Below are 72,089 nucleotides of genomic sequence, written 5' to 3'. Positions count from 1 at the left end.
GTGTTTTGGGAACTCCTGCCTTTGAGGGCGGTCCTTTGATTAATATGGTGAGAGTGGCCAGATTGCCAACTCAATATGCCTACCTCTTTGGGGACTTGTCTGATTTGGGAGCTAGGAACTCATTTACACAAGATGGAATTCACTCTTTCCCCGAAGTAGGGGTAAGTAGATAGATTGCTCCCTTAAAGGCTGATTCCAGGGCTTGAACATAGTGGCCACAACTTCTTTTTGGAAGAGAGGACTCGGTCATAGTGGGACTATGACTTATGTTCATTAGAGGGACTAGTGGTACTTAAAAAGATAAATGTAACTACAGGGGCATAACGGTTATTAGCCGAGCTACACTTACAATCAATTTGTGAAGGGTTGTCACACTGTTGATTGGTTAAGATGGACACATAATATATTTGTAGTAAGAATAGTTTAGTTGTCGATCTTTAGTCGAGTGCTTGGTAGTTAACGGATGGTGGATCCCGTGACTAAAGAGTTTAGTCAGTTATTCACGTACCGTTGGACCTTTGAGCTACAGGTCCATAAAGTCCCTTTGGTAGTTCAATGGATTCAAGTTGAGTATCAGTTCTTGGTGTTGATTTGAAATGTTCAAATTGACAAGAGGTAATTCTATTATATATGATATGATCGGTATGGTGTATGAGATACATCAAGTGGAGGATTAATGTAAATGAGATTTACATTAAGTGCCATGAAATAGAAAATGAGCTACGGTTTATATGTTTCATGAGATGAAATATTAATACTATAGGTTATAAATATATTATGATAAGTTAGTTATCATTTATATTTATAATAATATTAATTATTGGATAATTATCTTTTTTTCTCTAATAACCAATTGAGTGGGAGGTTATTGGTGGTTTCACGGTAACCGTGAGATAAAAGGAAAAATGTTTTCCTAATTTTAGTAAGAAAAGAGAAAATATTTGCTAAGTTGTTAATTTGAGATCTAAAATTACTCACGACATAGTTGTCAAGTAAATCAAATTTACTAAGTGACAGCTTGGAGGTAGCTAAACGATTGTGGAGTGTTCTTACATGACAGACACTCAACTAGACGATGAGCTAAACGATCGCATAGCTTTTGCCAGACAATCGCATAGCTTTTACTAAACGATTGGGCATCGACCTATCCGATAGGTTGTTTCATCTCCCATTTGCTCCATCGTTTACACGATTGTTCTTCCTCCAATTTTTTGCCTCAAACCAAGTCCACACAGAGCCCACCCTCTGGATTCTCACACTGAGAATATCGAGGTAACCTTCTTGGTAGTGTCTTGCTCAACTCGACATAGTGGAGATTCTGTGGAGGCCGTTCACAGTGTTCGGGGTGTTCGTGACCTTGGCGATCGCTTTGTTCGAGTTCATTGTGTTCGTGCAGTGTGGTGGTCGTGTTAGATGAACGTTCGTGTGTTGCTGTGTTGCTGTGATCGAGCGTTCGTGATCAAGGAACTTGAAGATGAGTCTTCAAAGGTTTGTTGATTCTTGTCCTTGATCTATAGTAAATTATATTGTAATATCTGATTGTTTCTGTTTGTGATTGTAATTGTAATGTTCATATATGATTGAAATATGGAAAGATCCTTCCACTGCTCATCGAAATCCTCGTGTCTGATTTCCTTCAATTGGTATTAGAGCAACCTGGCTTTGATATTCCAAATTTCAATTTTATTTTGAACTTTTTATACAGTCTTGGTGGGTTTTCTGCATTTGTATTTAATTGTTAAATTCTCTTGTGGATGGAGTTGATGAATTTTTATGGGTTTAATAGCCTCTGTTTAAAGCTTTCTTCAATTACAAAGTGTTAATTTGGAAGGCCCCCTGTGCTTTTGGGCATAATTAACATGTTATCGAGTCTATAATTTAAAGAGTTTGAGTTAGTCGAGTCGTTCGTGATTAAGTTTCGAAGCATGGAGATATGTTAAATGATAGGGTAAATCATTTACTCTATCACGTAGCGTTGGTTGCTCGATCGCATAGACGCTAGAGGTAGACGATCGTAGTGGGAGTATATAATGCTCATCGTTTAGAAGATGGCGTGCTCTAAATGATCGTGTAGTTAGCTTGCTTCATCGCTTAGTTACTATCTACACGATCACGCGGTATATGATACAAAGGCGCTCGCTCAACGATCATTTAGACGATCGTGTAAGTCTTGCATTATGCGGAGCGCGCTAGGTGATTGCGTACCTCAGGGTTCATCGCTTAGTAAAAGGTACACGATCGTTACTAAATGATCATTTAGCTCTGAGAGCTTGGTAAATGATAGCACAAAGCATTTTTTTTCTTTTTTCTAGATGATCATGGGGAGTTTGATGCCGATGGTTGGAGACACGTTGCTCACCCGGACGGTTCAAGACCTGATTTGCCTATTTGAACCAGAGACTCCTTGGTTTTGTAATAGTTAGCTTTAGTTTTGTGGATTTGAGGCAATTTTACTCGGTTCATTAACATTTTTTTATTATACATGTGATGTATGGTGTTCATATGGAAAAGTGTTTGACATATAGATTAAAACCCACCTTAGGTTGTGCAATCATTCATGCATCATGTATTATAAATGTTATAATATTGCATGAAGAAATTACTTGAAAACATGCGCATGCATCATGAAATATAAGAGTTATATTTTGCATGTAGTGAGCATTATCATGCATCATCCTTTTATTTTAAGTGTTATAGTCTAAGGGTGAATGGAAGCATGTTGTGCTTGTTTCGTTGTTGTTTTGTATAAGCATTATATAAAGAAGTAGCAATGAATGAACAATGCTTGAGCATGACACTTAGGCTATTTATAATCGTTATGAATGCCTTGCATGTGTTAGCTTTGCATTATGGTTTTCATTGTTTCCGTTATAAGCGTTATAAAGGAAATTAGAACTAAAATCGTAAGAAATAGTTGCATGCGGACTTAGGGTGCACTCAGGTTTTTTAAAAGGGTTTTAAAATTGGATTGAGATAGATCTAAGTTCAAATGGTTCTAAAGAGTTTAGTAACTTAGATTAATCTTTTAAAATCGCTTTTATAGGATTAAATTGATTGGCATAAAAGATTGAATTTGTTTTAAATCTATCTATAAGGGACCTTTTGTCTAAGGCGGGTTCTGTCTAGGCTGGGGTTCTTAGGCTAATGGAACGGAACACCCCTACCTGGGAACCTACCTAGCAAGGTGAATTAGATAGATTTTCTACAAGCATGCGACAATTGATCAAAGACTCCGTTAAAGAGTTTACTGGATGATGATCAAAAGTTGTTTAACTATACAGGGTAAAAGTTACTCTTGGGCAAACCTAAAAGTCACTTAGTTAAAATCCTTAACCGTGTTTTTTCTAATTAAACTAAACTCTAGGTTATAAAATACTCAGTGGGAGGAAGAGATGTCTATGATTCCACTCACGTTTCTCCCTATATGTTCACACCATGAGATTCATGCTTGGCCTCGTGGTGCCTTGGGAACATCCCCCTTCAGATGGTGTTTGCATGAGTCAATATCAAGGTGGACGGAGACAGTGTTTATAGTAAATGGGTGAAGGGTGTATATCAACATGTCCTACGGTCTCTGTCATTGGTTCAAACCGTGAGATCATTCTGTATTCCCTCGTGGTGCCCTGAGAGCATCCCCCTTCAAATGGGTTTTGTGCAGTTGGTCAAGATCAAGGTGAACTTCAGAAATGGATAGGTTCGCTTTAGGTTTTGCCCCAATCAAATTTTTTCCATTCCGATTGGCTGCTTAGGGCGGATCTCTAGGGCCCAAAATGTCTGGTCACATTTACGAAAGATTGCTAAGTAAGTTAATAATCTCTTGACCAAATCAATGATGGCTAATCGTTATGGGAGTAAGATTTATTCTCGTATTAATTACTGGTTAAGAACCTCTTAATTCAGAGGATGGATAATTTACCTCCCTTCGTTGGCTTTTGTCCTAAACCTTTAAAGTGTCATTGCAAAACTAGATGTCACACGGGGTTCATATTAGTTTTGCTAAAACTTTATTGGATGTTGTTTGTTTTACAACGAGTATTTGCTTAAAACCTAATGTAGGTCAATGTGTTTTTTCTTTTCAGCAACTCGTTAGTATTTCTGTTTAATGTCTTTAATATGATCGAATACATACAATGGAAAGAATCGTGTAAAACGTATTTCGTGGCAAACGACCTTGAATTTGTCATGGTTGAGGAATGTCCTCAAGTCCCGACTCTTGATGCACCGCGAAGTGTTCGCAATGCATATGAGTTGTGGATGAAGGCTAATTCATTGGCCCGACTTTACATCTTGGCTAACATACCTGATGTTTTGGCCAAAAGGGTTGAGAACATGGTCATTGCACGTGAGATCATAGACTCATTGCAAGAATTGTTTGAATGCCAGTTCTTACTTTTTGAGCACAAAAGAATGGATGACAAAACCAGTAGTGTTAGTTGTTATGACACTGATCCCACTACTCTTCAAAAGAGGAGGAAAGACAGTAAATCTGATTTATTGGTCTTGAAGACGTGTTTGGTAGAGAATGATGATTCTGCTTGGATCCTTGATTCGGGTGCTACCAACCATGTCAGTTCCTTTTACCAAGGATTCAATTCCTGGCAAAAGTTGCTACAGGAAGCGATGACTCTTAGAGTCAGTACTAGTGAGGCTGTTTCAGCTGTTGCTATAGGGAGACTGAAGTTATTTATTCACAAGAAACGTTATTTGTTACTGGATAATGTTTTCGTAGTTCCTCATATTAAGAGGAATTTAATCTCATTTCTTGTCTCATTGAACAAGGGTATATCATCTCTTTTTTTGAGAATAAAGTGTTTATTTTCAATAATGGAATGAAGATTGGTTATGGTTCAATGGAAAGTAACTTATATGTACTAAGGCCGTTAGTCGTAAAAGCCTTGTTGAACACTGAAATGTTCAGTACGACAACAACAGCTAAAAAACCAAAGGTTTCTCCTAAGGAAAATGCCCATCTTTGGCATCTAAGGTTAGGTCACATCAACCTCAATAAGATTGAGAAGTTGTGAAATGTGAACTTCTAAAGAGTTTAGAAGAAAACTCCTTGCCGGTGTGTGAATCATGCCTCGAAGGCAAGATGACCAAACGACCTTTTACTGGAAAAGGTTATAGAGCCAAGGAAGCCTTAGAGCTCATACATTCTAACCTCTATGGTTTGATGAGTGTTAAGGCTCGAGGTGGGTATGAATATTTCATCTTTTTCATAGATGATTATTCAAGGTACGAGTTTCTCTACCTAATGCAATGTAAGTCTGAAGCCCTTGACAAGTTCAAGAAGTATAAGGCTGAAGTTTAAAATTTGTAGGCAAGAAGATAAAAACACTATGATCTTATCGTGGTGGAGAGTATATGGACCTCCAATTCAAGAACTATATGATAGAACATGGGATTGCGTCCTAACTCTCGGCCCCAGGTACACCTTAGTAGAATGGTGTATCAGAAAGGAGAAACAGAACCTTGTTGGACATGGTTCAGTCTATGATAAGTTATGCTCATCTTCCAGACTCGTTTTGGGGTTTTGTAGTGGATACTGCATGCTATATTCTGAACAATGTTCCCTCAAAAAGTGTTTTTGAAACACCTTTTGAGTTATGGAGATGCCGTAAAGGTAGTTTACGCCATTTCAGGATTTGGGGATGTTTAACGAACCGCATTTCACGTTCGAAGGATTGCCTCTTTGTAGGCTACCCCAAGGAAATGAGAGGTGGATACTTCTATGATCCAAGTGAGAACAAAGTGTTTGTTTGTACAAATGTTATCTTCTTGGAAGAAGACCACATGAGGGATCATAAGCCACAAAGTAAGCTTGTTTTGCATGAGATTTCTAGTGAGACTGGGACTACTGAGGGTTCAACAAGAGTTGTTGAATAGACTGACAAATCAACAAGAGTTGTTGAGGTCAGTACATCTAGTCAACTAGCTCAAGAGTTGAGACTGCCTCGACGTAGTGGGAGGGTTATGAACCCACCAGATCACTACATGAGTTTATCTAAATCCCAAAAGGTCATTTCGAATGATGGGGTCGAGGATCCATTGTCTTTTAAGAAAGCAATGAAGGATGTTAACAAGGATGAATGGGTCAAGGCCATAACCAGGAATTGGAGTCTGTGTACTTCAATAACGTTCGAGAGCTTGTTGATCCGCTTGATGGGGTAAAACCTATTGGGTGTAAGTAGATCTATAAGCAAAAGAGAGGTGTAGATGGAAAGGTGCAAACCTTTAAGGCTCGATTCGTGGCAAAGGGTTATACCCAGGTTGAGGGAGTTGACTATGAGAAAACTTTCTCACATGTTGTCATGCCCAAGTCTATCAGGATACTCCTGTCCATAGACACATTTTATGACTATGAAATATGGAAAATGGACGTCAAGACTGCCTTTCTTAATGGTAATCTTGAGAAGACCATCTGTATGACTCAACCAGAGGGGTTCATAGTTCTAGATCAAGAGCAAAAAGTTTGCAAGCTTAATAGGTCCATTTATGTGCTGAAAAAAACATCTAGATCATGGAACATTAGATTTGACACTATGGTCAAGTCATTTGGCTTTGATCTGCCTACAAGAAAATCATCAACAACTCAGTAGCTTTTCTGGAATTGTATGTGGATGATATCCTACTCATTGGGAATGATGTAGGGTATCTGACTGACATTAAGAAATGGTTAGCTATCCAGTTCCAAATAAAAGATATGGGTGAGGCACAGTAAGTTCTAGGGATCTAGGCCATTTTAGATCGTAAGAACAAAAGGTTAGCCTTGTCTCAGGCATCGTACATCGATCAAACGTTGATCAGGTACAAAATGAAGAATTCCAAGAGGGGTTTTTTACCCTTCATGAATGGAATTGTTTTGTCTAAGGATCAATCTTCTAAGACACCTCAAGAAGTTAAGGAAATGAGACGGATTCCCTATGCTTTAGCTATAGAAAGCTTAATGTATGCAATGTTGTGTACTAGACCTGACATTTGCTATGTAGTAGGGATTGTCAGTCGGTATCAGTCCAATCCAGGACTTGATTACTGGACGACGATTAAGAAGATCCTCAATTATCTTCAGAGAACGAGGGACTACATGCTCGTGTATGGAGATAAGGATCTGATCCTTACAGGGTACACAAACTCTGATTTTCATACCGATAGAGATTCTCGCAAATCGACATTGGGATCAGTGTCACTCTGAATGAAGGGGCTATAGTGTGGCGAAGCATCAAGCAAGGACACATCGCAGACTCTACTATGGAAGCCGAATATGTAGTGGCTTGTGAGACAGCTAAGAAGGCTATTTGGCTGAGGAAATTCCTTTCAAATTTGGAAGTTGTTCCAAATATGGATTTTCTTATCACTCTCTATTGTGATAACAGCAGGGCTGCGGAAAATTCGAAGGAGCTTCAAAGTCATCGTTGGGGTAAGCATATAGAGCGGAAATACCACTTAATCAGGGAGATTGTGCATAGCGGTGATGTGATAGTCACGAAGATTGCATCGAAGCACAACGTTGTTGATCCCTTTATAAAGGCTCTCATGGTTAAAGTGTTCGAGGGTCACGTGGAGAGTCTGGGTCTGCAGGACATGTGACATCTTGTCTAGGGCAAGTGGGAGATGATACTGGGGTATGCCCTAGTTTATTGTATATTGTACATGCCTTATATTGTATTGTACATTAGTCTCCGGAGGCATTAGGACAAGTGGGAGATTATCGGGATTGGTGTCCTAATTCTTCTAGAGTCTCGTTTGTAATTATACACATTATGTTATGAATAAAATAATTGTTATTTCATTTTGACATTTACTAATATCTAATGAACAAAGCTCCATGGTTATTGTATGTAAACTTAAGCATGTATATGTGATATACAAGTGGATCATGCCTTAAGTGATAACCTAAATAGGTCTGTAATATAAGAATTAAGGTGGGATACCTGATCCTGGTGACACTACGACCCGCTTCGTAGAGGTTTGCTAAGTGTTGTAAACTACTACAGATGCTAGATCCTTACCATTCATCTGGAGACATGCGAGCAGAGGTGTCCTATACAAAGAGTTTGTATAAGATCGGACCACGAGATGACTAGACTCTGTATATAATGCCATTGATACTGGAGACTTACATCTCACCTAAATGACCATAGGTGACATGACCTCAATCCTAAGTGTTTTGGGAACTCCTGCCTTTGAGGGCGGTCTTTTGATTAATATGGGTGAGAGTGGCTAGATTTCCAACTCAACATGCCTACCTTTTTGGGGAATTATATAATTTGGGAGTTGGGAACTCACTTACACAAGATGAAATTCACTCCTTCCTCAAAGCAGGGGTAAGTAGATAGATTGCTCTCTTAAGGGCTGATTCTGGGGCTTAAACATAGTAGCCACAACTTTTTTTTTGAAAAAGAGGACTCAGTCATAGTAGGACTATGACTAATGTTCATTAGAGGGATTAGTGGTACTTAAAGAGTTAGATGTAACTACAGAGGCATAACGATTATTGCCGAGCTGTACTTATGAGTAATTTGTGAAGGGTTTTCGCACTGTTGATTGGTTAAGATGAACACATAATATATTTATAGTAAGAAGAGTTTAGCTGTTGGTCTTTAGTAGAGTGTCTGGCAGTTAACGGATGTTGGATCCCAGTTATTCACGTACCGTTGGAGCTTCGAGCTACAAGTCCATAAGGTCCCCTTGGTAGCTCAATGGATTCAAGTTGAGGATCAGTTCTTGGTGTTGATTTGAAATGTTCAAATTGACAAGAGGTAATTCGATTATATATGATATGATCAGTATGGTGTATGAGATACATCAAGTGGAGGATTAATGTAAATGAGATTTACATTAAGTGTCATGGAATAGAAAATGAGCTATGGTTTATATGTTTCATGAGATGAAATATTAAAACTATAGGTTATAAGCATATTATGGTAAGTTAGTTACCATTTATATTTATATTAATATTAATTATTGGATAATTATCTCTTTTTCTATAATAACCAATTGAGTGAGAGGTTATTGGTGGTTTCATGGTAACTGTGAGATAAAAGGAAAAATGTTTTCCTAATTTTAGTAAGAAAAGAGAAAAGATATGCTAAGTTATTGATTTGAGATTTCCAATCTCGGAAATTACTCATGGCATAGTTGTCAAGTAAATTAGATTTACTAAGTAACAACTTAGAGGGTAGCTAAATGATCGTAGAGTATTCTTACACAACAGACACTCAGCTAGACGATGAGCTAAACGATCGCATAGCTTTTGCCAGACGATCACATGCTTTTACTAAACGATTAGGCATTAATGGCGGGAAATTAGATGTCAATTACTCAACAACGAAAATTTCGTGGCACAATATGCGATGCATGTCCTTAATGTATGCGTTGATTATCATGTGTCGTAGTCATGCATTGGAATGACTTTGCGTTAACAAATGTATGAGATGACCATGCGTTCCTGTCACAAGTTTTCTTGCGCTCACGCCAAGTATAACGCGAACACAAGTTTCTTGGGTGATCCGAGGTCGAACTCAGGGACTTGTAGCTAGACGTATGCGGTAATGTGCATGCGGTGGTTTGAATAAAAGAATGATGGAGGGGTTGTTAAGCTAACACTACTCCTACTTCTAGCTAACAGACAATGCAATGGGAATATGAATGAGAGGTAGAGACACAACAACTATTGACAGGAAGTAAATGGATGGAAAAATAGATAAAATGTGGAGATGTCTTCATTGCAACCCTTAAGAGTGACCGCAAGGGCAACCTTAGTCAACACAAGCTATGCGATCATGCTACACACACTAAAAGCCTAAATATAGGACGTACGCGGTGTGTATGCATATGTGTCGAGATGACCGCATACAACCACCATATTCTACTTCCTGCATGCAGCCATTGTCCTCTTCGTAGAGTGCATACGCTGTATAATAACAAACGGAGCTTATTCCTAATTCTCCATTCTTGCTTATGCAAACCTAATCTAGCCCTTTCGAGCATCGATTTTAACCTAGCTCTCTCGAGTCTTAGGTTCTTTCTTTAGACTCTCTCTCGAGTAGCTCTAAAGGTGTGATGGGCGTATACATAATACAAGGTAACCATACAAACTCGGCTGACGTAAGATTATTCCTATCTCTAGTGAACAATAGTGTACATTGCTTAATGCGACCAACCACTTACCCTCCCGGACAGTTGGTTGTTGTTGACTTTACTCATAGACAAGCATTGCATTAGCCTATAGACAGGTGTTGTTACAGCTTCAGACCAAGAAAATAAGGTTTTCTCACACACTCACACAATGCATACCTCTCGGTGGTTTGCTACATGTTTCATATCTCTAATCCACATGACTAAGTATGCAATACTCTAGTAATCTCACTGAGTGATGCAATTAAAGTTAAAGGTGCTAAGTAAAGAAAGATGGAGATGGAATCGAAGGAAACATAGAAATGCATTGAACACATAATGTATTAATTCCTTAATCACAAAATGTAATACAATACAATGTAAGAAAAGAAGGGAAAATGAAATGACCAGCTGGAAGCAATAATTTTCTTTCAGCGGATGTGCGTCAAGGCTGCCGATGGTGCCATGGATGGGTGGTGGAGCTGACTATCCCGAGATCTAGCTCCGGTCGAAGGCTCCAGTCATCACTAGGAATGGAGGAAGGAGAGGAAGAACTCTCAAGCTTTCTCTCACACATTAATCTGGATCGCAGGGGAAAACCCTAGATGAGTTGAAATTTTGCTCATCGGCTTCTTTATACAAAGCTTGGATCGTCGACAACATTAATGGACTGCTCTGATTCTGACATTCACGGCACGTTAGTCCTTTCTGAATCTCTGCGGCTAAGGACGTGGTAGGTGAAATGTCAACATCAGCTTTTGATTTTCCCGAGATGTACGTTAATACGTTCATTCCACAACCTTGCATTGATCCCTCTATTATGCGTTATCGCGTAGCCACAATCGTTCAGTGACCACATTCGCTTAATATCACAACTTCGACACGATGACCGCAATCGCTTGACGAGCGCAACTCCCATGCGATGGATGCATGTGGCTGATTACCGCAACACCCATATATTGATCGAACGTGTTCGCCCTTGCGATGGAGAGTTTCTCCGCATGCGGTTGTCTATGTGGTCGTCCAACTTTCGCGTTTGCGTCCACTTCCTGTGTTAGCTACAAAAATAGACAATTGAACGCATAATAATGCATAACAATGGGTTAGCCGAGATTCTTAATGCTGAACAATGCAAGTTCATTTTCTCATGAATTCCTAACATAATTGCCGCATATTCTGCTTAACAACCCTCATAATTCTAAATAAAAGGCCTAAGATGACATGCATTTCTGCATGTCATCAGGCATCGACCTATACGATAGGCTGTTTCATCTCCCACTCGCTCAATCGTTTACATGATTGTTCTTCCTTTGGTTTTCTGCCTTAAACCAAGCCCACACAAAGCCCACCCTCTAGATTCTTACACTGAGAATACCGAGGTAACCTTCTTGGTAGTGTTTTACTCAACTCGACACAGTTAAGATTATATGGAGCCCGTTCACGGTGTTCGGGGTGTTCGTGACCTTGGCGATTGGTTTGTTTGAGTTCGTTGTGTTCGTGCAGTGTAGCGGTCATGTTGGACGAATGTTCGTGTGTTGTTGTGTTGTTATGATCGAGTGTTCGTGATCAATGAACTTGAAAATGAGTCTTCAAACGTTTGTTGATTCTTGTCCTTGATTTATAGTAAAACATGCTGTAATTTCTATTTTGCGCATAACCATTTGTTTCTATTTGTGATTGTAATTAAAATGTTCATATACGATTGAAATATGGAAATATCCTTCTGCTGCTCATGGAAATCTTTGTGTCCGGTTTCCTTCATCGATGACACTGGAATGGACCATCAGATCGAGAACATTTTCTCTAACTGATTAGCTTTCCTTTATGTGTACGTTATAAACGTACTTGAGGCCTCATGTCAGATCTGAGAGGACGGTTGTCCAAACATCTCTTGATGGGACTCCATTAGGGTTGACAAAATTCCCCACAAGGAATCCCCAATTTGACCAGGGATGGGGTCAAACCGGAAAAAAATTTCGGGGCCCCGTCTAAAGACGGGGCGGAGACAGGGATGGTATCCCGACCCCACCCCGACCGTGACCCCTTCGACCTTGATTTAGTATATTTATATTTTTAATATTTTATTAAATAACTTATTTATATGTATGTTTATAATGTAGACTTATAGTGTTGTGGAGCCCAATATTAAATATCTAAATTCTAAATCTAAGCCCAAAAGTCAAGCCTAAACTTAAAATTTAAAAAAAACCCTAAATGTTGAAAACACTGCGTCTGCCATCTGCCTCTAAAGTGTGGACTTTGTAGTCTCTGGGTTGCGTTCGGGTTCGATTCGTGAAGTGAAGAAGACCTTGTGACTTGCGTTGCATTCGATTTCGAGAAATCTTTCACGTATGCGTTCAATTTCGAGAAACCTTTTAACTGCATCACGTCTGCATTCGATTTCGAAAAGACCTTCAGGCTTCAGGCGTCCATCTACCATACTGAGCATTTGACTTTGCGTTCGTTTAGTTCATGAAGAGTCAAAGACGTTCAGTTCGAGTTCAGGCATCCGTTCAATTTGATTTCGAGTTTGTTCTTCCGAGTTCAAGTTCTTCTGAGTTCGTTTAGTTTGAGTTCAAGTTCATGAAGACCTTTCAGGCATCCGTTTAAGTTTGAGCCACTGCCAAGCCTACCATCTGACTTTCGAGAGAGGAGATCTGGAAAGATAATGCTAATACATGAGATTAGTTTGAAAAGTAGATCAAATGATTGGTAAGGATATATTTTGATTATGTTGTTTTGTTTTTCATTTGAAAAATAGAGACTTGTGTTGCTACCCTAATCTGTCTGTTCAATCTATTGTCATTTGAGATCTGTTTCCATTCAAGTCGGTAAATTTTTTATAAAAATTAGTCTTTGGGGATGTTTGAATACTTTGAATTTTAGGCTTGAATATGTTTGAAAAGTATGTTTGAATGCTTTTAATTTTGTAGTTGAATATATTTGAAAATACTTTAAGTCTTTATGTATGTTTGATTTTTTTATTTTGGGTTGAAATCTTTGGTAGGTTGAAAACAATGTCTTCTTCACCTTCTTAAAATAAAGATTCTCCAAGTCCAATTCCATGTCCAATTCCAAGTCTAATCCCAGATTCAACCCAAAATTTAACTCCATGCTCTTCGAATGATGATAATTTGAATGTTGATAATTGTGTTATTCTTGGTGAGGATATTGAGAAGGGATCTTTAAAGAGGAGATTGACATCGATTGTTTGGAACCATTTTAAGAAACAAAAAATAGATGGAGTGGACAAGGCAGTTTGTAATTATTGCAAACGAAAATTAGGGGGTGAAAGTAAAAATGGAACCAAACATTTGCATGACCATATTAAGATATGCCCATATAAAGGACAAAAGAACATACGACAAGCCCTATTGAATCCCAATAGAGAGAAGAACAATACATTGAGTTTATATAACTTTGATCGGGAAGCTGCAAAAAAAGCATTAGCTAAGATGATAATAAAACATGAATATCCTCTCTCAATAGTTGAGCATAAAGGTTTTAGGGAATTTTGTAATGTCATCCAACCATTATTTAAGATGCTATCAAGAAACACAATAAAGAAGGAGATTTTGAAAATTTATGAGACTGAAAAGTTGAAAATCATGACATTGTTGAATGAGATCAAAGGAAAAATTGCCCTTACAATGGACATGTGGACTTCCAACCACCAAACAATGTATGGCTGTCAGTGCACATTTTGTTGATGATAGTTGGGCTTTGCAAAACAAAATAATCAGGTTTATATATGTCCCTTCTCCACACACTTTTGAGATGCTTCATGAAGAAATAATGGAATATCTGTTAGACTGGAATATTGATCGAAAATTGTCATATGCAACTGTAGATAATTGTAGTACAAATGACTCCATGGTTAATATGCTTATTGATAGTTTGTGTAGAAACTTAATATTGGACGGGAGTTTATTTTATATGTGGTGTTGTGCTCATATTTTGAACTTAATTGTGAAAGATGGGTTGGCAGTGATAGGAGATGGGATCGAAAGAGTACGTAGTAGTGTGTCTTTTTGGGTGCATACACAAAAAAAAGAAGGAGAAATTTGAGGAAACTGCTCATCAGTTGAATGTTTATGATGGTCAGATGTTGAGTCTTGATTGTTGTACTAGGTGGAATTCTACATATTTTATGTTAGCCACTGCATTGAAGTACAAGGCTGTTTTTTATAGACTAAAACAATGAGAACCAAAGTATAAGTGTTTGCCTTTGGATCAAGATTGGATATTAGCAAAAGAGATAGGTGAGAAACTGAAAATATTTCATCACGTGACTGAAATATTTTTTGGATCCAAATATCCTACTGCTAATCTTTTTTTTCCCAAAAAATTATAAATTGAAATTGGCTATTTCTAAATGGACGAATTATGGCGTTCAAGAGATAAGAGACATGGCTTCAAATATGATTTCAAAGTTTGATAAGCATTGGAAGAAAATTCCTGGGGTAGTGACCATAGCTGCAGTTTTAGATCCACGTTACAAATTGAAGTTGATTGAGTTTTACTTCCCTAGAATTTATAGAGTCTTTTTCGCTAAGTTTCATTCGATTTGTTGTGGATTGGATGATAGGTTTTTTCTGAGGTGGAAAGGATTAAAAAAAATTGTTCAGATTTGGAAACAAAATATCAACTGAAGCATGGAGGTGAAGGTGATGAATATCGCTCTAAAAATTTAGATGGAACATCACATAATATAGAATTTGATGATCTTAATGATTATGACTTGTTTGTATCAAATTCTAATAATATGAATAAGAAGCAACAATTTATGCATATTTGGATGAATTTGTCTTACCTCGATCATCTGCTTTTGACATTTTGAGTTGGTGGAAATTGAATGGTGTCAAGTATCCCATTTTACAAGAAATTGCAAGAGATACATTAACTATCCCGTTATTTAGTGTTGTATCAGAGTCTGCTTTAGTACCTGTGGTAGGATTGTAAGCCCACATCGTAACAAACTTCATTCAAAGACGATAGAAGCTTTAATGTGCACTCAAAATTCGACTGCAACTGAAGTTTTGACAGGTTAGTTTGTTTATTTTTTTTTACCTTCTTTTAGCATTTAATATATTAATAAATATTTTCTTTTATCATAAATATGTTACAATATAAGGTACTAGCACGGGAAAAGAAATGGTTAAACATTTAGCAATTGTTTTAAAAGATGCTAACGATTCTGATGAAGATGGCGTGGTGACTAAGGTATGCTCAAGGATTAACATTATTTTCTTATGACACTTTTTATTTTTTGTGGTCTAGCTTTTTTTTTGTGACATTATTTGTTAGTTACATTTTAAATATAGGAAGGAATAATACTCACAACGAAGGGTGGAATGATGCTAGAAAGGAAAAAGATTTGAATGTGAAGTCATCGGTGAAAAGAGAAAGACGAGCAAACTTTATTTAATTGTATAAGACATCTGCCTTTAATTGACTTCCTTATTCAAACTTTATTTAATTTTAAGTTGTAATCTTATTTAATGGATTTGTGAGTTTTTGTTTATTTCATAGATTAGTCTATTATATTTTGTTTATTTTTTGTAGACTAGTCAAATTTTAAATACAATCACTTGAATTAAAAAAATGAGGAATCCGATAAAATTATTTAATGGATTTGTGAGCTTTTAAATTGTGTTTATTGAATATATTAGTTATTATATTTTTTTTATATTTTTTGTGGATTAATCAAATTTTAAATAAAATTACTTCAATTAAAAAAATGGGGAATCTCTGCGGGGACCTACTAAAGGAATCCTACGGGGACTTAGTAGGGGAATCCCTGCAGGGAACTAGTAGAGGATTCCCCACGGGGAACCAGTAGGGGAATCCCCACAGAGAAACAGGGAATCCTCGCCCCTGTCCCCACCTTCAAATGGCAGGGACGGGGGATTCCCCCCTCCCCCCCGGCCCCGTTGCCAACCCTAGACTCCATGATCTGACGTGCAGTGATCATGACCTCGTGTTTCTTGGTAAGAACATCAGACAGACTTGCCAAGATATAGGCTCGAGCCTTGTCATTGGCTTTCGTCCAACGGTCATTAGCATAATTTAATGCTTGGGATGCATTATGAGTGGGGATTGGAGGACATTCCTCCGTTAAGACGAATTGTAGATCATCTATAACTATAATCGTGTTCAAGTTAGATTTCCACGTCGCATAGTTTTCACTAGTTAGTTTTCATTCTTAAGCAAGGAAATAATTGTGGATGACATGCTAAACTCGTAATTCGTAAATGTTGTTAACATATTCTATTTATAAAAAATGTTGTTTAGTATTTTATTAAATTATTATTGATATTGCATTCTTTTATGAAAATCCAATAAAAAAATCTATGACTATAACATGAATCCTTTAACTTTATGTGGCGACATAAAAGAGGATCAAGTTTTAGTATGTAGCCAAAATGGTCTATAAGTATACGAATGAGATTGGGTACCTCATCCTAGTGACACTATTAGATATGGCCCATTTTGTATAATGATACAAATGATGTGATCCAAAAATCATTCATATGAAGACATGTGAGTAGGGACATCCTGTGCAATGAGTTTGCATAAGACCGACCTCGAAATAGTCACTTTTCTTTATAACAAACGTCTACTGCTAAAACTGACTATCTCAAACTCAATGACCTAGGGTAACTCGATCTTAATCTGAGCTAACTATAAACTCCTGTTTATTCGAGATTATCCTTTGATTTGTACAGGTGAGAGTTGTCCAACAACACTGCTCAATAAGCCTCCCATTTTGGGGATAAGACCAGATAGATAGTTGAGGACATAGCTTTGCAATATGGTCACTCCTACTCGATTTAGGGTTAGTAGATGGGTTATTCTCTTAAGCGTTGATGCCTTGTCTTGAACAACGGGGTCCCGTCCTCTCATGAAAGAGAGGGTTATGATTTATAAGTTGGACTATAAATCAATTTTTCAATGGAGGATCAGTGGGAGCTTAAAGTTGGGTTTTATGTCCTAAAATTTGCAGTTTGTAAAATGATAATAATTTTCTATGACCAATATACTTATTATTAATTTTATAAATTGTATGAAAGTCTAAATCCAATAAACTAAGACCCATGATTATTACATGAGTACTTGAACTTTATGTGGAGACATAAGAGTGGATCAGGTTCGAGTAAATAGTCAAAAGAGTACATGAATAAGGTTGGATACCTTATTCTGGTAACACTATTAGATGCGGCCTACTCTGTAGTTGTTACAAAGAATTGTAAAGTACTACATACGATGTGATTCTAATTCGTACATATTATGACATGAGGAGTGGGGGCATCCTATGGAATGAGTTTGCATAAGATCAGACCAAGAAATAAGTCACTCTTACTTTATAAACGCGGTTTACTGTATAAGATTGACTATTTCACTTAGATGACCTAGGTAACTCGATCTTAATCTTGAGCTAACTATGAACTCCTGTTTATTCAGGATTATCCTTGGATTTGCATAGGTGAAGGTTGGCTCAACAGCACCGGCTCAATAAGCCTCTCATTTAAGTGGTAAGACCTAATAGATAGTTGGGGACATAAGATGCAAGATAGAGTTCACTCCTACCCGATTTAGGGATAGGAGAAAGGTTGTTCTTTCAAGTACTGAATCCAGGTCTTGAAAAAGGGGCCCCGCCCTCTCACTGGGTTGAGAGAGTTTGGTTTAGTGATTGGATCACAAACCAGTTGTTCATTAGATTGGATCACAAACCGATTGTTCATTAGAGAATCAGGAGGAACTTGAGGAACAATATGTAATCTTGGGGATAAAATAGATATTTGACCCAGTCGTTATTACAAACAACCTGTGAAGGGTCGACTTGCTGATTATGATTAAATCATGTGGGACATAATATATCTACAGTGAGGGGAGTGCAACTATGGGCTTTAGTGGAGTGACCCATTAGTTTATGAATGGAGGTTAATTTGGTCTAATGAGTTTAGCCAATTAATCTCGGATCGTTGGAGCCCATGATCTGTAGGTCCGCGAGGTCCCCTACTAGCTCGTAATTGGACTAGCTCTAGAATAGCATGATAAATTAATTTGAAACGTTCAAATTAGAATTAAGGAAATTAGTAATTATATGAGATATAATTATGTATTTAATTTGAGAATTAAATAGAATAGGAGAATTTATATTTAAATGATTTAAATATATAAAGATGGATGTGTGTAAAAATTAATTTAATATTTGATATTAAATTAATTAAGTTTTATTTAAAAAATAATTTATGAAATTAATTTTATTAAGTTAAATTTTTCAGTTTTAAAATCAAAATGGATTTTAAAAAATCAAGTTTTGATTTTGAGATAAAATTGGAAAATTGGAAAAAACAATACAAAAATGGAAAAACAAGTTTTTCCATTATCTATCTTTTTCATGCTCACACATTTTCCATTTCCTCTTATTCATTAACTCCAAGCATGAGCCACAACTCATACAACTTTCTTCCTTGCATGATGATTTACAATATATTGAAGAGATTGGAGTGAATTTGAGGCATGCAATCAAGAGAGAATTTTAGAGCACCAAGAGAATAGTGGAGAAGATCTTGAGGTGGTCTACAACGAGATTCAGAGAAGATTGCATCTGGAGATAGAGCTTTGAAGAAGTTCTACAAAGATATGTCATGAAACTGGCTTGTTTCCGCAAAAGCATACTTTATATTTTGTCAAAATTAATGAATTAGAGTGCTTATATGATCCTTGTTGCTTCCGCTGTTGCTAATACAATCCTACAATTGGTATCAGAGCATCATATAAGCATTCAATTTGGTTTAATTTTGTGCGGTGGATGTTTTATATGAGTTATATGAAACTGATGTACTGATATGGTTTTCTGAGTTTTGGCATTTTAATTCTCTTTAATTTCTCATTTAAATTTGTAATTGGCTCTTGTTTGATGAGCTTTTATGTGTTAGCAAGAGTCTATAATTTATTTGGAGTCATTAGAGTTGAAATTAAGATGTAATTGAAGAAACAAGTGAAAGAGGCCGAGTTGTTGTTCCAGTTTTTCAACTTTTGCTCAAAATCATTATTGAGGTTCAGTTGCTAAATGATCGTCTAGTTCCAGGCATTGCATGATGTGAAGAAAAGCTAGACGATCGTATAGCAATGGGCATTGATCGTTGTGATGTTGGATGCTAAGCGATCGTGTACCTACGGGAGCTAGACAATGTGTTGATATGTTATACGATAGCACTACGTGATCGTTTAGTTTTTGCATGGGATCTAAATGATGCATTGGAGGTGCTATACGATGGCACTACACGATCGTGTAGCTGCAGCGTACGCTAAGCGATACGTTGAAGTGCTAAGCAATAACACTAAGCGATCGCTTAGCTGCGGTACTAAGCGATGCGTTCGAGTTCTATGTGATGGAACTAAACGATCGTGTAGCTGTGGCACTGAATGATGCGATGATGTTCTATGTGATAGGGAAAAGCGATCGTTTAGCTACGGCGGACACTAAACGATGACATAAAGTGCTAGGCGATGGTGTTAAGCGGTCGTTTAGTTCTACCCGAGAGCTAAACGATTTCTCTATGCGATAGACAGATGACACTAAGCGATCGTGTACCTCTTCTCAACACAAGGCGATGGTGTTAGACGATTGCCTTCAACACTACACGATCGACCTTAGCAAGACTTTGAGGTTGGACCGAAAGCAGCCAGTTCAACCAGTTTTCTCGAAGTCCAATCCAGTTAAGCCTCAAAGTGTTTTTGACTAGTCTGGTTTAGACTTTGTTAGTTCGGTTCAGACTTATCCAGTTCAGTTTAAGATGCTTGGGTTCGGTTTAGAGGGGTTCGAGCAGTTAAAAGACGGTTTGAAGTTGTTTGTAATAGTTAGGCTCCTGTTTGCTTGTTTATTCCCAAACTAAAACCATATCAGCCTGTGTTTAATTATTTATGCATTTGATGTATGTTATAATTAAATAAATCTTATATGTGCATACATTATGCCATTTAGATTTAAAATCCCACCATAGGAAGCATGTTACAAGCATTGAAAATATGTTATAATCTATTATAATATATAGTATGCATGTTAGAGTTTCTTGTATTTAATATAAGTGTTATATTAAATATTGAATGCCTTTATGTATGTTATAGATGTTTAATATGTCTAAAGTTTTATATGTTGTTATAAAATTAGGTTAGACATTTCAAATCTATAAACAACAGCTGCATGCTCACGTAGGTTGACCACCTGTTTTAATAGTTAAAACTTATAAAACCCAGGTTACAAACTCAATCGGTATATAAACTCAATCGGTATATAATCCTGTCTAAGGCTGGGGGTACTTAAGTTGACGGTTTACAGAACACCTCCTACCTAGGGATTATGGCCGAATTATTGAGTGTTGGTAATCGGTTTTATAAGCATATGTGAGCGATGTGAGGTAATAAAAGGGTTTATCACCTAGACATCATAGGTTAAAATCCAGTTATAAGAGTTATACTTGGATAAACTACATAGACTTAGGGTTGTTTTATTAGCCAAAAAGAACCTAAGTATAAATCTATCCAATAGAACACTTCAGTGATAGTCAATAACTTCTATATGGTAGAGTTATTAGAAAACTTCAGTGGGAGATTAATAACCGTGAGATTCCTATGTTGCGCCTGCTGGTTTGCTTTATGCGGCCCCGACGGCTATCCCCTCGAAGGGTTGTAACATAGGATTCAGAACAACCCAAGCTTCAGTAAAATGAATAGGGTCTTATAGTTCCGTCTCGGATATTTTCTTCTATTTCGGAGGCATATTCATACCGTTCTATAAGATCTGAAAATAGCGGGTCACACTTACAAGAATTACTAATTGTTAGTAAAGATCTTGACCGAAAACGATCACTAAACAACTATAGGAATAAGATTTATTCTTGAGACAATAGGAACAAGAATTATTTCAGAGATAGTGTTGTTGGACTGGTAGCAGCACGCAGTGAAAGCGACAAGGATCGATAAACACTCTAATTGATTAATTTTGGCAGAAATGAAAGCATGCTTAAACAGAATTTAATTGGTTTCAAAACATACCTTTGAAGAACCGTGGAAATCTTGATTTTCAACTGCTAATTCTTGTGCAGACCACCACAAGATCTTCTCTATTATTCTCTTGGTGCTCTAGGTTGAGTTGTGGGACTTAAAATAAGCTAGAATCAAAGGGAACTTGGAGAATGCTCACAGTAGTAACCCAATGAAGAACACCTTCTTCTACTTGAATTTTCAGCTAAAATTCTATCGGTTGCAATGCCTCAACTTCACTCCAATCTCTTCAATATATTGTAGACTATCATGCAAAGAGATTTATTGCATGGGATGCAGCTCATGCTTGGAGTTATTGAAGGTTGAAGATAATGGGTTCCTTGTGAGCTAGTTGAAGATGAAGTTGGAAAATCTAATTTGTCATTTTTGTGTTTTTTCTATTTCCAAATCTAATTTTGATTTTAAAATCATATTTTATTTCTAAAATAAAAATTCATTAATTTCATAAATTATTTTTCTAATAAAATTAATAAATAATTATTTAAATAATTCTAATTAATTTAATATCCAATATTAAATTAATTTTACACAAATCCATCATCATATATTTAAATCATATTTTAATATATATTCTTCAATTTCGTTTGATACTAATTTGAATGTTTCAAATTAACTTATCACGCTATTCTAGAGCTAATCCATTTTCGAGCTAGTAAGGGAACCTCGTGGACCTACAGATCATGGGCTCCAACGATTCGAGATTAATCGGCTAAACTCATTAGACTGATCTAACCCCCATTCGTTAACTAATGGGTCACTCCACTAAAGCCCATAGTTGAACTCCCCTCATTGATATATTATGTCCACTTGATATAACCATGATTAGTAAGTCAACCATTCACAAGTTGTTGGTAATAACGACTGGGTCAAATCTCTACTTTACCCTCGAAATTACCTCTTGTTTCTTAAGTCCACGTTGATCCCCTAATATACAATTGTTTTGTGATCCAATCAATAAAACCTAGTCTCTCTCGGGCCAATAAGAGGGCGGGGCCCCTTGTTCAAGACCCAAAATCAGCACTTAAGGGAACAAATCTCTACTATCCCTAAAGTGGGTATGAGTGAATTCTGTCTTACACCCTATGTCCCCAGCTATTTATCCAGTCTTACCCTTGAAATGGGAGGTTTATTGAGCCAACCCCTCACCTATGCAAATCTAAGGATAATTCCAAATAAAGGAGGTCTAACAGTTAACTCAGGATTAAGGTTAAGTTACCTAGGTCATCATTTTGAAATAGTCAGTCTTAAACAGTAAACAACGTTATAAAGTAAGAATGACTGACTTCGTGGTCCGATCTTGTACAAACCCTTTTTCACAAGGACACCCTCACTCCTCATGTCCCAATATGAACGAATTAGGATCACTTCGTTTGTAGCACTTTACAACTTCTTGCAACAACTATAGAGCAGGTCGCATCCAATAGTATTACCAGAATAAGGTACCCAACCTTATTCATATACTATAGATCATTTTAACTATTTACTCAAACCCGATCCACCTTTATGTCTCCACATAAAGTTCAAGTATTCATCCAATAGTCAAGTGATTTTAAGGTTTATTGGATTTCTATTCAAGCAATAGATCTATTCAATACCACCTTTATTGAATTTTCAGAATAAGTTCCATTGTTTACAAACCACAAGTTTTAGGACATAAAACCCAACAAACTTCCACTTGGACTAAAACTCCAGTGGTAACTTATATATATCAGATATATAAGACTGAGTTTCTGAGTTTTATAGAGAAATACAATAAACTAGGGCATCCCATACCCATCTTTTACCATTTGGTATCCCATCCCAATATATCTCCCACTTGCCCTAGATTATTTATCTGGTATTTCTAGTCCTACTAGGTGATTCTCAAACACTTTAGCCGAGAGAATCATTGTAAACATGTGCAGTATACAATAGACTTTTGAATAAACTATATAGGATTGCATCTTATTCTCAATAATGGCTAGGAAGCACACTTTCCTCCCACTACATTGAGATACTCTCAACTCTTTGAGTAAGATGCATCTGGCCTGTCTCAACAACTCTTTGTTAACAGTCAGATCTAGAAATTTTTAAACTTTCCATACTTTGATCTAGCCATTTAAATATTTGAATATTTACAAATGACTTTTAACAGTTTGATTCTTAACAGAAGTTGCTAGAACAAACATAATTTCTGAAAATGAACACTTCATTTATCACAAGAAATATATACATTTGTTCTTTACAAGATTTACAAAAACATGCAGCAACTTCTCCCACTGGATGAGCTGAGCAAACGGCCCCGAGGACTAGTTAGCTTGTTTACCTTTCTCTGCTCTCTTTTCGGCAAGATAATGAGGACAATTTCTCCTTTAGTGCCCTTCTTCGTTGCAGTGCAAACACTTCCCTTTATCTGCAGCGTTATCCTTGCCTTTCTTTCCAGCAGGCTTCTTCTTTCCTTTTCCTTTGTCTTTCTTCACTGGAATACTCTTATTCTTTGAAGATGTGGCAACATCAGGCTTGGAGGACATTCCTCTCTTCTCGACAGTAGTAACATTTACTTCTGACTCCAGACCCTTTGTTCTCAACATTGTCTGCTAAGCTTGTAGCTCATTCAGTAGAGGATGAATGAAAGGATGAAGGGGAAGTCTGACTCCAAAAGTGAACATAGCTGGGTAGAAAGCCACTTCGCCTAGGGTTGGATTGGATGGATCTTCACCTAAGGAAGGGACTCTCATGTGAACCGAATCAGGAATTCGGAATTTGATCCTCAGAGAATTTAAGGCATTTATGGTTAACGGACTCGAAGGAAGAGTGTGTGAAGTTAAATTGTCACTTTGTAACTCACGTTCCCTCCGTCTACGGTTTGGAGCCTTTGATTAGGAACGAAGATGGAATCGTCAAAATCGGTTGACACATCAATCCTAGGAACTAAGACTTAAGTATTTTCTATGGATAAAAAACAAGAAAAATATAAATCAAGCAGTAAATTACCTCGAGGAATGAGGGATTAAAGATGAAGATTGGAGTGTGGTGAGTTTGGTGGCTAAATAAATCCTTTTCGTAAGGGATTCTAGCATGAAAAACAAGACTCTTCACCTAAGGCAAGCTAAGACATGGACGCTAGGAAAGCTTGAGAAGTAAGTCTAGAGCTAGGCTCCAACTAAAGGATTTGAGTCGTCCAGTTCGAGAGAGGGGCAACTGTGGAGGGTAAAATTAAACCCAAGTCGTATAATTAAAAACAAGTTTTGGGTAAAGGTAGTTGAGCTAAGAAGGTGTACTAAGGAAAGTCAACTAAGCTCGACAGACAACCTGAGGGTGGAAGCCAAGCTGATAGACTTTCAAATGGCTTTTGGCTAAAGCAATATTGTATCTTGTGCATATGAAATAATATACGCATAAATAAGAAATATATATGTATATGTATATTTAAGTAAAGAAATTTATAGTATATGTATATTTAAGTAAAGAAATATATATATGTATATGTATATTTAAGTAAGGAAATATATATGTATATGTATATTTAAATAAGGAAATATATATATATATGCATATATATATTTAAGTAAAAAAAAGTATATAGATATGTGAGTATATTTTAACGAAGGAATATATATATATTATAAAAGAATGAGAGAGGGAGTGGCAGTCGGACTGCCCAACCCTGGAAATGAGGGAGAGCCGGGGGGGGGGAAGTGGGCTGGCAGTTGGCCTCAATGAGGCCAGCTAAAGAAAAAGGGAATATATATATTATTATATTAACAAATATAATTTTATGGGTGGTCAATCTCATAGCCCATTTCTACCCTCAATTTTTTTTATAGTTTTTTTTTTGTGCCATGCATTAGATTTTCAAGAAACGGAAAATTAATGGAAACCTCTTTTAAGATGGTTTTTTTAAAGATTGTTTAGTTACCCAATTTCAGTTGTGCAACTCAATTATTAGAGAAGCATAACACATTAAAAATAATTATTGGTAAATCGAAAGTTATACTTCCACTCAAAGGTTGAGCACATTAAGGGTTGAAGTTTGTAACAGCTCGATTCTAACTCAAATTCAAACTCGATTCTAACTTGAGCGTCGGAGTGGATTTGGCTCAACACCATACCAGTGTTAGCCTTACTCACTTTTCTTGCAGGATATCCAGTTACTCTCCTCCAAATACAAATTTACCATTGATACAAATTTCGGTATCAACAACTTCTATCAATGATAGATAGTGATAGACTTCTATAGCTGATAGACAGCGATAGACTAATATCATTGTATATCAATGATAGAAAGTGATACATTTCTATCATTGATAGACAACGATAGAAGTCTATCACTGCCAATTAGTGATAGAAAGTGATACACTTTATCAAGTGATACATTTTTATCACTGATAGATATTGATAACTTCTATCACTGTCTATCAGTAGTAAAATGTTATATATCTGTAAAATAACAACCCCCCTCTCGAGCATTCAAAAGATAATCAATCTATAACTAAATATGTAAAGTCATATCTCGACCTAATCAAACAAATTGAATCCCATACCATCATCACTCTCTTCCTTAGATTATTTTTGCAAGCAACAAAAGTACTCTCCAATCCCATGTCAAGATAATGTACAAGAAAATATTTTGGGAAACATAAATGAAGTAGAGTGGTGATAGAATTCTATCAATGATATAAGTGTATAACTTTCTATCAGTGATAGACAATGGTAGAAATCTATCAATATCTATCAGTGATAAGTATATACAACTTTCTATCATTGATGGACACTGATAGAAGTCTATCACTGCAATAATAGAAGTGCATAACTTTCTATCACTAATAAACGTTGATAGAAATCTATCATTGACTATCAAGTATCAATTATAGAAGTGTACAACTTTCTATCAGTGATAGACAGTGATAAAAGTCTATCACTGTCTGTCAGTGATAAAAAGTTATATACTTTTATCACAATAGTGATAGAAGTGTTATTAGTGATAGAAAGTTATTCACAATAAAATTCCTTTTTCTTGCCTCTCTTATTTAAAGGAAATGTGATTGCTCTATTATTATTCTTGTTGCCAAATTAAAAGGGCAAATAAATTCATATCGGTGATTTCTCAAGGTGTATGGCTTGGTTTGAGATTTTTGTTTAGAGAATTAGAGATCAAACAATATTAATTAGTTAAACTTCTACGTTGTATGTAGTTGGAGGGAAGAAGAAAAAGAAGAACAAACACAAGAACAAGGACAAGAACAAATGCCTCGTGTTCTCAATTGACTCGAAAGGAAGGAGCAGGGTGATCGTTTTTCTACTCGTGAGGATGAAGAAATCGACAAGGACAAACGGGGGCAATTTTGGTATTTAAAGAAAATTTAACGTTCCCGTGTGCCAAAATTTTTTCTTTTGCTATTTTTGTCAATGATTTGCTGTTTTTGACATCTGTGAGAATTTCCCAATTTTAAAGGTCACTAAAAGAGTATAACTTGAAGTTTTTGGAATTAAAATGGCATCATTCTTCGTATTAATACTCTTTGCAAATTTGTGATTTCAACTAAATTAGTTGTATTTTTTGTTTTTTTTTTAAAAGGAGGCCAAATTAAACATAGCTCTATGGTAACTAACTAACATATACATTTTTTTTCTTGAATGTCGATTCAAATCTCTATATCTTCACTTTTCTTCCAAATTATCAATAGAAAAAACAATCATTTTTATATTTGTCTAAAATTATTGAGGTAAATTAGTGGGGCACATTTGAATATTGTCATATTATAATTTAAATTAAAATAAGGGAAAAAGACATGGCCAGATTCATGTTGTTTTCTCTTGTTAATCTTCTAAGTTGAGTTATAAATTGTTAGAAGAAGGTCGGTAAATTAGGAAAGCTTCCAATAAAATGAATTTAAAGGGTAAAAAAGCCATGTCAAGTGAATTTAAAAAGTGAAAAAACCATCAAAGCGAGTATAATTCAATTGACATATGAATGTAGAAATAACAAATATGATTTTAATCATTTCAAAATTACTCTCAAACATAATCTTAAAAAACAATGGCCGATAAAGCCAAAAACCAAACGTAATTAATTATGGTTTTCTTGCTTCAACAACTACCTCAAATAAATTAAACATTAATCTTTGAAAAGCTAATGGTTGTCTTTAATTTTTATCAACTTTTTAAAGATTTTTTTTTTCTATTGAACACTTAATGCAAAGAGTGTCGCACCCATTTTCCTTCGTCACTCATACAAATTAAGAATTAAGATCTCGTTTGGTAACATTTTGTTTTTTGTTTTTGAAAATTAAATATATTTTCTCCTTATTTCTTAGAATAATTTGCATCTTTATAAGTAAAATGTTGAATTCTTAGTCAAATTCCAAAAACTAAAATAATATTTTGTAAGCTACTTTTTTTTAGTTTTCAAAATTTGGGTTGATTTATTAAATTATTGGTAAAAAGTAGATAGTGAAAGTAACGTGACCTAAATTTCAAAAATAAAAAAAATCAAATGATTATTGAACGGATCTAAATATTCGAATTTGATTTTGAACCAATCCTATTGTCGAACTAAAAAATTAAAAAAAAAAAAAAAAAAAATCATGACCTCAGTGTACAACAGCTTTACTATTGAACGACACCGTTCCGGTAATCCCATTTTACCAAGCAGCCCCCCGTCGACTACCTCTTTTTGTCAGTATATCCTTCTTAATTTTCAAAATCTTCCAAACGCTCGACCTTTTTTCTGGGCTTCTTATTCTTATTGTTTTTCGGTTTTTTTTTTCCTACCAGCAAGAGGACAACGATTTTCGTACCAGGAAGAAGGAAGGTAAGAAAAACCGCTTCCGTTGTCAAATTATTACATTAACCCCTTCAAAGACGAATTCATTTTTCGCTATTTGTTCTTCCTTTTCATGAAATCGATTCCTGTTCTCTAAGTTTAACCAAATATAGCGTTTGCGGCGCCTCAGAATCTCGCGAAATCATAAGGTCAAGGTTTCGGTTCGAGTAATCGAAGCCGTTGAAGTTGAAATTGATGGAGATCAGCGGTGGGACAGAGGGCTTGAATCGCGTTCCTTTGTCAGAAGTTGTTTCTGATTGCGTCAAAAGATGGTTTAAGGACACTTTGAAGGAGGCCAAAGCCGGCGACATCAACATGCAGGTCTTGGTGGGTCAAATGTATTATAGCGGTTATGGGGTTCCTCGAGATGCTCAGAAGGTCAATTTCTTCCCTATCAATTAATTAAAATCCTATTGCTTAATCAAGTCCTCCAAAATCCATGCCTAATTTACTCGACTTTTCCAAATTCTTGCGCTTATATAGATGTATTTGGGTATTATTGGTCAACCGTGTGTATCGTATATACTGCAAATTCTGTTATGTTTCGGCTAAAAATAGTTCTCAGTTCTCTACGTGGTTTGGTTCTTTATGCTTTCTTGATTTGTTGTGAATTTGAGGAGATTGGAACATTTCTAATGTCTTAAGGTTATTAATTGTTCGAGAGTTGGCTTAATGGAATTTTTATAGTTTATTTACCATTGATTTTAGGGAAGAATTTGGATGACAAAAGCATCAAGAAGTCGATCTTCCGTCTGGAAAGTTAGTGATAAACATCCAGGTTGATTGCTAGACTATGAATCTCTTATCTGTTATTATATTTTCCTAATCTCATCCATCCTTTATAAATATCCTTGGCAAATTTCGTAAGCTAACATTGATTGTGATAGGTTATAATGCTAGTGATTCAGATTCAGATGAATTGACTCGCGATTCTTAACTACACCAGTATGGCTGATTCCTCTATGTCATGTCAAAACAATCACTGGTATTTCTCAACAACCCGTCTTTTGGCAATTTAACTTGTTAATTCTATGTCTGTATGTGACATCAATGATTCTTTCTTGCATATGTGAAAATGTATTTGTAAAAGAGAGAGTTGGTAAAATATGACATTTTTGCTCATTAAAACAAGTGCCTTAAGGCTTCAGCTTCTATTGATTAAAGGTTTACAACTCTGTTGCTTCTCTTTCCATCATATATAAACACTTCAAACAACTCCCTCTGTCTTTGTGGCTGCTTCCTTCTAAACCCTTGGATGCGCAAATCATTGTTTTTAGTTTTTCTTTCCTACATTCAGTTATTGTTCCAGCATCCTTGGACGATTTTGGGGAATCTTAGATGATTTTGAATATTAAGTTCGTTGAAGTTAATAGTTGTAGGCCATGAAATCTGACGACAAAAGGATCTTCTACCTTAGAGCTTAGAGGTTACATGTCACTTGTTTGTTGTTCAAGATGGTAGACATTATTTGGGGGGTTTGTGTTCGTGTAATGCAAGTCGTGCTGAAGATCCTAAAGGATGGTTCTTCCTTGTACTTTTGTTATTTATTTATTTATTTATTTTTGAAGAGGAAATTACACTTGTGCTTTAGTCCCTCTCGCTGTGAAACTTTGGTTTACTTATCATGGAAAACAATTGAAGAGGCTCACACAACTATTTCTCTTCTTCTTATAATTTTACCGAATCTTTGTTATTTCAAGATCTTTGGTTTCTGTTTAGTTAAATCCTTATTAGTCATGGGATGAGATTCGATTATCCTATAGACCTATGCTATACTTCAAATGTAGTTTCTGCTTGATGGCTGGCAGGATGATTGTTTTATGCTCAAAATACATTTTCATATATTTTTACCAATCAATCTGTTGCTTCTGAGACAACTTAGCCATGATGAAAGCATTATGATTAAAATGTTGCAGTCCTTTGAATTCGCTTATTACAGATGATGACTTTCTCTCTATATGAATGTGCAATTAGTTGAAACTGTGCTATGGTTGATTCCAAGGGTTAAATCGTCCACATGACATCAGGATTTCAATATTAGGCGATGGATATTTGATAACATTTATTTATATAAATGGTTTAAATTAACAATTATGTTGTTTTTACTTAGATTAAGTTATAGATCTTGGTGGTGGTATTGTATTTATATTCAGTTTGGAATTAATGGACGGTATTTGTTTTCTATGTTGTATGAGTATTTATAAAAGATATCGATTAATTGGTAATCCTGGGTCGATTCTGTGGTTCAAATTGACCTAGCTGGCTCTGTGCTCCTCGAAATGCTTTGCTCGAAAACACTTTTGATTCGGTCTGATCTCTTGATTTTGTAGGATGTGGTTTTCACTGTGGAGACTCTACTTGCTCAGCTATCTTTGAAGCTCTTTGCATACTTGCTTCCTGATTGTTGGATTTGACGGATGTAATATGCTTTTATTTTACCTTTACAAACAATTAGTCGCACTTTCCTGTGGTCAAATCAGCTAAATCTTATATTCGTTTTTCATTTTCTGTTTAGGTTACCACTTTTCGTTGCCTGCAGGAGTTTTTCTTTTGATTTTTGCATACATGTCAAATTTTGAACTTTTTTTTTAGTTGCTATCTCAAATTCTCCCCTATTTAGAACAGTCTTAAGCCTTTCCAAGTATGCTTTTACTTGTCTTCCCTTTTTCTTGCTAGCCTGTAATACCTTTCCTTTGTTGATAATATTTTTTCTAGGGAGAGACAATAATAGGTTTAGTAACGATTTTTTGTTTCCTGTTTGTTTTGTTTTGTTTTGTTTTTTTGTTTTGTTTTGTTTTGTTTTTTGTTTTTTGTTTTGTTTTGTTTTTTGTTTTTTGTTTTCTTTATATATTATAAGAAACAAACGTGTATATTCCATCATCAGAGAACATGAGGGCAAGGGGTTGTTTCCTGTTTTATTATTCGCATATATTTATTATTTTGATTCTGATTGATTTTAAAATTGAAAGTTGAGAATCATGGAAAATTTAACCCACGCAATACTTTGGTTCCACCTCCGGAAATGATTAAATTTGAGAAGTAAAGATGATAGGCCATCTACAATCCATGGTTAATATGGGGGTTATTGTTATTGAAAAGTATGATGAATATGGAAAACTGTAAGTATACATATACTAATAATCCACGTCAATCAATATATAGATTTATCTGTCATTTGGTAAATAATAGTGAAAATCAGTGATGTTCTAGAATAATGGTTGATCAATATATAAGTTATTGATAATAGGTGATAAATTATTATTATTATTATACTTAATCAATTTGAGTAGAGTTTAACTGGTTAAGAAGTATGTCTCAACTAATAAAAGAGATTAGAAATTTAAATACTTTCACACAATACTGTATTTAGATTTAAAAAAAAATGAATTCTCTCGTAACCAATAAATAAATAAAATAATATTTTTCACAACTTTGTACTAGATTTTGTTAAATTTGTAGTGGTTTGGTTTTCTCATTCATGGGTTGTAAAACTTTCTTTACAACATATTATATTTGGGAAAAGGATTTTTACCTAGGGATGTTTACATTTAAAAAAAAAAAAAAATCATCTTTGTCATATATTTTCAAAAGTGTCCCTAATTTTGATTTTTTTTTTCCCGTAAAGGCTCTTAATGTTATTTTTGACAAATTTGTCTTTTTTTATTTTTTTTATTTTTTTTTATTTACGTTTTTCATCCTATTTAACTGTGTAATTATGCTTTTTTTTTTCAACGAGCCAATTTTATTTCCCTATTTTCGAAGTTTAACAAAAGTGTTTAATTAACAATAATCAATATTGTTTAACTATCCAATGTAAATGTTTCATTGGGCAAAGTAAACAATCACTTAGTAAAAATAATTAATCATATTTTTATAAGTTAATTAACCCTAGGTAAACCACTAAATGAGAGGATAATGGGGTATATGATATTTCATTTTTTCTATCACCTTTCTCTCTAAAAGTTCACATCATGGGACCTATACTCGACTCCAAGGCACCTTGCTTGTATCCCTTACGGGTGGTGTTTGTATAGGTCAATATCAAGATGAATCTAATGAATGGAGAGAGTGTTTATAGTAAGTGAGAGCAAGACGTGTGTTAAAACATCCCACGGTCTCTCTCATTGGTTTGGAGTAAACTTTCATACTCGACCTGAAGGCACCTTTGTTGGTGTCTCCATACGGATGACATTTGCATGAGATTTTACTCAAACTCCAAAAATGGATAGGATTGCTTTAATTTTTGCCCCAATCGGGTTTTCCATTTTACTCAAACTCCAAAAATGGATAGGATTGCTTAAATTTTTGCCCCAATCGGTTTTTCCCTATGGTCGGCTCATTTGGGCAGAACTCTAGAATCTAAAATGAGGGGTTATACTTACAAGAAAAATGTTAAGCTAGTTAACAATTTTCTAGACCAAACAATGGTGACTAATAATTATAGGAACAAAAGTTGTTCTGGTGCAATTAATGGTTGAGATAGTCTCAATTCAGTGAAGGGGTAACGGTTCACCCAACGGTGACTTTTACCATGCTCCATTGAAACATCATTCTAAAATAGATGTCACATATGATGTATTAAATTATTTTGCTAAATTAATTGGTTTTCAAATTGGGTGATGCTTGTTTATCTAATATAAATAAATTGTATGTTTAAGCAATATTCAAAATGACTTTTGCTACATTTAATATTTGTGTCACCGACAAATTAGACGACGATAATTACGCAATATGGGAAAACACAATCAATACAATTTTAATCATCGATGACCTACGATTTGTCTTGTTGAGGAGTTTCCTCAAGTCCCAAAAGCTAATTCCACCTGAAATTTTTGGGAGGTATACGAGCGATGGGTCCGGGCAAACAAAAACGTCTGAGCATACTGCTGAGTTAACATCTCAAGTGTAGCGGAAAAAAATTTCAGACTATATTCAGATTTTAATAATAAATTAATAGAGCAAATAAAGTCTGAGTTTCCTCAAGTCCCAAAAGCTAATTCCACCTGAAATTTTTGGGAGGTATACGAGCGATGGGTCCGGGCAAACAAAAACGTCTGAGCATACTGCTGAGTTAACATCTCAAGTGTAGCGGAAAAAAATTTCATACTATATTCAGATTTTAATAATAAATTAATAGAGCAAATAAAGTCTAAAAACCCTTACGATTGTTGACAACTCTGGAGGGCTGCACCAATTTTTTGGATCTACAATCTTGATTCCTCTATTGTAAATCAAGTGAACACCACCAAAATGATTTCACCAGTATTCTCTTTGGGCTAGTGAAGTAAAAGAAGGTGAGATCCTCGGAGGAAGTTTTCTACCGAGAAAAATCTCATGAGACCAAAATTCAGAGAGAAAAAACCAATTTTGTGATCCACTGTTTTGAGAGAGGTGGGAGTTGGGAGAAGATCTCTTCCCACTCCCATATAACTCCCCACGTTTGGGAGTTTGTTATAATGTTTTTTTTTTTAAATTTAAATTCATTATTTATTTACTTAGTAAATTAAATCAAATTTAATTAAATTATAATAAATTCGTTTAATTTAAAAAATAAATTAAATCAAAATTTAATTTATTAAAATAAATCAAATAATTATTAATTAATCAAATTAATCAATAATAATTAAATATTTCATATTTAATTAAATGTGCATTAGAATCTTATTCTAATACATCTCTCTCCCATAACCTATAGTTTTAATTCCATTAATTCAATTAAATCAAATTTAATTAAACTAAATAATTAATTAATTCTTCAATTAATTAATCATTAAATTATATTTCACATATTTGATTTAACCTTATAATTGAATCACATTCAATTATTTTTCTATCATATTATCTATAATTTTAATGTGCATCTAATGCGTATTAATTTTAACCTATAGTTTTAATATGAATTCTATTCATATTAAATTTAATATTTGAACTCCTTCAAATATTTAATTTGTCTATAAATTAATTTTGAATCAAATTCAAAATAAATTCATATTATAAAGTTTAATTAAAATATAAACTTTATATTATAATATATCACCGTACATTATATTCTTCCTCTTAGTAAATTTAAATATTTCAAATTACTTTAATTACATCAAGCCCTTTATAAGCTACCAGTGAATCTCATGGACCTACAAATCAGAAGCTCTAATGATATGTTGGCTAAACTCATTAACCAAGTTAATCAATATTCGTTAACTATGAGTACACGCCACTATAGACCCACAATTGAGCTGGATATTGACCAATAACAGCAAGTTAGTCCACAAGTGTTCGTAACACCAGTTGGGTCAAATTACCGTTTTACCCCTCGGTTATCTCTACATCCTTATGTATCCATGCTCCTCTAATGAACACCCTATTTGTGGTCTAACCATTAAATAGAAACCCTTCTCGGGCCAGTGAGAGGGTAGGACCCCTTGTTCAAGTCTCATAGACACTACCTAAGGGAACACTCATCTATTTACCCTTAATGTTGGGAAAGGGTGAATTCCATCTTTGAAATTATGTTCTCAACATTTCACTCGATCTTGTCCCTAAAATGGTAGGCTTATTGAATCGACGAACTTACCACTCTCACCTAAACAAATCAAAGGACAATCCCTCATGAACAGGAGTCTATAATCTACTCCAGATTAAGACTAAGTTGCCTAGGTCATCCTAGTGAAATAGAAATCTAACTAGTCAACGGAGTTACATCTAAAGGTTACTATTTTGTGGTCTGGTTTTATGCAAACTCATTGCATAGGATACCCCACTCGCATGTCCCCTACACGAATGCATTGAATCATTGCATTTGTATCGAATACAAAGGGGGTTGTATCCATAGTGTTACCAGGATAAGGTACCCAGCCTTATCTATATACTGTAGACTCTTTAGGTTGTATCTTGAACGTTGATCCCCGTATGTCTCCATATACAGTTCAAGACTCATACAACAATCTAGCATGTTAGTTTATTGGATTAGGGTTATTTAGGCAAGATAAATACAAGATAATTAATAACTATTTATTGCAATAAACATTAATAACACTTTATTAATGATCAGTCAAATGTTAAATTTACTATTTATAAGTTTTATGGCATAAAACTCAACAAGTACATCTTGGCAAGCCTATATGAGGTCTTGGCCAATAAGCATGAACTCATGCTCACTGCCTGTGAGATCATGAAGTCCCTGAGAGTAATGTTTGGACAGCCATCCATTCAGCTCTGGCATGATGCACTAAAATACATTTTTAATGCCCACATGCTAGAGAGGGCCTCTATTTTAAAATATGTTCTAAACATGACGGTCCACTTTAATGTGGCAGAGATGAATGAGTCTATCATTGATATCTCCAAAAAAGTGTTATTATTCCTAGCTTAATTCGAGTTTTTTTTATTAGATCTTATGTGTTTATTTTTCTATTTTGTAGGTACCGATCAAGAGAGAGGTAGAATTGGCAATCTGGAGTTGAGCGAGGTTAATTTGATGCAGTTTGGAGGTGATTTGAGCATCCAGATTTCAAATGAGTCAAAAAGACCAACATGCCCCTGCTTTAACGTCGCAACGCTCATGATTTGCATTGATTTAATGCTCGCCCAACGCTGTAAGACATAATGGGTAGCATTGCAATGCCTCACCCACAGTGTTGCAACGCTACGATGTTGAAGACGGAGAAACCCTCTCGCGTGCGCAAGTGAGCGTCAGCCTAGCGTTGGACTTCTGTTCTTGATGCTCGAGACCAGTCACAACAATGTTGCAATGCTCCACATAGCATTGCGATGCTGTCCCTTTTTCTATAAATGTAATTCTTTCGATTTAGGTTAAAGGTCTGCCGAAAATTAATAGAGTAGGCTGAATTTCAATAAAGGCTGAGGAGAGGCCATATTTTATTCCTTTCTCTCTTTATTTTTAGTATCATTAGGATAGTTTTTAGTTCGATTTTAGATTATGAGCATGTATTGGATCGAATCTCATTGGTTTGTCTATGAATCAATGAGATAATCTTTCTATCTAGTTCTTAGATCGAGCATTAATGTAAATTATTGAGTTTTCTGTCCAACTTTATGTTTTAATTCAGAATTGTGTTTTCTTTGAATCTTACTTAATTTCGAATTGCGCCACTATCATGATTGCAATTTTGTCACTAGTTAATCTCGAGCTCGCATGTATCCTAATAGTTTGTCCATGCTTTGAGTTTACTTTGGTAGCATTGACTAAATGTGAATGTTTATGTTTATAGGCTGAACTTGAATCTTTGCATTGCATGTTTAATTTTGATTTGAAGAATATTTTGTTAATTTAACATGACTTTCCCTAACAGTGAATCGACATAGTTGAAACTTAAGGCTTAATGCATGTGTTTCAAGTTCTTTATGCCAGATAAGAACTCAATTGAATCTTGAAGCATGTAGGTTAGTTAGGACACAGTCTTTCCAGCCTTAATTATTAATTAGGACGTTTGATTAGTTTCGAATTAATTGATTGTCGTCCTTTGTAGAGATTAGTTAATTCGTATCAATTGAGTAGCTATGCGCACATAATTCAACGACATGATTCATCGGTGGAAATTGATGATTTAAATTACATTGAATGGCTACTTGATCTGAGAACTAGATGAACCAATTACTGTTTCATTTTTCTCTAGCAATTTATCTTTCTTGCATTTTTCAAATTTCAACCAAAAACCAAAATCCTGTTTTTACTGTTTTTCCAAAGTCAAATTTAATTTAAAAGAAATTAATTCTTCGCTTCTCTGTGGTTCAACCCTGCAATTACCACTGTATGTTTTAGTGGTAATAGAAGTAGTTCAGTATATACAAATTTTTCTTTTGATCAGATTTGAGGCTTATTAACGATGTAAGTTTTAGCATGTCACAAATGGCATCATTGTCGGGGAAGCACGCCAATTAATATATTTTAGTTAAAATTGTCTGTTAAATTTTAAAAATCCAAAAATATTTTTTTCTTTTCTTATGTCTACTTGTTTTTCAATGGCAGAAGATATGAACATTCATGCGCTTCAAGCAAGATATGTGGCACAATGGGAAACACAAGAGGTAGGTGAGATTAGTGAACTTAGAAATCGATTATCCGATCTAACCTCCATCGTTCAATTTATGACTAATATACAGATACAAAATTCGTGTGGACTTAAGGGCAAATACTATTCTCCTTTGGAGTTGCCTAGTCAAATGTCGTTGTCGATGCCATTTCTGTCTGCCAATACAGGTATTTCTTTAGAGGATATAGTTAGAGAACTTTCTAATCGCTCTGATGAGTTTGTGCAGGAACGCCCCTACGGTTATCAAACACCCCTGAGTTTCTAGCAAGATAACTTCTACCCGAACATGAAGTTATAGCTGAGCTTCGGTGTTTGAGTGACTGCGTTGCTTAGATCACTAAGTCAGTTAGGAGACTCGAGGAGTCTTGGGAACTATCATCTTCTGAGGATGCCAAGTTGAGCAGTGGAGACACTCACATAGATGAGTCTGCCGAGCAGCTGGTTCCTAGAATTTCTGATGAAGGCAAGATGTTGGATTTCTTAATATGTGAATGTGCTAATGATTTTTCTAAATGTGAGCAGGAGTCTATTGGGTTTCACCTTGAAGCTCAAGCCCTCATACTGACGTTAGAAAATCATTTAGAGCTTTCCCGCATCTGTGACACTGAGGTTGACCTTATAAAAGAGTTCGCATGGACCGATTCTAACAACGATGTCTATCCCCTGCCATGCCAAGAACAAGTTGGTGAGGTTAAGTATGAGTCTGAGCCTTATTTCGAGGAGTCTCACGTAATAGAGTTAGAGGCTCCCAAGCCTCAATCTGATCTCTGTCCTGGGATTTCTCTAATTTTTGAATTTTGCTCACCTTCACCGCATGAGTCAGTTGAGTCGGAGTCTTTATTTTTTGTTGAGTCGGTCCTTGAGTTTTTCAATTTTTCCTTTTTTCTTTTTTCAAATAAAATAAAAAATTCAAAAATCGACCTGTATAATTCTTTTCAAAAGATGAGAACCTTTGTGGCTTTACCAAGTCTTATCAACTCATCCAAGAAGAACTAGAGAAATATGAGATTTTTCTTGTCTTGATAGGGGACAAATTGCGTCAAGCAACCGAAGTTAAAAATTTGTGCTTCCTAGAGGCAACTAGGTTTTAAAATTTATTTCTTTTATTTTTATTTTTTATGTTAGATTTTTAATTAGTTTTTCAAACTAGTTGTCAAAAAGGGTTGAAGAGATTTAAAAAGGATTTTAAATTTAAATTTATCAACTAGTAGGACTTTTGTAGCGGTAAGATTCACTCAAGCGACACGGTTCTTGATGACCATTCTCACCAATCCATCTTCTCCCGTCTTCTCCAAGGCATTAGAGATCAAGAATTACCTCAGCAATGGCGTCAACTGCTTCAAGCAGCTCAAGCATATCCATGGCCGCCTTCTCCGTCTCGACCTCGACCAAGACAACTACCTTCTCAACACGATTCTTTGCTGCGGCTTAGATTTTGGTTGCACAAATTACACTAAACTCGTATTTGCTCAAGCCAAAGAGCCCAATATTTTCCTCTGGAATACGATGATTCATCGCTTGGTTTCCAATGATTGCTTCGATGAGGCTATCGACCTTTATGGGTCGATGCGTGGACAAGGATTTTTACCCAACAATTTCACTTTCCCTTTTATTTTGAAAGCATGTGCTAGGAAATTGGATATTCGATTGGGACTGAAGATTCACACCCTCGTGGTGAAAGCAGGTTTTGATAATGATGTGTTTGTTAAGACCAGCTTGCTTTCTCTGTATGCTAAGTGTGATAATCTTGACAATGCACTCATGGTGTTCGATGATATTCCTGACAAAAATGTGGTGTCTTGGACTGCTATAATCACTGCATATATAGGCTCTGGTCAGTTTAGAGAAGCTATTGATGCATTTAAAAAGCTACTTGAAATGGGATTAAAGGCTGATAGCTTCTCTCTTGTCAAAGTCCTGTCTGCCTGTGCTCAGCTTGGGGATTTCACTAGTGGTGAGTGGATTGATAGGTATATAAGTGATAGTGGTATGAGAAGAAATGTTTTTGTGGCTACTTCTTTGTTGGATATGTATGTCAAATGTGGAAACATGGAGCGAGCAAATCTTATCTTTAATGCCATGTCAGAGAAAGATATTGTTTCTTGGAGTACCATGATTCAAGGCTATGCATTCAATGGATTACCTAAACAAGCGCTAGATCTTTTCTTTCAAATGCAGTCTGAGAATTTGAAGCCTGATTGTTATGCGATGGTTGGTATTCTGTCTGCTTGTGCAAAACTAGGAGCTTTAGATTTAGGCATCTGGGTCAGCAGCCTGATGGATAGACATGAGTTCTTGTCAAATCCCGTCCTCGGTACAGCTTTAATTGACATGTACTCCAAATGCGGTAGTGTCACTCGAGCTTGGGAAATCTTCAAAGCGATGGAAAATAAAGACCATGTAGTTTGGAATGCTATGATGGTTGGACTGTCCATGAACGGGCATGCTAAAGCTGTATTTTCTTTGTTTGGTCTTGTGGAGAAACATGGAATTCAGCCTGATGGAAACACCTTTATGGGCCTGCTCTGTGGGTGCACTCATGGTGGTTTTGTCAAAGAGGGGCGTCGATATTTCAATAACATGAAGCGGGTATTCTCAATAACTCCTTCGATCGAGCATTATGGATGTATGGTGGATTTGCTTGGGCGTGCGGGGTTATTAGATGAGGCTCATCGGTTGATAAACAGCATGCCAATGAAGCCTAATGCTGTTGTTTGGGGTGCATTGTTGGGTGGATGTAGATTGCACAAAGATACCCACTTGGCTGAACAAGTACTGAAAAAGCTTATTGAATTGGAGCCATGGAACTCAGGAAACTATGTTCTGTTATCAAATATCTACTCTGCAAGTCATCGATGGGAGGAAGCCGAAAAGATACGGTCGACGATGAAGGAGCAGCGGATTCAGAAGATCCGTGGCTGCAGTTGGATTGAGATCAATGGAATCGTTCATGAGTTTTTAGTAGGAGATAAATCACACTCGTTATCGGAGAAAATATATGCAAAACTTGATGTACTGGGTAGAGAATTGAAAGCAGCTGGTCATGTACCAACTACAGAGTTTGTTCTTTTTGACATAGAAGAGGAAGAGAAGGAACATTTCCTTGGTTGCCACAGTGAGAAACTAGCTGTGGCTTTTGGTTTGATAAGCTCTCCTCCGAATCAGGTTATTCGTGTTGTTAAAAACCTTCGTGTATGTGGTGATTGTCACGAGGCCATAAAGCTCATTTCGAAGATCACTCAAAGAGAGATAATCATAAGGGATACTAATCGATTCCATACATTTATTGATGGTTCTTGTTCTTGTAAAGATTATTGGTGAAATTTGTAACTCTAAATTTATCAATACGCAATTTTGTAGGAAATGAACGAGTTATTTTGCCAAAAGTGACCATAATTCAATGGCAATTAATATGTATTGTCTCCTTTTCAGAGGTTCAAATACCACCACTGATGAAGTAAAACAAGTTACCTTAATTCAATTTCAAACTTTTTTTTTCTCTGCATCAAATCAGTTCAACTTATTCACTTTATTCCGTTAAAAACAATGATGAAAACTATTTTTGGAAAATTCAACCGAACGATTGAAGTGAGTAAATCAATTAGAGTAGATAAAACTATAAGACCATTTATATTGAATTTAAAATTATTTTGCAAGCAACATATTTTTAGGAACTTCGTCTAAAACTCACCCTCTAGGAAGAAACCTACTGAGCATGGCAAAGTATTAAAAAAATGTTTATAAAATAATATAGAAAATAAAAAAATGAAAGGCCTCTTTTGAAAATCACTTCACTTTTTGATTTTTATTTTTAAAAGTTAAATTTATGTTCACTTATTTTCTTACGTGGTTTATATATTTCTTAGATACAACTTTTAGTCATTTCAAAAATATTTTTTTTAAAAAAAAATTTAATTTTCAAAATTTGATTTGGTTTTTAAAAACATGGGTAAATATAAATAACAAAGAATAAATATAGAGATGATAGAGATATTTATAGACGTAATTTTTAAAATCTAAAATAAAAAATCAAATAGTTACGAAACAAGATTGAAATCAATGTGCTAAAATCGTGTAATTAGCTCAAACTTTGGAAATATTAGAGGGAAAAAAACCTCTATTTCAAATAGCATAGTCAACTTGACAATCCTCTAAATAAAACACTATAATATTGAAATAAAATTAAAAAAAATAAATAAATTAAACCAAATTGTATTAATTAGGAAGAGATAAACGACACCAGAGAAGTATGAAAAAATAGACCAAATATGATTACGTAGGCCTTATTTAGTTTTTAAAAATTAAATCTATTATCTTTCTATTTTCTTATCTGATTTATATTTTGTTTTTGGTTAAGTAAAAAAATTGAATTCTTGATAAATTATAAAAATAAAAATAAGTTTAAAATATAGAATTCTTATCAAATATAAGAAAATGGACCAAAATATTTATAAAATATCACTTGATATCTATCAGTGTCATCTATCAATGTCTATTATTAATCGATGATAATAGTCATCGGTGTCTATCAGTGTATATTACGGATAGACTGTGATATTTTGTTATATTTGAAAATATTTTCAATAATTTTGTTATTTAAAACATTTTCCCTATCATTCACTTTCTTTTAGTTTTCAAAATTTAGTATTGATTTTTTTAATATTTTGATAAAAAAATAGATAACAAAATAAAAAATTTAAAGATGGAATGAATATTTATAGATTAAATTTTCGAAAATAAAAGTATGAACATTTGAACCGCTCTTCCGAACCCAAAAGAGATAAGGATGGAACTTGGAAGGAAGAACCGGCGAACGATCATGGGGCTTCTTCTAATTCCTACCGTACAGTACAGCGTATGAGCTAAATTAAATATTGATTTAACAAAGTTTTAAAAAGAAAAATGAAATAAAAATGAAAAATGACATCAATCATTATAATATTTTAAATAAGTCAGGCTAGGCGTTATCCGTACTAATTTCTTTGGGGGCATATGATAAATGCAGGTACATGCTGACCGTTGACTTTGTATATTTTGTAATTAAAAAATAACCACCACAATCATCGGTGGCTTCTTGACCACTACATCAATTGGAGAGTGGAAACCATACAAATAGAATAAGATTGAAGAAAATCTTTTCCTAAACAATTTTTAAAACACTTTTATGAAATTCATGAAGGTATCAACGTTTTAGTTGGTAATGATTTAGTTATAATATTTTTCAAATTATAATAATTTAACAATTTACATAAAAGAGGGACAAATATCTCACTAGTATGTATGGACTGCAACATCAGTGAGCAATCTACTAATCATGAATATCGGAAATATTATTTGAAGATATCATTACTAGTATGGGTAAATTATTCAATGTCTTTTTCTTTTTTCTTTTTCTTTTTTACAAACATATAGTGAAAAATTGAACATTTGACTTCGAAATTGATAATATAAGCATTTTGCGATTTGAACTTTGTTCATTTTAGCAATAGGATCTCTAGATAGCAAAGGTACGCATTTTGGTAGGTAGAATAATTAATATTTAATGTCAGATAGGTGTCCTTTTATAGTTTTGCTTTGATATAAATAACTAACGATTAGATTTAGTTAAAAATATATATTTTACAACGACCCAAATTTCTATTATATTTCTAGGATGCTATTAGGTGCATGCATAGGTTTGACGATGAAATCCTCGAAGTAAAATTAAATAAAAGAATTAAAACTTTTATTTCATTAGATAAACTTAAATAATAGATAAATCATGAAAACACCGTTCGGGGTACCCCTGACCCAAAATTTAAAATAAATATCAATTAAGAAAATTAACAAATGAGATAAAGGAGTATCCATAAATTTTAAAATACTAAACTCCTAGATCATACCCTATCAGATGAAACCTAAGTGCGGAAGCGACAACATGTCCAAATGGCCGCTGGTCACGGATCCCTCTTATCATACTATTCTATAAGATCTGAAAATGGTGGGTCATACTTACAAGAATTACTAAGTTGTTGGTAAAGATCTTGACAAAAAACAATAACTAAACGACTATGGGAATAAGAGTTATTATGGGGATAGTGTTTGGTCAAAATTGTTCGTTTTAGTGAAGGAGTATCTGATTACCCAACGATAGCACATATTATGACTCACTAAAATATCGTTGCAAATAAATAATGGTTATGGGTACATTATTACTTTTTGCTAAAAATTTGATTTTGGATTTAGTTAAAATTTGCTAATTAGAATTTGTTTGAATTTTATCAGCATGTCGAATTCTAGAATACTCACTTCCGATATTATTAACAGTAAAATCAAATAAACAAACAAATTACTAGTGGTTGATTACACCAATAGAGTTTTAACAGAGGATTGTCCTCTATCTCCCAACTCATCTAAAATTATGAATTATGTAGATGAGAATGTTGAATTCGAACAACAAGATAAATATGATTTACTTGTTATCGAAGCATCTTTAGTGGAAAACGATAAAATCTGGACAATTGATTCAGGTGCTGCTAATCATGTTGTACTATCTCACAGGAAACAAGTTCCTGGAGACATTTGACAAAAGGTGAAACAATCTTTAAGGTAGGGACCAGGGAGATTGTTTCAGCCAAAGCAGTGGGAGATATGAAGTTATTTATAGGAGATAAGTACATTTATTTGAAAAATGTATATAATATTCCTTCTATGAAAAGGAATCTAATATCTGTCTCTTGTTTGCTAGAACAAAATTATAAAGTTTATTTCGAAAATGGCAAAGTGTTCATCAAAATGGGAAATAAATAGATTTGCTCTGCAAAATTAGAAAATAACTTGTACATGTTAAAACCAACTGAGGTCAAAGCTGTTTTGAATATAGAGATGTTTAAAACTGCTGGAACTCATAAGAAGAGGAAGATTTCTCCAAATGCTTATCTTTGGCACTTGAGACTGGGTCACATAAATCTCAACAGGATTGAGAGATTGGTTAAGAACGGTCTTTTAAACCAGTTGGAAGACAGTTCATTACCACCATGTGAGTCCTGTCTCGAAGGTAAAATGACAAAAAGATCTTTTTCTGGAAAAGGTCTTAGAGTCAAAGAAACCCCTAGAGTTGATTCACTCAGACCTTTGTGGGCCTCTAAATGTTAGAGCAAGAGGAGGGTATGAATATTTCATCAGTTTTATAGATGATTATTCCAGATATGGACATGTTTACTTAATGCACCAAAAGTCTGAAACTTTTAAAAAGTTCAAAGAGTATAAGGCTGAGGTTGAAAATCAATTAGGTAAAAAGATGAAACTCTTAGATCGGATCGAGGTGGTGAGTATATGGACATAGAATTCCAAAACTATTTGATAGAACATGGAATTCAGTCTCAATTCACAACCCCTGGCAACCTTAGCAGAACGGTGTGGCAGAAAGGAGAAACAGAATCTTGTTGGACATGGTTCATTCCATGATGAGTTACGCTCAATTACCAAATTCTCTTTGGGGACATGGTTCGTTCCATGATGAGTTCTATGAAGTTGGGAATAAGGTAGAATATCTAGCTGACATTAAGAGATGGCTGGCTTCACAATTCTAAGTGAAAGATTTAGGAGAAGCACAGTATGTTCTTGGAATCCAAATAGTTCGGAATTGCAAGAACAAAACATTAGCTTTATCTCAAGCATCTTATATAGACAAGATATTGTCTAGGTATAAAATATAAAATTTTAAAAAAGGGTATTTACCTTTCAGGCATAGAATTCATTTGTCTAAGAAACAGAGTCCTAAGACACCTCAAGAAGTTGAGGAGATGAATTGAATTCCATATGCATCTGCAGTTGGGAGTTTGATGTATGCAATGTTGTGTACTCGTTCCGATATATGCTATGACGTAGGAATTGTTAGCAGATTTCAGTCCAATCCTGGTCATGACCATTGGACTGTTGTTAAAAACATTCTCAAGTATCTGCGGGGAACGAGAGATTATATGCTTGTGTATGGTTCTAAGGATCTGATCCTTACTGATACACTGATTTTGACTTTCAGATCGATATTGACTCGAGAAAATCAACTTCAGGGTCAGTATTTACTCTTAATGGAGAAGCAGTGGTGCGGAGAAGCATCAAGCAAAGTTGTATTGCGGACTCCACAATGGAAGCTGAGTATGTAGCTGCAAGCGAATCAACAAAAGAAACATAACTGATCGATCCATTTACGAAGGCCCTCTCAGCTAAAATGTTCGAGGGTCACCTAGTAGGACGAGGTCTACGAGTTTTATATCACTAGGGCAAGTGGGAGAATTGATGGGTATTGTGATGCCCTAGTTTATTGTATTTGTACTTTCTCTCAACATTGTATATATTTGTATATATTGATCCACTGGAGTTTTAGTCCAAGTGGGAGTATTATTGGGTTTTATGTCCTAAAACTCGCAGTTTATAAAATAATAAACATTTTCTATTATCAATGTACTTGTTATTGATCTCATAAATTGTATGAAAGTCTAAATCCAATAAACTAAGACCCATAACTATTGTATGAGTACTTGAACTTTATGTGGAGACATAAGAGTGGATCGGGCTCGAGTAAATAGTCAAAATGATCTATGGTACATGAATGAGGTTGGGTACCTTATTTTGGTAACACCATTGGATGCGGCCTATTCTGCAGTTGTTACAAAGAGTTGTAAAGTGCTACATATGATGTGATCCTAATTCGTACATGTTATGACATGAGAAGTGGGGGCGTCATATGCAATGAGTTTGCATAAGATCAAGACCAAGAAATAAGTCACTCTTACTTTATAACGTTGTTTACTGTTTAAGACTGACTATTTCACCTAGATGACCCAGGTAACTCGATTTTAATCCTGAGCTAACTATGAACTTTGGGATTGCCCTTAGATTTGCATAGTTGAGGGTTTTCTCAGCAACATCGGCTCAATAAGACTCCCATTTTCAGGGGTAAGACCAGATAGATAGCTGGACACATAGGGTGCAAGACGGAGTTCACACCTATCCGATTTAGGGATAGGAGAAAGGTTGTTCTTTCAAGTACTGAATCCAGGTCCTGAATAAGGGGCCCCACCCTCTCATTAGGCTGAGAGAGTTTGGTTTAATGATTGGATCACAAACTAGTTGTTCATTAGAGGATCAGTAGGGACTTGAGGAATAAGACATAATCTTGGATGTAAAATAGATATTTGACCCAACCGTTATTATGAACAACCTATGAAGGGTCGACTTACTGATTATGGCTAAATCATGTGGACATAATATATCTATAGTGAGGGAAGTGCAATTATGCGCTTTAGTGGAATGACCCATTAGTTAACAAATATGGATTGATTTGGTCTAATGAGTTTAGCCAATTAATCTCGGATCGTTGGAGCCATTGATTTGTAGGTTCGCGAGGTCCCCCTACTAGCTCATAACGGACTAGCTCTAGAATAGTGTGATAAGTTAATTTGAAACGTTCAAATTAGAATTAAGGGAATTAGTAATTATATGAGATATAATTATATGTTTAATTTTAGAATTAAACGGAATAGAAGAATTTATATATTTAAATATGATTTAAATATATAAAGATGGATATGTGTTAAAATTAATTTAATATTTGATATTAAATTAATTAAGTTTTATTTAATAATTAATTTTTGAAATTAATTAAACTTTTATTTTTAAAAATCAAAATAGATTTTATATAATCAAATTTTGATTTTTAGATAAAATTGGAAAACAAAACACACAAAATGGAAAAAAAAAGGTTTTTCATCACCAAGTAGCTCACTCAAAGGGCAATATCTTTGCCTTGTCTTCTCCAAGCATGAGCTGCAACTCATGCAACTCTTCTCTTTGCATGTTGATCTGTAATATGATGAAGAGATTGGAGTGAAAATCGGGCATGCAATCAATAGAGATTTTGAGAGAAAATTGGGCTTGAAGAAAGAGTTCTTCAGCTAGTTTTTTGCAGTGAGCATTTCTCATTCAACCCTTGATTCAAGCTTGTTTTGAGTCCCATAACTCAATCTAGAGCACCAAGAGAATAGTGAGGAAGATCCTTAGGTGGTCGACAACAAGATTTGGAGAAGATAGTAGCTGGTGAAGGAGCTTTGAAGAAGTTATGCAAGAGATATGTCTTGAAACCCATTTTTTTTTTCTGTAAAAGCATACTTTATATTTTGCCAAAATTAGTGAATTTAAGTGCTTAGATGATCCTAGAGCTTCCACTGTTGTTGAAACAATCCTACAGTACATAGCCCGATGGAAGTGCTAACAGTCACTAATAGTCTCATATAGGCATAAGCATACAATCAAATCTTAAATCATGTCTAGGTTTCATAACAGTTTCAAAATTTATCCATCAATCAAACACTATAATAACACATACTATCGAAATCCCGTAACATAAGTGTAAGGTCAAAAAAAATTACAACTGACCAACAAGCATGCCAAAAAAACATATTCCAAACCAACGTAGAAACCAATACTTAATGCATACTTGGTTCGGGGGCGAACCGGTAGTAAATCACTTACCACAAATTAAACTAATGTAAGCAATTTAATTTCTCCTTTTAGCTTTGAGAGACCCTAAATCAACCACTAATTTCTCCTCAAGTCATTTAACCCAAAACGTAAAGTGACCCCCAAAAACCACCAAATGTCAATAATAAACATATCCTTAAGTGACATTTAATTCCAAGGATTAAAGACCCCAATTCCATCAACCAACATCGATACCAAGAGACTTCCAAGGATTACTATTCACCAAAACTCCTCTGAAGCAACCTCCAACTAATGGACAACAAGCCTCCGATCTTCACAACTCGAATCTAACAACATAACACCAAGAGTTAGGCTGAGAATTTATTGGGCAACAACAAAACGACCAGGGATAAACCTAAAATGTTCTAAATCTTACCCCAAACAGCAAAATCTGACGGAAACTGACCATGATCTGGTGACAGATGGGGCTGTCTGTGTTAGACCGGTGACGCACGCTTGGTCAAGGCTAGCAGCGCGGCGAAATCACAGGGAAGAGAGAGCGGCGGCACGGCGATAGGCGGGCGAGTGACTGTGATGCGATGAGGGAGCGGAGGCACGACGCGGATGACTGACTGAGGAATGACTCAAATGGTCGGCGAATGTGATGCTGCTTCATATCCAGCGTAGGCTTAATGGTGCAACACAGACGATGGGGGGGGGGGGGGGGGGGTGGAGGAGGCAGCAAGGAAACACGGAGAAGAAAGCCTTTCTTCTTCTAAATTCCTTTTTTTTTTTTTTTTTTGTTTATTTCATGCAAACCGAGGTTCCCCATTTGAATAAACAAAAACCCTTAAACCCTAATTTTTATATATATATATATATATATATATATATATATATATATATATATATATATATATATTATCCCCTATTTTTCTTCTTCTAAAACAAAACTCAAACCACCAAATATTATTTTAAGAAATCTTCTCCAAACAACGACCAATTAAAAACTGAACCAAACAAATAATTTAATTACCTAAGCTTTGGCCTTGAATTAAAAAAAATCCAATAATTTCATGAACTAATTTAAATTTACCTAGATCCCGGGATGCTACAATCTTTTCTCCTTAAGAAACTCTCGTCCTCGAATGTTCTAGTCTTGGAAGAGCTCTGGATACAGTGTTCTCATCTCGTCCTCCCGCTCCCAAGTTGCTTCCTCAAACTGATGATTCTGCCACAGAACCTTCACTAGTGGTATCTCCCTGTTGCGAAAAACCTTCATTTCCCTTGTAATAATCCGCGTAGGTTTCTCTTTATAACTTAAGTTTTTATTTAGCTGCGAGGGTTCAAAGTCCACTACATGAGACGGGTCCGTTATGTACTTCCTCAGCCTGGAAACATGGAAGATATTATAGGCTGCAGAGAGAAATGGTGGCAAGGCCAAACGATAAGCCACAAGGCCAATCATTCCAAGATCTCAAATGGCCCTACAAAACGCGAACTTAGCTTTCCTTTTCTTCCAAACCTCATAACACCTTTCATAGCTGCTACTTTTAGGAATACTTTATCACTTGCCTTGAACTTAAGTTCTTCACACCTAACATCGACATAATTTTTCTGTCTACTCTATACTGCTAACAATCACGTTCTAATCTTCTGATTTCCCCCGTGTTCAGTTATAACGGCAACCCCTGAATCTTGAGCCACTTGGCGTTCCAACCCAATTCCAACAATGCACTTTTCGGACCGAGGAAGCGGGACTTCTTGACGTTGCATATGGCTTCATTCGCCATCTCCACTAACTCAGTTCCTACCAACTTTCTCTCACCAACCTCACCCTAGCAAATTGTAGACCTACAACCCTTACCGTATAGAGTTTCAAATGGATACATACCAATTGTAGCCATATAATTGTTGTTATAGGAAAACTCTGCCAAATGCAAGTGGGAGTCCCAACTCCCTGAAAACTCCAAAGCACAAGCATGCAACATATCCTCCAGCGTCCAATTCAAGCGTTTCGTTTGTCCCTCAGTCTGAGGGTGGAAGGTAGTATTGAAATTTAACTGTGTTCCTAATGCTGCTTGAAGACTTTACCAAAAATTGGAGGTCAAATGACGAGGGTCCCTGTCGGACATAATTGACACCGGCACACCATGCAACCTTACTATCTCTTTCATATATATCTGAGCTCACTTACTCACCGGATACGTGGGCTTCCCTGGAATGAAATGTGTCACCTTAGTGAGCATGTCCACTACAACCCATATTATTGAGAAGCCTTTTACCATCGTGGGTAAGCCTACAATGAAATCCATGGATACACTCTTGCACTCCCTTTCTGGCACATTCAATGGCTGTAGTAAGCCCGTTGGCTTCTGCCTCGGGCCTTCACCTACTGACAGACTAAAAATTTGCTAACATCGGGTATCTCCCTTTTCATAACAGACCACCAGTAATACCGCTTCAAATCTTCGTACATTTTGGTGTTGCCTAGTTGTATCGAGAATGGGGAGTTGTGAGCTTCTGCCAATGATTCGCCTTTTAGAACATTACCTGTAGGTACGCATAACCGTCCTTGATATAAGAGGCCCTGATCCACAGATACTGAAAATTCACTGACTTGGTCTGACTCTACCTGACAAAATTTCTGAACAAGGTCTGAATCACCCTGCTGTGCATCAATGATCCTCTGCTCAAAGTTGGCCATACCGTCAACTAGGCTAGCTGCGAGGTGACTTCCCCCACTGCCACTGCAATTTCTGTTAGCTCTAAATCATCACACAACTGAACCTACTTAAGGAATACACAAGCATGCAACGAAAGCAAACAAAATCAATAAGCACTCTAATTACATTTAATTTGAGTTTGAAAGCATGCAAATACAAGTGGGTTTCATGTTACATACCTTTCTTGATGAATTCTTCAATTCCAAGCTGCTCTTCACTCTAATTCAGCTCCAAATCAGTCCGTGAACCACTAAGAGGTCTTCTCTACTATTCTCAGCCTTGAATTTGAGTGGTGCAACTCAAATTTGGGAGAATTTGGTGAAGGAATTTTATGGGTTTGTAGAGGAAGAAAAAGATGATACAGAAACTAGTATTCCAGCAAAAAAAAATCTCTATTTTCTTCTTCATCTCAGCCACTTTTTAATCAACTCCAGCATGCAACCAACATTTGAAGCCTCAAAGCTAGCAGGTGCTTGATCATATCAAGTGGAATTCAGTGTGTAATTTAATTAAACATGAGGATTACACCTCATGTTAGAGAAAAATGTGATAAACCCAATTTCTCCAATTTTTCTATTAATTTTCATAATTAATTCTAAAATTAATTTAATTTGATTAATTCATAATTAACCTATTGTAGTATTTCAATTTTCAATTTCTCAAATTGAAATTTAAAAATGGAAATTAATTTGATTTTTATTTAATTAAACATATTTAATCCATTAATCTATCAAATTAATCACACACTAAATTTATAACATTAATCTAATTCATGTAATTGATATTTAAATCAACATTTAAATATTATAGACTCTCCAATTTTCTTTAATTTCAACAAATTAAACATTAATTATATTGAATATAATTATGCAAACCCTAATCTGATTTTGAACTAATTCAAACTCAAAAACCCTAATTTCAATTTGAACATTTTCAAATTTGAAATTCAATTTGAACAATTCAAATTAATATCATTCCAAATTCATTCAATTAAATAATTCAAAGTGTTCATGTTTTACGAGCTAGTAGAGGGACCTTATGGACCTACAGATCATGAGCTACAACGATTAAGATTAATTTGCTAAACTCGTTAGACCGAATTAATTAGTTCGTTAACTATCGATTCACACCACTATAGCTCGATAGCTGCACTCTCTTCACTGTAGATATATTTGTGTCCACACGATATAACCATAACTAGTAGGTCGACCCTTCACAGGTTATTCGTAATACCGACGGGTCAATGTGTTGTTTTACCCTCGATATTATGTCTTGTTCATTAAGTTCCAACTGATCCTCTAATAAACAATTGGTTTATGATCCAATCACTAAACTGGATCCCTCTTGAGCCAGTGAGAGGGTGGGACCCCTTGTTTAAGCCCTGAATTCAGTACTTAAGAGAATAACCTTTCTCCTAGCCCTAAATCGGGTAGACGTGAATTTCTTCTTACACTTTATGTTCCCGGTTATCTACCCAGTCTTACCCCTGAAATAGGAGGCTTATTGAGCTGACGCTGTTGAGCCAACCCTCACCTATGCAAATCTAAGGATAAACCCGAATAAACATGAGATCATAGTTAGCTCAGGGTTAAGATCGAGTTACCTAGGTCATCTAAGTGAAATAGCCAATCTTAAACACTAAACAACGTTATAATGTAAGAGTGACTTATTTCTTGATCCGATCTTATGCAAACTCATTGCATGGGATGCTCCCACTCCTCATGTCAATACATGAACGAATCTGGATCACTTCGTATGTAGTATCTTTATAACAACTTGTAACAGCTACAAAATAGGCCACATCCAATAGTGTTACCATATACTATAGACCATTTTGGCTATTTACTCGAACTTGATCCATCTCTATGTCTCTTCATAAAGTTCAAGTATTCATGTAATAACTATGGATCTTAGTTTATTGGATTTAGAATTTACGTATGCTATTTATAGAATCAATAATAAGTTTATTGACTATAGAATATGTTTAACTTTTACAAACTGCGAGTTTTAGGACATAAAACCAAACACTTGCTTAGTGATCAAGGCAGTTCAATGAGTGGTCTTCCTACTGAGAGCATCAAGCACCACATTTGCCTTGCCCGGGTGGTAGAGAATCTCACAATCATAATCTTTTACTAACTCGAGCCACCTGCGCTGTCTCATGTTTAACTCCTTTTGAGTGAAAAGGTATTTCAAACTCTTATGATTGGTGAAAATCTGAATCTTTTCCCTATACAAATAGTGCCTCCAGATCTTCAGGGAAAAAACCACCGCTGCCAATTCCAAGTTATGAGTAGGATAGTTTCCCTCATGGTTCTTCAGCTGGCGAGAGGCATATGCAACCACTCTACCATGCTGCATAAGCACAAAACCCAAACCCTTCTTAGAAGCATCACTATAGATCACAAAACTCCTGGAGCCATCAGGTACTATAAGAATCAGTGTTGAAACCAACTTCTGCTTGAGGTTATGAAAATTTTCCACACAAGCTTTGCTTCAAACAAAGGAAGCTCTCTTCCTAGTTAATGGGTTAATAATGTGGCTATGCTAGAAAAATTCTCTACAAACTTATGATAATATCTGACCAACCCCAAGAAAATGCGCACCTCGCTGACTGTTGTGAGGCGGGGCCAATTTGTAACGGCCTCAATCTTTGTTGGATCCACCGAAACCCCATCCTTCGACACACGTGCCCAAGAAACGACACCTTACATAGCCAGAATTTAAACTTTGAAAATTTTACATATAGCTTATTTTCCCTCAACATTCTTAGGACTTTTTGAAGATGTTCCTCATGTTCCGCCTCTATTTTGGAATAGACCACGATGTCGTCAATGAAAATAATTATAAAGGTGTCAAGAAAATCCATAAACACTTTGTTCATCAAATCCATGAACACCGTCGGAGCATTGGTCAAACCAAACAACATTATGATGAACTCGCAATATCCATATGTAGATCGAAATGCTATCTTCGAGATATCATTGTCCTTTATCCTCAGTTGGTGGTAACCTGACTGTAGGTCAATCTTGGAGAATATAGTAGCTCCCTGTAACTGATCAAATAGATCATCGATCCTGGAGAGTGGATAATTATTCTTGATGGTTACTTTATTCAACTCCATCTTGTTGGATTTTATGTCCTAAAACTCGTAGTTTATAAATTAATAAACATATTCTGTTTTGTTTTTCGATAAAGTTGTTATTGAAATTGTAATCTTGAATCTAAAAACTAAGGTCCTGAGGCTATTTAATGTAGTTTGAACTTTATGTAGTGACATAAAGGTGGATCAAGTTCAAATATATAGCCAAAATGGTCTATAGTATATGAATAAGGTTGGGCACCTTATTTTGGGGACACTATAGATGCGGCCCACTTTGTAGTTAGTACAAACGATGTGTCCTAAACCATTCATGTGGAGACAAGAAAGTGGAGGCATCCTATGTAAAGAGTTTACATAAGACTGAACCATGAAATAGTCACTTTTTACGTTCTAAATGTCGTTTTATGTATAAAACTGACTATTTCGTTAATTGATGACCTAGGTAACTTAATCTTAATCCTGAGCTAACTATGAAAAACTGTTCACTCAAAATTATCCTTAGATCTGCATAGGTGAGGGCAGCTCATTATCGCTGGCCCAATAAGCCTCCCATTTCAAGGTAAGATCAGATGGATAGCTGGGAACATAGGGTGAAAGACGGAATTCACTCCTACCTGTTTTAGGGATAGTATATAGGTTGTTCCTTTTAGTACTGAATCCAGGTCTTGAATAAGGGGCCCTACCCTCTCCTTGGCCCGAGAGGGGTTCGGTTTATAGGTTGGACCTTAAACCAATTGTTCATTAGAGGATCAATGAAACTAAAGGAACAAGATGTAGTATTGGGGGTAAAACGGTTTTTATGATCCAGCTGAGATTACGAACAACCTGTGAAGAATTAGCTTACTAATCATGGTTATATCAAATAGACACAAATATATCTATAGTGAGGAGACTGCAACTATGGGACTATAGTGGAATGACCCGTTAGTTAACAAATGTTGATTAGCTTCATCTAAAAGAGTTTTAGCCAGCTAATCTTAGATCGTTGAAGCCATGATCTATAGGTTCATTAGGTTCCCCTACTAGCTCATTTGGAATAAACTTAGAACAATATGATAGAATAATTCGAATTGTTCGAATTAGGTGAAGAGAGAGAAACCGACAAGTATATTTGATATAGTAGTTGGTTCTTTAGTTTAGAGATACAACTTTAATATTTAAATGTAATTTAAATATCAAGAATATGAATACGTTCATATTCGGAAGCTCGGAAATAATGGAAATGGTCAAAGATGTAAAAAGTCAAAGAGTTGACTTTTGACTTTGAAAAGTCAAACTTTGACCGACCTTATATTCAAATGTGATTTGAATTTCAAGAAAATGAATGTGGATTCGTGCTCAGGAGGTTAAAATTAGTCAACACGAAAAAAATCATAAAAGTCAAAATGTTGACTTTTTGGTCAAAGTTTGACTTTGACAAAATGATTATTTTGCCCTTTGACTAAAGTTAGTGGGAAAATCCAAACTTTTGTTGGATAATTCCACTAACAAAATAGTGGGCTAGGTGTTGGCTTATAGTGGAGATATTAAACCCACTTAGATAGTGGATTCTAGGTGTTGGGTTTTTATGAAGTTGTTTCATGCAATTTTGCATGACCATTTTCTATAAATATGAGCTTTTGAATTTTGATTAAAAACTTTTGACATTTTTGCCAATTTTAGTTTTCAAAATTGGGCTGGAAAAATAAAAACCCAAACCCAAATTCATTCTTATTTTCCATCTCTTTCTCTCTGTCGGTTTTCTTCATCCTTTGGGTCCCACAACCCGGTTCTGAGTCCAGAGGATAGTAGGTAAACTCTAGTTGTGGTCTGGAAGAGTTCAAGTCGAGATTCAATAAGAAAAAGCATTTTTCGAGAGCTACAAAGGTTGTATTCCATCTCTTTTATTTACTATTTTTTTTCCTTCATTTGTATGCTAATTTCCTTTTAATTATAAACAATTAGAGTGTGATATGAACTCAAGGGTTGACCCTCAGCACTCCCAGAACCACTACTAAGGCATTAGTCACCCGTGTACCCTGCCTGCTTTCATCTGAAGCAAGTCCACGTGCCAATCAGACAGCGTCCTCAATGACGCTTCCCACATGACTTGCTCACCGGCCCATCCCTTTAGACCCCTTCTGAAACAGTAGCTTGCTGTTTGATGTGCCCTAGCGATTTGTCTATGCTCTGAACCTTCTGCAAAGGCCCAGTGCTTTTTGTTCAACTTTCTTCTTTTGAGTTGGGGCAGGTTCTTTCATTAAGGACTTCAGAAACTCTATCATTGAGGGACACCCCACTCGTGCTGCCGCTCGGAATGTTGCTGCATAGGTGGGAGACTCGAGAGCTTGCAAAATACCTCGTACCCCATCCCGAATTCCCTACACAAATCTTTCAGCCCTCTTTGCTTCAGTAGACACTAGATTAGGGACGAAACAAGATAGTCTGTCAAACTCCTCCTCGTACTCCTCTACTGTCATGTCCCCCTACTTCAGATTCATAAACTCAGCCTGCTTGTTGTACCTCACATGAGAAGAGAAGTAATTCTTATAGAACCGCTCTTTGAATTGGTCCCATGTGTTGGAAATGTCCTAGAACTTGCAGTTCGTGTTAAACATTCTATTTATCAATAAAATATTATTGAGTAATTTATTCAATAAAGTTGTTGATTTTGCATCTTATGAAAATCCAATAAACATATCCATGGCTATAGTGTGAATACTTTAACTTTATGTGGTGACATAAACAGGATCAAGTTAATAGTATATAGCCTAAATGGTCTAATAAGTATATGGATGAAATAGTGTATCTCATCTTGGTAATACTATTGAATGCGGCCCATTTTGTAGGTAATACAAATGATGTGATCTACAGATCATTCATGTAGAGACAAGTGAGTGAGGGCATCCTATGCAATGAGTTTGCATATAGACTGGACTACAAAATAGTCACTTTTCTTTATAACGATCGTTTATTGTTAAAACTGACCATTTTATTTTAAGTAACCTACGATAACTTAATCTTAATCCTGAGCTAGCTATAAACTCTTGTTTGTTCGGGATTATCTTTTGATCTACATGGGTGAGAGTAGTCCAACATCACTACTCAATAAGCCTTCCATTTTGGGGATAAGACCAGATGAATAGTTGGGGATATAGCTTTGCAAGATGGAATTCACTCCTACCCGATTTAGGGTTAGCAGATAGGTTGTTCTCTTAAGTACTAATTCCAGGTCTTGAACAATCGGGGCCCCACCTTCTCATGATAGAGAAAGGACTTGGTTCATAAGTATTATGAATCAAATTGTTCATTAGAGGGTCAGTGGGAACTTAAGGAACGAGATGAATGTATTCACAGGGGTAAAATGGTGATCTTGACCCAGCTGTGATTACGAACGACCTGTGAAGGATCGATTTACTGGTCATAATTATATCAAGTGGACATAATATATCTATAGTAAGGAGAGTTCAACTATGGGCTATAGTGAAGTGACCCATTAGTTAACAAAATGGGGGTTAATTCGGTGTAATGAGTTTAGCCAATTAATCTCGGAACGTTGGAGCCCATGATCTGTAGGTCCGCGAGGTCCCCCTACTAGCTCGTAAATAGATTAGCTTTAGAGTAGTGCGATAATTTAATTTGAAACATTCAAATTATAATTAAAGAAACTAATAATTATATGAGATATAATTATAATTTTAAGAATTAAACGGAATAGGAGAATTAATATTTAAATATAATTTAAATATATGAAGGTGGATTTGTGTAAAATTAATTTAATATTTGATATTAAATTAATTAGAATTAATTTAATTATTTAATTTAATTTATGAAATTAATTTTACAAAATTAATATTATTTTCAATTTTTTAAATCAAATTGATTTTTGAAATCATTTGGTAAAAATTGGAAAATCAACACAAAATGGAAATATGGATTTTTCCATTAAACCTTCAACTAGCTCACACCAAAGCCATTTATATTTGGCTTCAATAACTCCAAGCATGAGCTGCATTTCATGTAGCTATCTTTTTTGCATGAAAGACCTACAATAAATAAAGAAGATTGGAGTGGAATTGAGACATGCTTCTAAAGAGTTTTTGCTGAAAAATTTGGGTTGAAGAAGTTGTTCGTCAAGTGGGTTGTAGTAGTGAGTTCTCTTCCAAGTTTCTTTTCATTAAAGCTGATTTTGAGTCCCACAACTCATTCTAAAGCTCCAAGAGAATAGTGGGAAAGATCTTGAGGTGGTTCACAGCAAGTTTCGGAGAAGATTATAGCCGAGAATCAAGATTTCAAGGAGTTCTATAAAGGTATGGCTTAAAACCCTCTTGTGATTGATGAGCATGCTTTAGTTACTGCCAAAATTAATGAATTAGAGTGCTTATTGATCATTGTTCCTTCCGTTGCTTGCTGATATACTTTAACACCACGTCGCTTGGCCCCATTAGCTTCTATCATTCTTTCGGATGAGTGCCACCAACGCCTGGCATTATCGACAAGAACAAAGGAAGCACATTGCAACTTCTACTCTTCTGGGCACTTCATGTACTGAAAAATCCCTTCCACAGTGGAAAACCATAACTTTTCTTTACTGGGGTCTTTTAGGGACCCACTAACATCAGAGGGTCATACTCTCGACCTCCAAGGAAGGACCTATCATAGTTTGATTGGGTACCCTATCTTGATTCTAAACTTGTGGTGTCGAAGCTAGTGGGGGTGCCACCTGCTGCGACTGTGCGTGCTGAGCTATCTGCTCAGCCATAATATCCCTTAGCTACCCTACCATAGCCTACATGACGACATTCCCAACAGCTTCAGCCATGGTAGCATACTCTACCGGAATCTTTGAGGGTGATGGTCTTGGCAGGGGCACAGTCGAATTTTGAGGCCCACTTCTTGGTCTAATCCTTTGCCAGGTTGACCTAGACGGGTCAAGAGGCAGCGGGTCCCACATTTCTTGGCTTTGCACCTTAGGGTCTTGTACGTCAGGGTCCTACTCCCCCAATAACATTCTTATCTTGATTGCCCCTTCCTCTGGTTCGTGGTGCCATACCTGATAACCACACGGAATGCTTTAACAAAATGCTTGCCGGGAAACCCGTCAAATACGACTATACAATAGATAAGTTTCAGGCATAATTCCCTAGAGGACTTAAGAGATCTACCTGGCGATGACGAGAGATCTGTTTGTGGCCATAGGAACATTTTGGACTCACGATGTAAGTCATTTTACATAACCTAAAACTTAGGCTCTGATACTAACTGTAACGACCCAAATTTCTATTATGTTTCTAGGACGCTATTAGGTGCATGCATAGGTTTGACAATGAAATCCTCGAAGTAAAATTAAATAAAAGAATTAAAACTTTTATTTCATTAGATAAACTTAAATAATAGATAAATCCTGAAAACACCGTTTGGGGTACCCCTGACCCAAAATTTAAAATAAATATCAATTAAACAAATTAAAAAATGAGATAAAGGAGTATACATAAATTTTAAAATACTAAACTCCTAGATCAGACCCTATCAGATGAAACCCAAGTGCGGAAGTGACAACGTGTCCAAATGGCAGCTAGTCATGGATCACTCTTGTCATTTGCCTGTCTATCTCTACCTTTACCTAAAAAACATGAAAGGAAAAGGATGAGTATATAAGTATACTTAGTAAGCGGCCCACTACTGGACCCACTCAGTGATCTATTAGCTTTCCCATCGACACTCAAGTGCACAATAGCATAGTAGGCATAGGCATAGACATAGGCATAGGCATAAGCATAAGAGGCGAGCCCGAAGGCACACTTTCATAATTGGTGACCCTGGAGGGCACGATCATATACATAGGTGGTGATCCCAAGGAAATACCATACGTAGGCATAAGGTGTGGCCCGAAGGCTCAAACCATGTGATGTATATAGCCCGATGGAAATGCTAACAGTCACTAACAGTCTCATATAGGCATAAGCGTACAATCAAATCTTCAATCAAGTTTAGGTTTCATAACAATTTCACAATTTATCCATTAATCAAACACTGCAACAACACATACTATTGAAATCCTGTGACATAAGCGTAAGCTTAAAAAAAATTACAATTGACTAACAAGCATGCCGAAAAAACATATTCCAACCAACGTAGAAACCAATACTTAATGCATACTTAGTTCGGGGGAGATCCTGTAATAAAGCACTTACCTCAAATTAAACCAGTGTAAGCAATGTAATTTCTCCTTTTAGCTTTGAGAGACCCTAAATTATCCTCTACTACCTGAACCAAAAATCACTTGAACCCATTAACTTAAAATTATCTTAAACTTCCTCAATTCATCTACCCTAAAATGTAAAGTGACCCCCTAAAAACCAAAAAATGTCAATAATGGACCTATCCTTAAGTGACATTTAATTCCAAGGATTAAAGACCCCAATTCCATCAACCAACATCGGTACCAAGAGACTTCCAAGGATTACTACTCACCAAAACTCCTCTGAAGCAACCTTCAACTACTAGACCCCAAGCCGTAGTTATCAACCCTTAGGCTGACACTTACTGCCTAAAAACTCTTGCGGAATAACTCTGATACCAAATACAAATTATATGCAACGGGACGGCTGTAGGCCCACAATTTATTAACTTAGAAACTTAATATGTTTAGAGTATTTACAACATTAGATTTACAAGTCCCAAAACCCACAAACCCTAGTCCCTATATGAACAATAGTAACATGTGTACAATATTAACAGTAACCACCTAGCAAACGGTTACAAGTCTTTTGGTCCTTTAGTGGCAGAGCAGATACTGAGCTGTCTTCAGAGGATTTGACCGCTACCTGGGGGGGGGGAAACAAAAACATTTGAAAACGGGGTGAGCTTACGCCCAGTGAGTGACCGAGAAAACATAGTAAATTCTCATGCATAATTTCAGAAAATAGTTTTATCTGAAATATAAACTTTTGCAGCATAAATAATTTCCAAGCGTAATGTATATAAAACTGTTTTAAACATAAAACAGTAAAATCATTTCTCAAATCAAAGTACTGTATACTGGTAAAATAATCCCAACACCAACTACTAGTCCAAAGAGAACCCTTTTGCTCAATCTCTGACTTTATTCACCTGTGGCCACATTAGGTACTACTGCTCAGATACCTTCTCCTTGTACTTTAGTATCGAGCTACTAGGATACCTTCTCCAACGTACTTCAGTATCCCGTTGGCTTGGTACCTTCTCAAACGTACTTCAGTACCAATAGATACCTTTTCCTTGTACTTCAGTATCTAGTTGGGTGGATGCCTTCTCCTTGTACTTCGGCATCGCATTTTACCAAAACTATTTATAAACAACTTTTCTCTTTAAAGCATGTATAGTATAACACATATACAACATGGCTTTAAAGATGGTAACGCATGCTGGATAAAATCAATACATATACATATGTAAATAGTTTTTCAACAATATGCATGCGTTCAAATCACAATTCAAACTTGCTTGGAAACCACTTTATAAAACTAGTAGGCATGAGAATTATTTTCGCAAACATGCTTTCTGTAAAACGTTTGCAATCAAAACAGTTTAAAAACGTTTTAGTTCGAAAACATTTTAGCCACTCACCTCGAACTCTTAGGAACTTTTCACTCTAGTAGCTCCTCGGGTCCCTTTTTCACCCCTAGAATCCAGATTCAACTTACAACTTAGATTACTTATAGTTCTGAACCTTATTTGGAAATACTTCCTTCTACAAACTTATTCTAAAATGTCTTAGGAATCTTACCCTAAACTTTCAGCTCATAATTCTCGTGGTTTGGCCGAAATCTCAAAATCTTCAAGACTGGCCCAGACTGATCTGACAGTCTGACCCTTCTGCCTTCTTCTCAACCTCCAGCCCAGTTCCTTTGAGCCTTTTCCTCCGGCAGCCCTACTCTGAAAACTAGACTTCCAGAGCTTTCAGATGGCTTTGGAATCACTCCAAACGCACGAGTATATTGGAAGATCTTCTCGTCCAAAGTTGACACATTCCTCTGAACCCTCACTGCCCTCTACTTTCTCTACGAAATTTATGATTTTTGTGTGATTTGAAAATGAAATCCCAACTCCCTATTTATAGGCGTTCAAATTGCTCGTGGGATTGACAACACCTACTTGGCTGCATGGCCAAATGTTTAATCCTCCCTTTATCAACGTAAGCTGACTTCACCTTGGTTCAATGTGTTCTTCCCAAACGCATCCAACACAATTTCTTAGGTTTAAGAATTTCTCTTAATCGGACACCTAGATTTTAATTGACGTTTGCCCTTACGTCTTCAAGCTTTGTTTGTATTCAAATTAGGGTTTTTACATGCATAATCCACCCCAACGCGTCCAAATACATCGCCCAGAAGCTTGCTCGGCCGTTCAATGCATAGGCGAGGCGTGGGCGTGACGTTCGAATCGGACAAAGCAAGGCTAACGCATAGGCGCTCTCGCTCTTTCCGCTCTCGGCTCTCGTGCCGTGCTCTCCCACTCTCTCTCGCGAGTCTCGCTCTCTTCACTCTCGCTCTCTCCAGCAATCTCGCTGGTCTTGCTCTCTCCAATCTCGCTCTCTCCAGCTTTAACTTTTCTCTCCACTCTCGCTCTCTCCAGCTTTCTCGCTGGTCTCGCTCTCTCCCATCTTCTATCCAATCTCGCTCTCTCCCATTTCCTCTCCAATCTCGTTGGTCTCGATCTCAATGATCTCGCTCTCAACGATCTCGCTGATCTCACTCTCAACGATCTTGCTCTTAGCTACTGCAAACGTTGTTCTCCATACACGTTTGCTCACCACTTTGATGATACTTTTACACGGATTTTCCAAATTTTTCCAAAGTGATTTCCCATATTTTTCACATTTCACATAAATTCCATATTTTTCTCAGTCCTTCAGCCATAACGCATTCTACATAACTTCTCTATACTTAGCCGAAATTTCACAAACTCAATTTCCATATTTTTCTTTTCAAATCCCCATCTCTTTTTCACCATTTCATACTAACTTTTTCATCAACCTACTCAACTTATTTATACAAATTTAAATAGAGACACACAATTAAGTGGAAAATTAAGACAATTTAAATAAGAAAACACACACTTAAGTGTAAAATTGGGATTCGGGGTTCACATTTACCTCCTCCTTATAAAAATTTCGTCCTCAAAATTTCGCCACAAGTTCGTCAGTTAAACAATTGTGGATATTTATTTCTGATTTGCTCATCAACTTCCCATGTTGCTTCTTCTATAGCATGATTCCGCCATAACACCTTTACTAATGGGATTGTCTTATTCCTCAACACTTGTTCCTTTCTGTCCAGAATCTCCACTGGTTCCTCCTTATATGACAAATTCTCTTTCAACTATACAGGTTGCTCAGATAATATATGAGTAGGATCTGGCACATACTTTCTAAGCACGAGATAATTTTGGAGGCAAATCCAATCGATATGCCATTGGACCAATCCTTTCTATTATCTCATACGGTCCAATATATCTCGGGCTTAATTTCCCTTTTCTACCTAACTTGAGTATTCCTTTCCATGGAGATAATTTCAAAAATACTTTATCACCCATTTCAAACTCCAATTCTCTTATTCGCTTATCAACATAACTTTTCTGTCTATCTCGAGCCGTCTTAAGATTATCTCTTATAATCTTTATGTTATCTGATGTCTGTTGTACAAGTTCTAGACATAGTAATTTATATCCATTTTCCTCCAATTAATGAGTCTCACACATAAAGTCAATCATATCATATATAATTGAACTCCCTCTTGTCAATTTGAACATTTCAAACTGGCCCAAAAAATGATTCTCGACTTGAATCCATTAAGCTACCAAGGGGACATTATGGACCTATGGCTCGAAGCTCCAACAGTACGTGAATAACTAACTATACTCTTTAGCCACGAGATCCACCATCCGTTAACTGCCAGACATTCTACTAAAGACCGATAGCTAAACTCTCCTAACCACAGATATATTTCTATGTCCATCGGATATAACCAATCAACAGTACGATAACCCTTCACAGATGCTCGTAAGTACAGTTAGGCCAATTTACCGTTTTGCCCTTGTAGTTATATCTAACTCCTTAAGTACGACTGATCCCTCTAATGAACAATACAACATAGTCCTACTATGTGTGGACACCTCTCGGGCGATGAGAAGGTGTGTGGCGCCACATCGTTCAAGCCTCAAGACCAGTCTTTAGGAGAGTAATCTATCTACTTGCCCCTGCTTCGGGGAAAGAGTGAATTTCATCTTGTGTAGTTGAATTCTTAGCTCCCAAATCAGACGAATCCTTAAAGTGGTAGGTTTGAGTCGGTGACTTGGACACTCGCACCCATACAAATCAAAGGACCACCCTCAAAAGTAGAAGTTCCTAATTCACTCAGGATTGAGGTGATGTTACCTATGGTCATCCTAGTGAAGTGAAGTCTCTGTCATGAATAGCGTTATATAACGAGACGTTAACACTTTGTGGTCAAGCCTTATACAAACTCTTTGTATAGGATGCCCCCGCTCGCATGTTTCCACATGAATGATCAGGATTAAACTATATGTAGCAAGTTACAACACTTGTAACTATTCCACTGTTGGGTTGATGTCCTAAAGTATCGTGTCCTATAGTTTGTAAACAGTTTGTACGAACGCTTGTGTTGTATAATATATGATATTTACTTCACATGTTGATTTTGCTCAATTGTTTGTTTTAACTTGCTTTGGCACAAACCAATAAACATAAAATCCATGGTTATCTGTATGTAACTTAAGCATGTATGTGGTGACATACAAGTGGATCATTTCTTAAGTGATAACCAAAATGGTCTGTAGTATATAGATGTAGGAGGGAAATCTTATATTGGTAACGTTATTGATGCGGCCCGCTTTGTGGAATGGTCACAAGTGTTATGAATTGTCACAGATGGTCTAATTCTGATCATTCGTGTAGGGGACATGCGAGTGGGGGCGTCCTATACAAAGAGTTTGTATGAGACCTGACCACGAAGTGTTAACGTCTCATTATATAACACCATTCATGACAGAGACTTCACTTCACTAGGATGACCATAGGTAACATGACCTCAATCCTGAGTGAGTTGGGAATTCTTGCCATTGAGGGTGGTCCTTTGATTTGTATGGGTGCAAATGGCTAGGTCGTCGATTCAAACCTACCATTTTAAGGATTCGTCTGATTTAGGAGCTGGGAACTCATTTACACAAGATGAACTTCACTTCTTCCCCGAGGCAGGGGCAAGTAGATAGCTAGGTCCCTCAAGGGCTGATTACAGGGCTTGAATGATGTGGCGCCACACACCTTCTCTTGGCCCCAGAGATGTTCATACATAGTTGGACTATGTTGTATTGTTCATTAGAGGAATCGGTGGTACTTAAGGAGTGAGATGTAACTACAACGACAAAACGATAAATTGGCTCAGCTGTACTTACGAGCATCTGTGAAGGGTCATCGTACTCATGATTGGTTATATCCGATAGACACAGAAATATATCTGTGGTAAGAAGAGTTCAACTGTTGGTCTTTAATGGAATGCCTGACAGTTAACTGATGGTGGATCTCGTGGCTAAAGAGTTTAATCAGCTATTCACGTACCGTTAGAGCTTTGAGCCACAGGTCCATAAGGTCCCCTAGATAGCTTGGATGAAGTCGAAAATTAGTTTTTAGGTCAGTTTGAAATGTTCAAATTGACAAGAGAGAGTTCGATTATATATGATATAATTGAACTGATTAATTATATATGATATAATTGACTAAATGTATGAGATACATTATATTGGAGGAATTAGATATAAATATGATTTATATATAGTAGAGGAGAAATTACTATAGTAGATATATGATACCAAACTATAGGGTAAGAATATAATATGATTATATTTATTTATTTATTAAATTCTTTAATTATGAGATAATTGGCTGAAATATTCTCCTCAATCGTACGTTAGTGAGAGAATTCAGTATTCGATTATTGTAACTGAAGAATAAAATGAAAATTTGTTTCATTTGGCAAAGAGTTCGAAAAAATCGCAATCGGTGTGAAAACATCTTGATCGCTTAGCTGAAAGTCTATACGATAGAGTTTCATCATCTAAACGATCGCACACCCGCGTCTAAACGATCACACGTCTTTCTCTACACGATCGTTTAGCTTTCCTAAACGATCTCCTAGTGTGTCGAGTTTTCTAAATGATCGTTTACCTATTACTATACGATCTCTTAGTAAAACCTACACGATTGTGTAGCTTTATCTAAACAATAAGCATCCCCGCTATACATTAGATTCTCTCCCACTTGCTTATCATTTACACGATTACCCCGTTCCTCTGACCTCTACCAAATTCACCAAAGACCACGCTTTGGATTCTCACTTCGGGAATACCAAGGGCTCTAAGTGGTGGTGCGTCCCTACTCTTGCTTGCTCGTGCTTTTTCGTGTTGCTGTCGTTCGTGTAGTCGATCGTGCTGTCGTAACCGACTATTTTGCTGGGCGATAGAGAGCATAGAGGTTATTCCGCTGTGTTGAGTTCAAAATTGAATAGAGTCTTCAATTAGTATGTGAACCTAATCCCTTGTATTTTACTTATCAAAGCATGTCGTTGATTAGTGTAAATTGCATAACTGTTTGATAGAATGTGTGTGTGGTAATTTCGGTCACAATGAAATCGGAAAGATCTGAACGCGCTCATGGATGCTTTTCGTTAGGAGTTCCTTCATCCACAAAGCGGGCTGGATCCATAGCGTTACCAGGATAAGGTTTTCCTCTTTTATCCATATACTACAGACCATTTTAGTTATCACTTAAGACATGATTCACTTGTATGTCACTATATACATGCTTAAGTTACATAATGATAACTAGGGATTTTAGTTTATTGGTTTGTGGTTAAGCAAATAAAACATCCAATGTTCAAAGACAAGTAGTGAAGAAAATATTATATATTATACAACACAAGCGTTCGTATAAAACTGTGTTTACAAACTTCAGGACACGAGAGTTTAGGGCATCATCCCCAATAATCTCCCCCTTGTCCTAAAGTAAGTGGAGTGTACATAAAACTAGTACAAAAAGATAAACTATGGCACTAAGGCCCAGTACTATAAAATCTCTCACTTGTCTTAGTCTAGCCACGGGCGGTCCCTAATAGTGTAGTCGTGAGAGCCTTCGTAAGTGGGTCAACAACGTTGTGCGCCGAAGCGATATTTGTGACTATCACATCCCCTCGATGCACTATCTCGCAGATCAGATGATATTTCTGCTCTATGTGTTTGTCGCGCTTGTGACTCCTGGGCTCCTTGGAGTTCGCCACAACACCACTATTGTCATAATAGAAGGTGATGGGCCTAGACATATCTGGAACAACTTCTAGCTCTATTAAGAACTCTCTGAGCCAAATGACCTTCTTAGTAGCTTCACAAGCCGCTACATACTCGGCCTCCATAGTGAAGTTGGCGATGCACTTCTGCTTAGTGCTTCACCACACTACAGCTCCTTCGTTAAGAGTAAAAACTGACCCTGAAGTGGACTTTTGAGAGTCTTTATCAATCTGAAAGCTAGAATCCGTGTATCCAGTAAGGATCAAATCCCTATATCCATACACGAGCATGTAGTCCTTCATTCTCCGAAGATACTTGAGGATATTTTTAACTGTGATCTAGTGAACCTGGCCTGGGTTAGATCGATACCTACTGACTATTCCCGCAGTATAGTAGATGTCAAGCCTAGTAAAGAGCATCGCATACATCAAACTGCCAACGGAAGATGCATATGGGACCCGTCTTATCTCTTCAAACTCTTGAGGCATCTTAGGACACATGTCCATAAACAAAGTGACTCCATGCTTGAATGGCAATAGGCTCCTTTTGGAGTCCTACATCGAGTACTTGAGCAACATCTTGTCAATGTACGATGCCTGAGACAGTGCTAACACGTTGTTCTTATGATCCCGAAAGATCCGTATACCCAGAACAAACTGAGCCTCTCCCAAATCTTTCATTTGGAATTTGGTCGCTAGCCAGTTCTTAACTGCAGTCAGTAGTCCTATATCATTCCCAATGAGTAGGATATCGTCTACATACAACACTAAGAAAACTACTGAACTGTTGACGATCTTCTTATAGATAGAAGGGTTAGGGATGATGTTCTAAAGTCTCGTGTCCTGTAGTTTTTAAACAGTTTGTATGAACGCTTGTGATGTATAATATATGATATTTACTTCACTTCTTGACTTTGCACATTGGATGTTTTATTTGCTTTACCACAAACTAATAAACTAAAATCCCTGGTTATCATTATGTAACTTAAGCATGTATGTGGTGACATACAAGTGGATCATGTCTTAAGTGATAAACAAAATGGTCTGTGGTATATGGATATAGGAGGGAAACCTTATCCTGGTAATGATACGGATGCAGCCCGCTTTGTGGAATGGTTACAATTGTTGTGACTTGCCACATATGGTCTGATCCTGATCATTCATGTGAGGACAAGCAAGCAGAGGCATCCTATACAAAGAGTTTGTATAAGGCCTGACCACAAAGTGTTAACGTCTCGTTGTATAATGTCGTTCATGACAGAGACTTCACTTCATTAGGATGACCATAGGTAACATGACCTCAATCCTGAGTGAGTTGGGAACTCCTGCCATTGAGGGCGGTCCTTTGATTTGCATGGGTGCGAGTGGCCAGGTCGCCGACTCAAACCTACCAGGATTCGTCTGATTTGGGAGTTGGGAACTCAACTACACAAGATGAAATTCACTCTTTCCCTAAAGTAGGGGTAAGTAGATAGATTGCTCCCTTAAGGCCTGATCCCGGGACTTGAACGATGTGGTGTCACACACCTTCTTATGACCCGAGAGGTGTTCACACATAGTAGGACTATGTTGTATTGTTCATTAGAGGGTTCAGTGGTACTTAAGGAGTAAGATGTAACTATAGGGGCAAAACGGTAAATTGGCCTAACTATACTTACGAGCATCTGTGAAGGGTTATCGTACTCATGATTGGTTATATCCGATGGACACGGAAATATATCTATGGTAAGAAGAGTTCAGCTGTCGGTCTTTAGTGGAATGTCTGGCAGTTAACGAATTGTGGATCTCGTGACTAAAGAGTTTAGTTAGCTATTCACGTACCATTGGAGCTTCGAGCCATAGGTTTATAAGGTCTTCTTGGTAGCTTGGATACAAGTTGAGAATCAATTTTTTGGTTAGTTTGAAATTTTTAAATTGACAAGAGGGAGTTTGATTATATATGATATGATTGAACTAGTTAATCGTATATGATATAATTGACTTTATGTATGAGATATATTAATTGGAGGAAATTGGATATAAATATGATTTATATCTAGTGGAGGAGAAAGCACTATGGTTGATATATGATATGAATCTATAGGTTATGAATATAATATGATCATATTTATTATTTTATTAATTGGACAGTTATGGGATAATTGTCCGACATTTTCTCCGTAGCCATACGATAGTGGGAAGTTCAATTCGGTTTTCGTAATTGAAGAATAAAATGAAAATTGGTTTTATTTTGCAAAGAACACACTAAATTGCTCATGGAGTGTTTTGAATGTTATTGCTTAGTAATTCAAAGCCCATACGATAGCGCCAGTTTACTAGACGATCGCTTACACCACACACGCATTTACTAAACGATCACTTTCATTTTATTAAACGATCACTTAATGCCCGAGCTTTACTAAACGATCGTATAGATGATCGCCTAACTTTTCCTACACGATCATGTACCTCACCTAAATGATCAAGCATCTTAACTATACGATAGTCGTTGCCTTCTCCCACTTACTTGATCGTTGAATACGATATCTTTTTCTCCTCCCATCTACCAAATCTGAACAGAGCCCATTCATTGGATTCTCACTTCGAGAATACTAAGGACTCCAAGTGGCGGTGTCACCCCATCAACCTGCTGTTTGTGTGAAGCCGTTCGTGGTAGACGACCGGGGTGTTACTGAACGATGGCCTGTTGTTCTAGCGAGAGCATAAGGAGGCCGGTCGTGGAGAGAGCGAGATTTGTTGTGAAGAGAGTCTTCAATTGGTAAGTTCCTCATTCTCTTGTTTATTTATCTCTAAACATGCCGGTAATCTAGTTGTTGAATGCTTATCTGTATGTGTGAATATATATGTGGAAGTTCTGTCATAATAAATTGAAAAGATCCGCTTCCGCTCATAGGCACTCTTGTATAAGAGTTCCTTCAATTGGTATCAGAGCTAGGTTTGATATTCCAAATTCATTGCTGCAAAGAATTGCATTTACATTCTTGGTGGGTAAAAGCATGTCTACTCTCTATTTTAAGTGTTAATTCGTTTGTGGATGTGTGGATTAATGGAGTTTTCTGGAATGAAGCCTCGGTTTGTTAAATTCTTTTACATTTCAAGTTAATTGTAAAGGCTTCTGCGTTTTTGGGCATGTCTGTATTCAAAGTTAGTTTGAGTCTTTGAGTCGTTTGTGAAGAAGCTTCGTAGCAAGGGTTGTTGTTCTTCGAGGATGAAGACGATCAAACGTTGGTTGGATCGTCTAGACGATCGATCTTCGCGGCTTCGTTGTCATCTAAGTGATCGTTTAGCATTCGTGTGCTATCGTTTAGTGTGCTGCACGATCATTTACCTGGAGGCATTTATTAAACGACGGGGAGCTTTGCTTGACGGTTCAACACCTAGTTTGCCTGTGAACCAGTTTGCTCAGTGGAAAAATTGTAATAGATGGAATTTTTCATTCCGGTTTTAGAAGTGGTTCATCCCGGCCCATTGATATGTGATTTTATCATATATGAGATGTATGTTTTAATTTATATGTCATATGGTATGCACATATAGAAAAATCCCACCTTACGTTATGCATTGGTCATGCATCATCTCTTTATTTTAAGTGTTATCATTTAGAGAAGCATGATTTAAATTACGTAAGAGCATGCTCATGCATCATATAATATAAGAGTTATATTTATGCATGCATACAACATTGACATTCATCATCTTTATATTATAATTGTTATAGTATAAAGGTGTATAGAAAGCATATGTGCTTGGTTGTTGCTAGTATATAAAAGTTATGTATAGTAGTGACCAGACATTGCATGAAGCATGACACATAGGTTAAATTTATAAGTGTTATAAAAACCTTGTTGTGTAGCAATGTATGTTTTAGTTGGTTCTTGTTAAAGGTTAAAAAGAAATTAGAACTAAAAGCAATAAGAAAGACATGCATGCTTACTTAGGTTTAATTCATGGTTTTAAAATGTTTAAAACTTGGATGAGATAGACCTAAGATCATAGTTCTAATATGATTAGCAATCTTAGGCTTTAATCTTTTATTCAGTTTAATAGGATTAAATTGATTAATAAAAGGTTAAAGTGTAGCAAATCTATTTATAAGGGACCTTTTGTCCAAGGCGGTCTGTTTAGGCTAGGGTATTTAAGATGACGGAAATGTAACACCCTACCTGGTAACCTATCTAGAAAGGTGAATTAGATAGATTTGATGCATGCATGCAAGTTAAGGACAATCCATTAAAGTGTTTAGTGAAACTACTTTAACTTGTTTTATTTCAAAGATAAAAGTTGTTTTTGAGCGGACTTAATAAATGACTTAGACTAAAATCAGTAGCCAGATTGTCTAGGTTAATGAACCCTTAAATAGAACACCCAGGGGGAGGTACTTAGGGCGTATGATTCTTCATTTAAACCTTTCGCGTTTCTCCTTTATAGTCTACACTGTGAGATATACTCTCGGCTTCGTGGCACCCTGGGAGTGTCCCCCCTAAAGGATGGTGTTTGGATTAGTCAATATCAAGGTGGATGGAAAGAATGTTCATAGTATGTGGGAGCGGAAAGTGCGACAACATATCCCACGGTCTCTCTCGTTGGATTCAATAAAGTTTCTGCGCATCGCCTCGATGCACCTAGGAGTGTCCCCCTATAGGATGGAAGTTTTGCACGTTTCTTTATTTGATCTCCTGTAAAAGGATAAGGTTACTTAGTCTTTTGTCCTCATCTGCTTCTTTCCTATGGTGGGCTCATTAGCGCGGGACTCTGACGCTGAAATGAGGGATCACACTTACGCAGAATTGTTAAGGGTTAACAGTTTTGGACTGAATAAATGGTGGCTGTTAGGTTCAGTTCCAAGAGTTGGTTATGCCTAATGGTTGAGAGTGTCTCATTCTAGTGAAGGGACATCTGATCACCCCACCGGTGACATTTATTCTGCCTTGTTGGGGCATCATTACAAAATAGAAGTCATAACACTTAGGGTACTGGGAAACTGTTTTGCTAAAGCTGATTGGTTAAAATGTGGTTTTGCAAAGTCTTATAAAAGTTTGTTCGCTTTTCAGCAACGGTTTTTTAAAAAATGGCTACAGCCACAATCGCTTTTCTTAGCACTGAAAAACTTACTGGTGACAACTATTCTAGTTGGAAACATATGATCATGACAATACTCATCATCAAGGATTAGATGTTTGCCCTTATGGAGGTTTGTTCTTCTATTCCAGCTCCAAATGCCACTTGAAATGTTTGGGAGGCGTACGAGCGATGAACAGGGGTAAATAAGAAGGCCCGAGCCTATGTATCAGTAACAGCGGAAGAACAAGGATCATCTAAGTACTCAAATTCACAAATTTTGGCAAAATATAAAGCATGCTCTTGCGGTAAACAAATAAGTTTCAAGATATACCTCTTGTAGAACTTCTTCAGAGCTCCTTCATCAGCTGCTATCTTCTC

General features: G+C 36.2%; 3 protein-coding genes across 4 annotated transcripts; 2 read left to right on the top strand and 1 right to left on the bottom strand.

Moving 5' to 3' along the window:
• Window positions 1-27,785: 27,785 nt before the first annotated feature.
• On the top strand, window positions 27,786-30,618 carry LOC120090028 (uncharacterized). 2 transcript variants are annotated; one of them, XM_039047514.2, is made up of 5 exons: window positions 27,786-27,982; window positions 28,125-28,372; window positions 28,703-28,772; window positions 28,882-28,979; window positions 30,325-30,618. In XM_039047514.2, the coding sequence occupies exons 2-4, from the start codon at window positions 28,190-28,192 to the stop codon at window positions 28,929-28,931; spliced, it is 303 nt and encodes a 100-aa protein (XP_038903442.1). In that variant the 5' UTR covers window positions 27,786-27,982; window positions 28,125-28,189; the 3' UTR covers window positions 28,932-28,979; window positions 30,325-30,618. The 2 variants fall into 2 exon arrangements, with proteins under 2 accessions (XP_038903442.1, XP_038903443.1); XM_039047515.2 differs by having other exon boundaries at window positions 27,841-27,982; window positions 28,108-28,372.
• A 7,606-nt stretch (window positions 30,619-38,224) lies between these two features.
• LOC120091242 (Pentatricopeptide repeat (PPR) superfamily protein) lies at window positions 38,225-40,485 on the top strand. The gene has a single exon (XM_039049181.2). It carries the CDS (start codon window positions 38,299-38,301, stop codon window positions 40,363-40,365), a length of 2,067 nt encoding a protein of 688 aa, XP_038905109.2. The 5' UTR covers window positions 38,225-38,298; the 3' UTR covers window positions 40,366-40,485.
• Window positions 40,486-48,658: 8,173 nt separating this feature from the next.
• Window positions 48,659-50,212, bottom strand: LOC150032769 (uncharacterized). Its single transcript, XM_090307012.1, has 4 exons — window positions 49,925-50,212; window positions 49,195-49,343; window positions 49,031-49,102; window positions 48,659-48,896 (listed from the first exon to the last, which is right to left on the bottom strand). The coding sequence occupies exons 1-4, from the start codon at window positions 50,210-50,212 to the stop codon at window positions 48,659-48,661; spliced, it is 747 nt and encodes a 248-aa protein (XP_090163138.1).
• Between the last annotated feature and the right edge of the window lie 21,877 nt (window positions 50,213-72,089).

The sequence above is a fragment of the Benincasa hispida genome, chromosome 11 (genome assembly GCF_027475165.1).
Source record: "Benincasa hispida cultivar pf3 chromosome 11, pf3_genome.v1.1, whole genome shotgun sequence".
Lineage (NCBI taxonomy): Eukaryota > Viridiplantae > Streptophyta > Magnoliopsida > Cucurbitales > Cucurbitaceae > Benincasa > Benincasa hispida.
The sequence above is the reverse complement of the archived record's forward strand: the minus strand, read 5'-3'. Positions and strand labels throughout refer to the sequence as shown.

Excerpts from the sequence above, each read along its gene's own strand:
- LOC120090028 (XM_039047514.2), top strand. The coding sequence starts at position 28,190 with ATGGAGATCAGCGGTGGGACAGAGGGCTTGAATCGCGTTCCTTTGTCA. Across the intron at positions 28,373-28,702 it reads TTCCTCGAGATGCTCAGAAG|GGAAGAATTTGGATGACAAA; the intron begins GTCAATTTCTTC and ends CATTGATTTTAG. Across the intron at positions 28,773-28,881 it reads AGTTAGTGATAAACATCCAG|GTTATAATGCTAGTGATTCA; the intron begins GTTGATTGCTAG and ends TGATTGTGATAG.
- LOC120091242 (XM_039049181.2), top strand. The coding sequence starts at position 38,299 with ATGACCATTCTCACCAATCCATCTTCTCCCGTCTTCTCCAAGGCATTA.
- LOC150032769 (XM_090307012.1), bottom strand. The coding sequence starts at position 50,212 with ATGGCCAACTTTGAGCAGAGGATCATTGATGCACAGCAGGGTGATTCA. Across the intron at positions 49,103-49,194 it reads AAGTGGCTCAAGATTCAGGG|GTGTGAAGAACTTAAGTTCA; the intron begins GTTGCCGTTATA and ends TGTCGATGTTAG. Across the intron at positions 48,897-49,030 it reads GCTATGAAAGGTGTTATGAG|GCTGAGGAAGTACATAACGG; the intron begins GTTTGGAAGAAA and ends CCATGTTTCCAG.